Source organism: Camellia sinensis, chromosome 9, assembly GCF_055761805.1.
Source record: "Camellia sinensis isolate YWXY chromosome 9, ASM5576180v1, whole genome shotgun sequence".
In the NCBI taxonomy this organism is placed as follows: domain Eukaryota; kingdom Viridiplantae; phylum Streptophyta; class Magnoliopsida; order Ericales; family Theaceae; genus Camellia; species Camellia sinensis.
The window spans coordinates 68,079,896-68,151,984 of NC_138969.1; the positions used below are offsets into that span (position 1 = coordinate 68,079,896).

General features: G+C 31.0%; 2 protein-coding genes and 1 pseudogene across 5 annotated transcripts; all 3 read right to left on the reverse strand.

The window, feature by feature from the left end:
• Window positions 1-10,202: 10,202 nt before the first annotated feature.
• LOC145799113 (putative F-box protein At4g22030 pseudogene) lies at window positions 10,203-11,787 on the reverse strand (annotated as a pseudogene). The gene has a single exon (XR_014341129.1). The product of XR_014341129.1 is annotated as a putative F-box protein At4g22030 pseudogene (transcript).
• A 20,764-nt stretch (window positions 11,788-32,551) lies between these two features.
• Window positions 32,552-33,584, reverse strand: LOC145799517 (uncharacterized). The gene is made up of 2 exons (XM_082889108.1): window positions 32,867-33,584; window positions 32,552-32,759 (listed from the first exon to the last, which is right to left on the reverse strand). Exons 1-2 carry the CDS (start codon window positions 33,582-33,584, stop codon window positions 32,725-32,727), a joined length of 753 nt encoding a protein of 250 aa, XP_082745234.1. The 3' UTR covers window positions 32,552-32,724.
• A 2,001-nt stretch (window positions 33,585-35,585) lies between these two features.
• On the reverse strand, window positions 35,586-43,752 carry LOC145798645 (SUPPRESSOR OF ABI3-5-like). Of its 3 annotated transcripts, XM_082887024.1 has the most exons (5): window positions 40,212-40,392; window positions 39,831-40,023; window positions 38,427-38,536; window positions 36,063-36,155; window positions 35,586-35,813 (listed from the first exon to the last, which is right to left on the reverse strand). In XM_082887024.1, the coding sequence occupies exons 1-5, from the start codon at window positions 40,212-40,214 to the stop codon at window positions 35,790-35,792; spliced, it is 423 nt and encodes a 140-aa protein (XP_082743150.1). In that variant the 5' UTR covers window positions 40,215-40,392; the 3' UTR covers window positions 35,586-35,789. The 3 variants fall into 3 exon arrangements, with proteins under 3 accessions (XP_082743150.1, XP_082743151.1, XP_082743152.1); XM_082887025.1 differs by lacking the exons at window positions 39,831-40,023; window positions 40,212-40,392 and adding an exon at window positions 43,258-43,752; XM_082887026.1 differs by lacking the exons at window positions 35,586-35,813; window positions 36,063-36,155 and adding an exon at window positions 37,656-38,317 and having other exon boundaries at window positions 40,212-40,389.
• Window positions 43,753-72,089: the final 28,337 nt, after the last annotated feature.

The following is a 72,089-nucleotide window of genomic DNA, read 5'->3' on the forward strand; positions in this document are numbered from 1 at the left end:
TGTATAGTTACTGCAATATCTTTTTCAACTTCTCCCATACATTATGGTTAGTGATAAGAAAAAAATCTTAAAAAACATAATTTATATATTAAAAAAAATCTAAAACAAATATAAATATCTATAATTATCCCGTGCATAGCACGGGTGATAGGCTAATTATCTATACTATACATTAAGCAAAAGGGGGTTTTTAACACACAAGCCTTGTAGGAGCTCCAATATCTCAATCCTAATTTTCTAATTTTTTGATTTAAAAAAAAAAAAAAGCCTCAGCATTTATTAATTTCTTCCAATCCCTATGCCTTTTGGGAGATTTGGTCAAAACTTTCTCATAATTAAACTTTAATGCATTAAAGACCAGCATTAACAAAATTCCTTGAAAATTTCAACACATCTATCTATCTATATTATATTATCTATATCTATATCTATATCTATCTATCTATCTATACTATATATTAAGCAAAAGGGGGTTTTTAACCCCAATCCTTGTGGGAGCTCCAATCTCCTAATCTAAATTTTCTAATTTTTTGATTTAAAAAAAAAAAAACCTTAGCATTTATTAAGTTCTTCCAACCCCCAAATCTTACCCTCATAATAACACCTTAATGCATTAAGAACAAGTATAAAAAAAATTCTTTGAAATCCAACACATATGAATTCCTTGAAAAGTCCCAACATATATGATTATTATCCCTCATAATAACATTTTAATGCATTAAGAACAAGCATAAAAAAAAATTATGAAAAAATCCAACACATATGATTATTATCAAATTATTAAATTTTAATATAATATAATAAAAAAAGAAGACATTTAATTCCTTGAAAAATCCAACACATATGATTATTATCAAAATATTAAACTTTAATATAATATAAAAAAGGGAAAAAAAAAAGACATTTAAAAAAAAAACGTTTAAAAATCACAATTCACATATATAGATAATTATAAACACAATCCGTGCATAGCACGGGTGATATGCTAGTTATTATATAAGGAAAAGGGGGTTCGAACCCACAAGCTTTGTGGAACCTTCAATATCCCAATTCTAATTTTCTAATTTTTTTATTTAAAAAAAATAAATAACCTCAGCATTTATTGACTTCTCCCAACCCCCAAACCTTTTGACTTCTCTCATAGTTAGTGCAACACCCTTTTCAACTTCTCTCATACATTATGGTTAGTGATAGGGTTGTTAAATTATTTTTTATAAAAAATCTAAAAAAAATAATTTGTATATTAAAAAAAATATAAAACAAATATAAATATCTATATCTATATATTATATAAGAAAAGGGGGTTTTTAATCTATTTTTCAATTTATCTAATAGATTAAAAAAAAAACCTATTGGCTGGTTTATTTATTTAATTATTTTAGAAATAATAATGGGAAGATAACAAAAATATTTCATAATCTCTCTCACCAATTTTCTTTTTAAAAAAAATTAAAAATTACATTCCTTTTCTCTCATCAAAAAAATCAGATAATATTTTTCATGAAAGTTGTGGGCATTTTTATTTATTCAGTTAAAATATTTGTTTTGCTTCACTCACTATCCAATTTTAAATTTTAAATATCTATAAAGTCTATCTAAACAAATCTGATTTGAAAATATCTTCCACTATCATACTTTAAATCAATAAAACTCAAATATCTATCACATATTTAACTCGCATCATAGCTTACCTAAATAATAATAATTAAAAACAAATATAAACCATAGATAAATTAAATTTTAAAAAAATTAAAAACCCACAACTCTATCTAAAATAAAAATAAAAACCACACAAAAATAAAGAAGATAAGAATTTAGATATGGATCTCAAAAATATATAACAATATCTAAATTTGAATTTTGATTTAATAATATAATTATCTATTTTTTGATGTATATCTATCAAAATTTTAAATCACTTAATAGGACAAATAATATAATTATCTTTTTTTTTATGTATATCTATCACTTAATTATATCCTTCTAAACTATAAAGACTTAAACAATAATATTTTTTAATATAATTTTTTTTTAACAAAAGAAAAAAATATAACTTTTTTAGTACTTACCAAACATGGTAGATTTTGTTAAAAAAAAAATTAATTTCAATTGTCAATTAAAGAAATTAAAATAAAGAATAAGAATATCTTTGGCTCAAATTGTTAAAAAGTTAGTTTTGCTAAAATAAATTAGAACGAAACGTTGATTTTTTTAGTTTGTTAAACTTTTTAGATGTACAACTAAAAAAAATCACTAAGGCTTGCAATTAATTTAAAAATCGTTTTCAAAAAATGAAATCAAATAAAATTGAAAGGCTGAGAAGTTGGGCCCATTGTAGACAAAAAAAACTTGCTCACAATCAATACATATCTAAAGGCTGAGAAGTTGAGAGGCTGTGATCTTCAAGACCATCAAACTTCCTCTGCTCTTTCTCCGGTGTGCTTACCACGGTTGAGCGATCGGCTCTTTGCTGAAGCATTCTTCCACAATCTGACTGGAAGGACTTTCACGGTACACATGTTATTTGTTTTACTAAGTTTGCCCATCTACATAACATGAGTGTTTGTTCAATGGAAGAGATTAGGTTGGTTCTGTATTTTTACAATGCTTTCAGGTTAACTATGTCATGTTCTGGCATTTCAAACTAATGATTTAGTTCTCATAACATTTGGATATAATGACAATGTAATTTCCATTACGTTGTTGTGTTACAATGGAAATCATTTCCAATAATTTACGTTTTCAGAACCTTTACTCGAGCAAATCTAATGCTAATTTGTTCCGATTATGAGCTCGCACGCTATCAATTGTTCAAGTCTTGACATGGGTAACACTCCTCTTCTGGGCCATAGACGAACAAGAAAAACTGAGCTTTCAATGTGATGTTTTTCTGTTCACTGTCGACTCGTTAAGCATAACATGAAGTGGCTGACAAATCAGCGATTATTTCATTCATTGTATGTAACACCAAACAAGGATGAAGGCAACATAACAAAAAAACAAGCATGACGATAGGCCCATAGTTCATTTTTGACTTTTTCTTAGTTTTTTTTTTAATTTATTGAAAAACAATTTTTGTTGATTATCCAAATCACTGCTGTATTGTCATGGAATCTTGCGGGGATGAAAGGATACAGCTTTCAGCGTTTACCCTTCTTTTGCTCTGCCAATGCCCATATGGCTTGGATGTTTGTCTATTTGAAATATTTGCAATGCCTCATGAGCTGCTGCATCAACTTTAAGAAACTTGTTTCTAGATTTTTTTGTGAAGTCTTACATGTATTGAAGGGTTTGAATTTATAGACTTATTTAACTCGGAGATTTTAGAATGAAAGACATGTAGGAAAATACAGAGAAATCTCCGTAACAGAGTCAATTGTCCCACATTCGTTTTGTTCAATTGTATCTACGATCCTTTCATTCTCCAATATGGCCAGAAGCCCTCCACTCACACGAACTTGGACATCACTTCTGATGTCCATCATAGAACTCAAAAGCAGACAAAACAAAACGTATTAGGGAAAACAAATCTATACTGCATTAAAGGTTATCTTATCACATTCAGAATTTTTGGGTCAATATCACATCCAAAAAAAAAAAAAAAAAAAAAGGAAGTGAAGAGAGAAACACGGATAAAGAACAAGAATCTAATGTTATTGAATTAGTTATTATTTTCTCGGGTGAAAACTAAAGAAGAGAACTTGAAGGCCACAGTAAATAATTTTTTTTTAAAAAAAAAGCGTGTCCAGTGAGAGATAGAACCACAAATGGTTTGGTTATTTTAAGAGGTTAATGTAATTTATCATATATATATATATATATTTTAAATTATACAACACATTGTCAGATATGTGTTGTGTGTGTATATATATATATAATATACTATGATTATATGTGTTGTTTAATTGTTTTGGTTAAATTACCCCAGTGTGTTCATGAAAAAATTATTACATGTACATGGAGAATTTGATAATTTTATTCCTTAATAATGGTAAAATTTATCATTAATTTGTAATTATTTTTATAATTTTAACCTGCTGTGAAATTTTCCCTATTTTGTTTCCTTAAAGGTTAAAAAGTATAAAACACAGTCAATAAAATAAAATGTTATGTTTTTTGCATATTTTTTTTAAAAAGTCAAAAATTAACTTTTAATTTACTTTTTTAAAACAAGTTAAGTTAAAATATTTTTTAAAAAATTAACTAGAAAAGTTAATTGTGAAATGACAAGGTAAGGTATTGGTGCTCTAGTTGGTTAAGGTTTAGGTTAAGGTTATCAGTAATCAACCCGGGAAATTTAATTGTGTTTATTTCTTTGATCATTGAATCATATCGATCATTTTTGTTAGGAAATTAATTGAGAACTTAATTGGTTGTGCATTTTCTTATTTAGGAGATTAAGGGTGAATGTGTTCAAGACAGATTGATCATTTTCTTTTAATTATAGGGTTTGTATTAAGTTGTTTATTTTGTAAACCATTATATCATGGTGGTTGTTTGTTGGGGTTCTAGTTTTGTGGTGTTGGATTATTATTGTTTGGTTTAATAGAATATATTTTGCACATTTGTAATTAATTTCATACTAATTGGCTTTAAAAAAAAAAAAAAAAAAAACACTATCTGATTTGGGTGTTCGAGTCTCTAATATTTTATTTGGTTCATTATAATTTTGTTTGTAATCTTAATTCTATTTTTTGATTTCACATCTTCTAATTGGGAAAAATATGACGAACATCCTAGGTACATTCTGGTATTTCATCAGAGTGACTTTTGACAGAATCTCTAGTACTTGGTCCAAACACAAGTGGTCAAAACCCTGGGTTGACATTGCATATTTGCCATGGGGGGAGTCATTTGTTAACTTTATTTGCTAGGATTGGATTACAAGGAATTACCAATGGTCCGAGGCCATCACATATCCTATTTTGATGATCTAAGTCATTCACAAACGTTATAAAATAAAAAGATTATGATTATTAAATTAGCTTAATTTTTTTAATGTATAATATACACAAAATGTTTTACAAAATGAACTGTTCGAATTATCAAAATAAGCCTGTGGTAGGCCCCATTGGCCTCTCAAGTTCTTGAGATCAACCTTTTATTCTTATTTTTGAATTTTAGACTTAAGTAAGACAATTATATCTTATTATATCAGTGAAGAAAGAATTTGATTAGAATAGGGAGAGATTCTAAAAAAACTAGAAAGAACACAATCAATTTGCTATGAAATTCCATATGTATTCTTTTCCCTTTATCTTCTAGGCATGTAAGTGGAGCATAATAAAAACCAAATAAGTAGGAAAATGAGAAAGGGAAACAATTACACATGGATTGGAAGGCTCGCATAATAGGAGATTAATTTATGGTTCCTTAAAATGCATCTTTCACATCATAGAATAAAGAATTAAGATTTCAGTTTCTATGATTGTATTAATTTTCTGTTTGTTCTTGGGTTTGGTCTGAAGTTTCATGATAATTGTAAGCAACTAGCTAAGTAACTAATATAGGGTATTGAGACAAAACTTTAGATTTGATAGAGTTGTGGAAGAAAGAAAGGGTTATGAGTTTGGTATCAGTAATTGTTCCATATCTTGTGAAATGTAAATGGATTTTTTCACAATCTATCTTGTCCATGCTTATATGCCCCCTATTTGTGAATGGTGTAAATTACTCGTTTTTCTTTTTTCACCCAGAAAAACCATCTTATGATGAAATCTCAACAAGTCCTCGAATCTATTTTTCAAAGAATTGAATGAAACTAGTGAATAATTTGAAATATTTTTTAAGTTGAAATTATATATAGGAAAATGATAGAGAGGAACAATGCAATTTCTTTATTATCAAGCTTTAAATTTGTTTTACTAGTGATACATTTCATTGTTACATTGGTTCATTATTCCTTACAGGAACAATCAAAAGCCAACATATTTGTCTTACTAATGATACATTTCATTGTTATATTGGTCATTCTTCCTTATAGGAACAATCAAAGGCCAACATCGCGAACAGAGAAAGGATGTATACAAAACATAGGTGTGGTTCTAGGTCAATCCCTGTTAGAGTAGAAAAACTGGTACGTATCCTTGCACTTTCAGATTTATATTAGATTCTTAGCTTTATTTATTGAATATATGGACTATCGAATTAGGCACGAGAAAAGAAGATGCTACCTGATCTAGCAGAGTTGTACAAGGAAACTCACTATAATGAGAAAACACATGAGTAGATCTCATTTCAAGTTCAGTGTAATTATGTGAGTATATATTGCAATTTTTATTAATAAAATTTTAGAATACTATTTGTTATAATCTTATTTAATTTTCTAATAATTATTTAATTTTTTTTATATTTGATAGGGAAATATGATACAGACACAGGCTGATCACCTCTCACAGCCGGGATCAACCCCTTTGACTGCAGAAGAGCTATCAATCAAAGTCCTAAAGCCAAGGTCTGGCTATGTGAAGGGACTTGGCATAAGACCTTCATCCTCTATTAGGAGGACCACTACCATATATGCTGAAACAAATGATTATGTGAAGCACCTTGAGATGCAAATAGAGACACAGAAGGAACAAATACAAATGCAGAACAATAAAATAGAAGATCTTGAAGAGGGTAAGAAGAAGCAAGGAGAGATAATGGCTGATGTTGTCAACTTTTTGAGGACCAAAGGATTCACTGGACACTTTGGAAGTGTAGGGGACTCATCCACAAGTGGACATACTTCTTAGTAAAGTATATTAACTTTAATATAACAAATTTTATAAAAGAATACATGTTTGAAGAATTAGGAAGTAATGGAAACATGCACATGACATCCAATTTGTACAGGTGCACGGAATGTATAAATTGTGAATTAGTCTTAAAAATATATTTTTTTCTCTATACTTAAAGCTTCAAAAAAAGCCATCGAAATGCTAAATTATCACACAACTATAGATTTGTATAGGAACCAATAGAAACACCTTAGGAGGGACCGATATAAGTTGTATGAACTTACGACACATTAATGGGATGCACCATTTGTGAATTAGCCTTAAAATTAATTTTTTGTTCTCATAATCTCAAAAAAAGTTTGTTACAGGGATAAATTGTATAATTGATCTAATTGTAAATTGATGAGTTACTAATGTTTTTAATCTTTTGTATAATTGATTAATTACTAAAACTTTTAATTTATTTTTTTGCAGATTGGATTAGGGTGGCATTTTTGACGTGCAACAATGATGTAATTTGCTTGAATGTTCATTTTTGTTTGATAAGGATACACATACTTTTTGGAGTTGCACTAGTTATTGTTGGATTTTTGGTGGAATTGAACAAGTTATAACTTTTGGATATTTTGTGGATATTTCACTATTTTATTGTATTAGGATGAAATTATTTGTAATGATGAATGGCTATCTTCATTTTGTTAATTCGTAAATGTGTTGATAACAGGTTAGGTTAAATTGTGATGAAATTGTTATATTCAACAGGTTTCAACATGAACAGGGTCATATTTGTTAAACTAAAATTTAGATTTTGATAAAATAGGTATATAATGTGGAAAAAAATATTATGGAATTATTGACAAAATTTTTCATCCCTAAAGAAGGTTTTTTTGTCTCTTATTTAGCTTAGGTGGATGATTAATTTTGTCATGAATTCTTTATTTCGTCGCTAAATGAATTTGTTATGACAAAAAATATTGTCACATTTTGTCACTATTACCCTCAATGTGTGACGAATTTTTTTTGACATTATTTCATTATTTTTAATGATGAATTTGTTTTTGTCTATATTGGTAGCTTCTTTGACAAAAAATTTTCGTCTTCGTTTATATTAAACGTGACAAAATTATTTTGTCTCCATTTCTTATATTTATGATAAAATACTTTTGTCTCTAATTTCTCCTTTAATGACAAAATATTTTGTCGCTAATTACTTCCAAGTATGTTCCCAACAGAGTGTATTGGAGATAAAAAAATTCGTCACAAATTTATCATTTTTAATGATGAATTTGTTTTTGTCTTCGTTTATATTAAACGTGACAAAATTATTTCGTCTCTATTTCTTATATTTATGACAAAATACTTTTGTCTCTAATTTATTCCTTTAATGACAAAATATTTTGTCGCTAATTACTTACAACTATGTTCCCAATAGAGTGTATTGGAGACAAAAAAATTCGTTACAAATTTATCATTTTTAATGATGAATTTGTTTTTGTCTTTATTGGTAGCTTCTTTGACAAAAAATTTTCGTCTTCATTTATATTAAACGTGACAAAATTATTTCGTCTCTATTTCTTATATTTATGACGAAATACTTTTGTCTCTAATTTCTCCTTTAATGACAAAATATTTTGTCGCTAATTACTTACAAGTATGTTCCCAACAAAGTGTATTGGAGACAAAAAAATTCGTCATAAATTTATCATTTTCAATGACGAATTTTTTTTTTCGTCTCTAAGACCCTTTAGCGACGACCCTTTGGCGACAAAACGGGTGACGAAAAATGTTCGTCGTAATTAGTTTGGGTGACGAAATATATACATTTTGGGACAAATTTGTTTCGTCTTTAAATCCCAAATTTGTTGTAGTGAGAATATTTCCCATATGCCTTGCATATGGGCTCCATCCCACATCATGAGATGCCTATAAATAGCACACACCCATATCTTTACAAGGGATGGATTTTGGAGATTTTTTTTAACTCTTGGGAAAGAACTAATTTCCCTTCTCCATTATCAACCTTGAGAGTGAAAGTGGGAGATCCATGGGAGAGTCTTGCCATTATTCTCTCTCTAGCCATTTTGCCTTCTTCTTCACCCAATCTCTTATCTCCATCATCTCCTTTACTCTTGTGCTCTTGAGTTGAGACTATTGAAGAATCTAAGCCTCTCATCATCTTCTAGAGAATTCGAAGTTGTTCTTCAAGGATCTTCGAAGATCTTTGAATTTTCCAACGACGTTCTTGAACCCTCTCATATATATATATATATGTGTGTGTGTGTGTGTGTGTGTGTGTGTTCATTAACCTTCTATTTACATTGAATAAATGAACGGAATTAATTAGCAATCTATGGACAAAAACTACAAGCAACTAGAGTTAGTGGTTACGTATGTTACAAGAAGATTTTCCAAAATTAGAAAAGTTTGCTTGCAAACTCTTCCATGGCCTCCCCTTTCACTGAAGAAGAAGCTGCAAGATCCTTCAGCTCTGATAAGCTTCTACCCAGCTGCAAAGCCACCTTCATTTCAAACAATTTGATGGGATTATTTCCCTTTTCCTTTTCCTCTTCCTTTCTAAACCAAGATGAAATGTATTTCCATAAAATATTTCGATAATATATAATACCCGTCTAAGTAAATAATGAAGGTCAATAATATCTTCTCATCTAATCATTAATACAAAATAAGAAAAAAATGGTTGTGTTTGGTGCAGCACTCTAATCATAATTCTATCCCTTTTCTTGAAGCCTTTGTTTGGATGGAGTGTTCAAAAATTAATTCCACCGCACGTTTCAAAATACATTTCTCTTTCACGTTTGGCAGATTTCCTTCCAAGGAAAGCTCTCACCTTTTCGTACGTACCCTCTCTTTTGTACATGTTTGGTAAAGCAGAAACTTCAAATTTTTGGTCAACCTAGTTGTCCGCCCGGACATCCTCTCGGATGTTCGGCCAGTTGACCGGAATAGTAACTTTTTTTTTTGCCATTGTCAATCGCCACCTGTTATTTAGGAAAAAAATTATATTTGCTTTTGATATCTTTTAAATATAGATATTATTTTCTTAGACCAAAATGACAAATTATTTTTTTTAATTGAATTTTAAAAAGAGTTTGGTTATGAGTTGTGAATAAAATTTTCAATAGAGTTTTGAGTTATGTGTTTGGTTATAAGATATAAGTTTTTCAATTAAGTATTGAAAACTCTTTTCAAAACTCATAACCAAATAATTTTTTTCTTTTCATATGTCACATCAAAAATTCAAAATTCTTCTTAAAACTCATAACCAAACAAATTTTCTCTATTCAAATCATAATTTCAAAACTCACAAATTCAAAATATAACTCTATTATCAAATTATAATTCTAAAACTTTACAAAACACTACCAAAAATTATATATAGCCAGTCATTTCTGCTTTTCTACATGTTCTAATAGACTCAATCAACACATGGCAAATGCTATATGAAACATAGTGGACTAATTTAATTTTCTGAATAATACATATATGTCCATTAACCTTCTATTTACATTGAATATATGAATGGAGTTAATTAACAATCTACGGTCAAAAACTACAAACAACTAGAGTTAGTGGTTACATATGTTACGAAAAGATTTGCCAAAATTAGAAAAGTTTGCTTGCAAACTCTTCCATCGCCTCCCCTTTCACTGAAGAAGAAGCTGCAAAATCCTTCAGCTCTGATAAGCTTCTACCCAACTGCAGAGCCACCTTCATTTCAAACAATTCCCCATTCTCTCTTCTCTCCACTTCTCTATCCTTCAAATTTGATTCAATGGACTCTTCCATGAGCTTAAAGAAACCAGCATTGCTTCTATACATCTCAAACACCATCCCAATTTGCCCACCATGCTCTAATGTGTTGACGATGCTCGACAAAGCACCGCCAACAACTCCAAGCACCACAGCCCATGATCCATGGCTAGGAGACCCCACAAATGCAGAACCAATAGCTGCAAGACCTGTTAGTAAAGGTCCTGAAATGGCCAAGATTTTGTTGAGTTTCAATGCCTTTTCACCCAACCTCAACTAGTCTTCCTTGTCTTTCCTGTTCAAAACCCCAACTATCTCTCTCATTTCATCTTCCAACTTAGCATCCCAACCATTCTTATCATTTCTCTCTCCAAGTCCCTTCGCTTGTCTTCGTTGTTGTTGAGGCCACCACGTGGCAGGGTCCACTTTTTTTGGGAATTTGTCGAGCATCACGCCTAGTAAAGGAAGCGGGTAGGCCTTGTCAAGTGCCAAAACTTTCTTCATCGCATCCTTAACTTGTTTATTGGATGGATTTCCAATACATATTGTTGTGTGAATTTCTTCGCGAATTTGCTTAAATAACCTTGCAGCGTTTCGTTGCTCTTCAGCGAGTTGCGATGGTTGAAGTTTATTCATGATCAACAACATCCCAGTAGCTGCCAAATAGAGCAAACTGGAAGAGAGCTTTAGCGCCGCAAGAGGGCCACTGCCACTTGCACTTGTAGTAGCTGCAATACCAGCCATTGTTGAAGCTGTGAGAGTGATTGCATTAATGGATGTTAACAGCAGGCTATTCCAGTTGCTTCTCTGCTCTCCAACATTCTTATGCATCTCCACTCTATCATCAACAGCCTCCATGATCGCGTACAGCTTCGCTATCGCCACGGGATCTGAAACCTTAGAATCATATTTGGGAGAAGTCTTGGGACTATTGCTAGGAGATTTGGGAAGTTTTTGAATATGGGTAGTGGTTGTGTTTGTGTAACCACTACTTGTCAATTTCAATTGCTCCACCAAATCTCTAGTTGTGAGGTTGGGAAGAGAGAAAGTATTATTCTGAATCTTCGGCATGTTGATAGTAGCTCTGACGATTTCTCTTCGGCAACGCGAGGATGAGGAAATTGATGATGAACTCATCGAACTTGAAGCTCGAAAAGTGGCCATGTTTAGTCTTTAGAAGATTGGATCTGTAGGCAAATCTATCAACTATTGAATGGTAAAAAGTTGGTAGTATGAATATCTCTTGTTGCTTATTTGGGTATTGATGAGTTTGTAGGATTTGAAGAGTGTAGAGTGAATTGAAATGGAGAAGTGTTACGTGGTGTATATATAGAGGTTGGAGTTCAACACTTTTGAAGTGGTACACAGTTTAGACCATTTCCTAGCCTTTGGATTTTCTGAGCTTACCATTTGAGAAACCGTTTGTTTGACTTTTACCAAGACTGACCTTGAAATGGCCAAACAAACCAAAACCTGAGATCCCCCTTTGGCTTTTTCCAAACACAATTTAACATTAACGACAACCGGATCGTATGCAAAATTATCAACTTTAATATAGTTTCACACCATATTAATCACCACGCGACCACATGACCATGCAAATTATTTATTTTGGTACATTTTATAGTTTTGTTATTTAAGATTTACTATAGCATATAAGTGTTTTAGAGACCAAATATTCTCGTCTCTGAAAGTGAAAATTTTGTAATAAAAGATATTTAGGGATCAATTTTTATCGTCTTGAGAAAAGTCGCTAAAAAGTTGTTCTGAAAAGTCAAAAATATAGTTTTTAGCGACAAAATTTTGAAAATGTCACTAATAAATAAATTTTTAAGTACAAAATAATTTGATTTCAAAATGGTTTATTTTTTGACACAAAATTTGGTCTCAAAATGATAATAATTCATCACTAATGTCCAATTTTTGTTACTAAAAATAAAATGACACTTTTCGCAACAAAATTATTTGGTCCCTAAAAATAATTTTGTCCCTAAATTTTGGTCTTTAAAACTAAAATTTTTTGTAGTGATTTAACGTATAAGAGTTTTAGAGACTAAATTTTTTGGTCTCTAAAAGTGAAAATTTTGTTGCAAAATACATTTAGAGACAAATTTATATCGTCGTGGGAGTAGTTGCTAAAAGGTCGTCCCGAAAAGTCAAATTTTGAAAATGTCACTAATAAATAAACTTTTAGGAATAAATTAATTTGGTCTCTAAATGGTTTATTTTTTTAGACAAAAAATTTGATCCCAAAATTATAATAATTCATCACTAATGTTCAATTTTCATAATAATGACACTTTTTGTAACAAAAATATTTGGTCTCTAAAAAATAGTTTTGTACAACGACAACATTTTCTTAATTTAGTGACATTTGAAAGTGCCACAAAACTATTCTTTTAATGACATTTTTTAGTCTTGTGGCATTTTGAACAAGTGCCATTTATGCCCGTGCCACGGTAGATACTTGCAAGTGCCACTACACCATCATGGCTAAAAACTTTCAATAACATTTTGATGTCATGATAGATACTATTTGTGACACTATCAAGCGCCATTTAAAAAATAGATAGTGACACTTCTAAGTGTCATTACACCATCAAGGCTACACACTTTCAGTGACACTTTAATGTCATGATAGACATTATTCGTGATGTTATCAAGTGCCATTAAAGAAGATTTGCAATTTAAAAAATGCCACTACATGGATTTTTAATGACACTTGTTATCTTAGAATTGATATAAATGCCACTAAATCCAATTCATTTGTGCCATTAAATAGATATAAAGTGACATGGGAACTTATTTTAGTGACACTTTGCAAAGCTATTATCACTCTTACAAAATGCCACTTATATTTTCTTTTCATTGACACTTTTAAAAGCTACAACTAAGCATGCATAAATGCCTGTAAAAATTGAATCAATTTTATAAACAATTGAATATTAATTGACACATCCTATATTAATTTGACATTCATTCATCATGTAATATTTTCTTAACAATAAACAAATATTACCACCATAGGATCATCATATCAAAAATAATAAAAAAAATATTCAAACCACAATCAATTATTTATTATTGAAATATATATTTATTTATATTGCAATAAAAATCCATTGCCGAAATTAAAAATTATTTTACTATACTAACAAAGTTAAAGCATACACTACAACAAAAAACAGATTTCGCAACTAAAACTGCATTTTTCGTCGTTGAAAATAGTAGAATTGGCTACTAAAATGGAATTAGTTGCCAAAATTGATCACTTTTTCCGACTAAAAGAGTTTAGTCGCCAAATATAAGGGTTTTAGCGACTGAAAGGCAGTTTAGTCACCGAATATAGGGGTTTTAGCGACTAAAGGTTGTTTAGTAGCCAAAAGCCACAATTTTTGGCGACTAAAATAATTTAGTAGCCAAAAGTGATGGTTTTGGCGACTAAAAAACAGTTTGGTCGTCGATTATAGGTGTTTTGCCGACTAAAAACAATTTGGTCGCTAAAAGTGAAGCTTTTTGGCTACAAAAAAAAATTAGTAGCTAAAAACAGTCAATTGCCGACTAAAACTCAATTTAGTAGCCAACAGGGGACGTTTTTGGCGACTAAAAACAGATTTAGTCGCCAAAACTGCTTTATTTTTAGGCAAAACTTAATTTTTTAGCGACTAAAAACTAATTAGTAGCCGAAAATTATAGAATTGGCGACTAAAAATTTAATTTAGTCGCCAAAAGTGGCCTAAATTTTTTTTTAGTAAATAATTTTTTTTTTACATAAATTATATTGAATAAAAATAATTATATTTATATATATTGTTTTGTATTAATACCGGTCAATATACTATATAAATAATATATATTGCATATATATTCATGTGATGTTGTAGTGGCATAGTGGAGGGAGTGTGTTGCTAAAGGTTTGGAATGTGGGACAGTTGGCGGTTCGAAACTCAGAAAAGCAAAAAAGTGGGGTTTTTTTTTTCGACGGAAACACCTTTGGCGACTAAAACTATTAGTCGCCAAAAGTCTTTATTTTGGCAACTAAACGGTTTAGTCGGCGATTCAGTGAGTTTTGGCGACTAAATTATTAGTCGGTAAACGTATGATTTTCAAAAGTGTAAAACACTATTGGCGACTAAAACTTTGGTCACTAAAGACCTGTATTTTGGCGACAAATGTGGCGACTAAAAAATTTTGTCGGGGAAAGTAAAATTTCGACTTTCGGCGACTAAAGATGGACTTTTGGCACCTAAAAATTTAGTCACCAAAAGTGCTTTTTTTTGTAGTGATATAAAATTTAAAAGAAAATTATTTCAACCATAAGTTTTGAAAAGCCATAATGACATCTATCTTTCGGAGAGACAAATTATCAAAACAAAATCAGTTCCCAAACTCTCAACTTACTTGTATAAATATTCTTGGCTAGCATCCATAAGTTGCGAAATCTGCCACTATAGCCTTATATGTTTGTGGTTCTGTGGCATTTTTCTAAAATATGTCACCAAATATTATTTTTGTGGCATTTTCTAAAAACATGCCACAAGTATAGTGTCACTAAAGTGTGTTTTTGTTATAGTGTGTCCCTAAATTTTGGTTTCTAAAATCTTAATTTTTTATAAGATTTGTACATAATAATTCATGTGTTTCTTTTATTTTTATCTTAATATAAATGTAAATTTTTTCCTCAATTTCTTGGGAATATAAAAAAAAATTAGAATTCTAAAATAATCTCATAAAATCTCACTACAAAAAATTAAAATTTTAGAGACAAAAAATTAAAATTTTAGAGACAAAAATTTACGAACAAAATTGTTTTTTAGGGACAAAATATTTTTGTTGCAAAAAGTGTCGCCATTATATTTTTAGCAACAAAAATTAGACATTAGTGATGAATTATTATCCTTTTATGACCAAATTCTATGTTTGAAAAAATAAATCATTTTGAGACCAAATTATTTTGTCCCTAAAAGTCTATTTATTAGTGACATTTTCAAAATTTTGTCGCTAAAAGCCTTATTTTTTACTTTTTGGGACGACCTTTTAGCGACTATGCTCATGACGATAAAAATTGGTCCCTAAATGTCTTTTGTAACAAAATTTTTACTTTTAGAGACCAAAATATTTAGTCTTTAAAACTCTTATATGTTGTAGTGTCTACATGCTTATCTAACTTAATGTGAAAGATTGAAGAGAGAATGGCAAGTTGTTCTTGTCATAGGGTGTTGTGAGTTTGATTCCCTTCTAATAATTTTAATATTTCTTGTTCTAGCATTTATCAAATAAAAGAAAAAAGAAAATGAAATAACTTATACTTGTTTATTTATTTATTTTGGTTTATAGAAAAATATTCTTTTGTTTGATAACATGATTCAACACTTAAAACTGAATGTATTAACTGATAATCAATTAAACTCATTTGATAACCATAATTGATATCACTTAAAAATTTAAATGCCTCTTAAAAAATAGGCTAAAATTTAAGAAAATTTTAAGTCATATCAAACTTATCTAATTTTGACTGAAGTTATAAAACACTATTATAAACTAACCACCACTACCACGACCACCACAACTATTGCTACCACTATCATCACTGAAATCATCACTATCACTGTAGTTGCCACCACCACCACTGCTACTACTACCACTACCACCACCACCACTACCACCACCATGATACCACCCCCATCACTGTCATCGCTATCACTACCACCACCATCACCATCATGCCGCCGCCACCACCACTAGGGGTGTAAATTCGGCAATGATTGGGAAAGAGGAGGGGTGGTGATAGATGACGAAAAGATTGAGAAATGGTTGTTAATAGTGATAAAGAAAAAAAAAAGTAATTAAATTGTCTATATTTTTACTTCTTCAATAGTTAACTAATAGATACAACAACAATGATAGAGAGCTCTAATTTTGGAGCTTTAAAGAAAGCTCTAATGATGTAGCAAGATTAAAAAAAACAAAACAAAAACAAAAAATATAGACACACATCACATGACATGTGAGTCTCATTCCCTGTCACATCACTAGAACTCTCTTTAGAGCTCCAAAATTAGAGCTCTCAATATTTATTCTAGATACAAATGAATACTTAGACTTATTGTTTTAAAGATTCAAGATTATGTATAAAACTTATTGTATTTTGGTTATGTTTGGTGACAAAATGGTGGGAAAAAAATACTCCCGGTACCATTTTGTTTCTCTATTATTTCATTTTTGAATGTTTCAAAATATATGTCCACTTTAAAAAGTTAAAACTTTAAATTTGAAAAATTTTAAATTTGTCCCCAATAACTAATTATAAATATATTTTAAAATGAGAGTAGAAGAGATGTCATGTTGATGTCATAAGTCTCTCTCTAAAATCTCTCTCTATCTCTCTCTCTGTCTCTTAAAACTTCCATCATGGGCCTCACTGTTGGCAACCGGCTATAGCGATTGGCTGGTTTCGCCTCTTTTGTGCGTGATTGTTGTTTTTCTTCTAATAAACTTGAATCCCCATAGTTTTTCCAAATCCTTTTCAGTTCTCTGGGTGTTTAAGCGGTGGGTTTCAGCCTTGGGGGGTTGGATTTGTTTAGGAACTTTATTCGGGATTCGAGCACTCTTTTGAGAGTGGGAGTTTGAGGGGTGAACTCTATTCAGATCTACGGAGGTCGACATTTAATTCGGCTAAGAGGAGGGTGTTGTGGGTTTGATTCCCTTCATGGGGGTGTCTCGAAATTACATTCTATGGAGTGAGTTTTGTTATTCAAGTATCTACAAAGGAGTTCTTTCTTGGGTCTTTTCAACCATGGATTTTTCTTTGGCCATGAGAGGTGTTGGTGTTAGTGGTTCTCAGAAGCTTCGCCTTTGTGGGAGGTAGTGTGAAGGAGGTATTTTCGACTTTGTAGTGTTTGTTTGATCTACCATGGAAGTGGGTGTGAGTGTTCGGCCATAAGTGTTTCGCCGTGGGTGTCTTGGTATTGGTAGGAAGCTTCGGCCATGAAGTTGGTGAAGTCCGACAGAAGTGACAAGCTATAGACACCCCATTGTTGACGGCCCTTACAACTTGGATGTCCTTGTAAGTACATCCGATGATGAGCCTGTTTGCTCGCCAAATGCTCGAAGTCCTCAGCGGAATGCCATAACTTTGAGCCTTTCAAACCCTGTATCCTTTTTGTCCCATTTTTGGACCATGCCTTGATCTTTCCAGCTTGCAACCTCTGGTGGCCTGTCAGCCATCCCTGGAGGCTGCTAGCTATCACTTTTGGTTTGCCGGCCACCAGTGTTTTTTGCAAATATTTTATGCCAGCTGTTTGCACAGATGCACCCATTTTCACCCACGTGTAGGGCTAGATCTCCTTGTAGGAATTTCATGCTTTCTATATATAGAGAGCCCCTCTCTCTTGCAGCAAGGTTAGAAAATTTTAGACTCAAAAATTTTTCTCCCTTCCTACAAATTCTCTACACTTCAGCCTACATTCACTAAACCTTTGCCTATACACCCTTAACCAAATCCTCTCATCTTTGAGCTGAGGTGTTCTTGAGCTTGGTTTGAGCTCTAGAGGGTGTACTTGCTTGGTTTTGTTGCTTGGAGTTACTCTTCTTTTCAAGAGGTATAACACTTTCTCTATTAGCTTGCTTTGTATATTTGTTTTCCTATCTTTTTCCCACTAGTTTAGGCTGTTTTTGGGCTATGAAAAACTCTATTTTTGTAGGCTAAAATTGGTGTTTTAGGCCATCAAAGGTTAGTCGGTGGTTCATCCTTCTTTATTCCTTGATCATAAGGCCTTTTCACCTTTGTTTCCCACTTTCAAACCATCTTTTCTGGGCCTTTAAACACTAAATTCAGAGCTTTTTCAGTGATGAAAATCATGTTTTGACGTCCAAATTTGGAGGGGTTAGTCCCCCCTCCTTGCGTCTTGTTTGCAAGCCTAGTTAGTGTTATGCTTTAGCTTATTTTTTTAGCTTGTTCTAGCGTAATTTCAGAATTTTTTAGTCTCTGATTTGAACTATTTTAACTATGTTTTGGGTTGGTTAAGTTATTTGAGTCTTGTATTGCATGCTTGTAGTGTAATAGTCTTCACAAGCTTGGTGTTTTAGGTCTCTAGACATCACTTGTTTGAGTTAATTGCATTGCTTTAGTGCTTTTCACACTTAATTTTAGCAAGCATAATCTCTACAACCTCCCTCCTTTCTTGGCTTTTAATTTTTCTTCGAAAGTGGTTTCAAGTCACTTGTTTGCCTAAGTGTGAAATTGAGGTTTCATACTTAATGGTTTAATCTCTTAAGGGATTCATTACCAACGGTATGATACTTCTTTCATACCTAAAGCAACTTGTGTTTTGAGCCCTCTTTCCGTTAGAGGACTTTAATTCACCCAATGGACCTAATTGGATTAAAGAATTGTTGGTAAAAGTAAAATGAGTAACTAAAACTTGGGATTTAAAAAATGAGTAAGATGATAACTTGGTGTGTTCAATCGGATGTTAATTGAACACATGGAACTTGAACCATTTCATACTTGCTAGTGATGAAATGATCCAAGTCTCCAAGGTCTACTCTTTTCCTTGATCATTCATGAAAGGGAGGAGTTTTGTGTCTTGTTTTGCATTTATTGAACTTGCACATCTTAAGTCACAAGCCATCATACAATGAAATTTCTTTAATTGGTGGTTTGTAACTTAAGATTCATCTTTCCTTGGATTTGCTCATGAAAATGATGGGTGAGCTGTGTGGACAACTCTTGAAAATACCCTGTATATACTCTGTTTGTCCTCTGTTGCAACAAGATGAACCAATGCATCAGTGGCCGGCATGCCACTTTCCATGGCCGGTAGGTGGCCGGCAGACCACCATCCATGGCCGGCAGGCCACTTTCATGGCTAGCAAGTGGTCGGCAATCTTCACCAGTGGCTGGCTAGCCACTGATGCAAGTCTCAGTAGAATGTTGGTAAGGTAGAACAAAATTGTTCTGGAAGTGTTCAACTGTGCAAACAGAGACTTTCAGGAGCTAAACGGTGGTCTTTTTAGGAAGAAATCGAGCATGCACATGCACATCTCTCATTTCCTAAGGAGGAGTAGTTAATTGCTTAGTTCAATTACTTAGTTTACTTTCTCTTATGTTGTAATAATTAGTTAATTAGTTTAGCAATTTATTCGGTTTGTAGTAATTAGCTTAATTAGCTTAGTTAGTTAGTTAGTTAGCTTTATTCATTTGGACTCTCCTTCGTGAAAGCGTAATGTAATAATGTGCATGTCTTCCAAGCTCATGTCTTCTCCTTTTATTTATCCGCTTTTGATGGTTAGATTAGGAGCATCACGTTTCAATTAGCATATCGTATGCTTGTATCCATTCATTTTGTACTGCATGCACCGAGGCTTGGCGTATCATTCTAACTGCATTTTCATTTCAATAATTTCTTTGAATACGTGTTTAACCCCATGTTATCCAATTGCCTCATATGCCATATTAGTAGCCGAGCCTATTAATTGCATATCGCATGTGTTGCATTAGTCATCTTGTATAGTTAGGAATCATGCATTTTTTTAACTCTTTTGTTTTGTCTTGGCTAGGAGTACTAGGTGAGTTTTAATGCTTTAGCATACTTGCATGAGTGTAAGTGATTGCCATGTCTAGCATGTTTGCCATAAGGCTAAGTGCTTAAGCGCTATAACTGCTTGAATGCCTATGGATAAAGGCTTGTTATTCGAATTGGAATATTTCAATGAATGTACGTTTAAACCCACTTTATTGAGTGGCAAATTTGCAAACTTTAAAGCCCACTTGACGTGGCAAAATCAAACCCTTTTCGAAAAACAAACATGAAGTTGAATTGTTCCAATTCAGGCAAACTAGTCAATACTTGCTTGTGCGCATCACATAGCTAGCCTAATAACCAGACAAGAGCATATAATATTGATAAAAATTATATTATAATTAGTAAAGGCTGATCTTTGATCAGGCGAGCGGGAGTGCTCAATTCATGACCTTCCCCTCTCGTACCTAAGTTCCCGAGCCGAGGCAACTTGGGTGATGACGGACGCATAGCCTTTGGCACGAGTCATGGGTTTCCTAAATTTCCCAAAAATAAAAATATTTAGGTGACGACTCTGTATCTGGCAAAGCAGCCTAATTTTGGCATTTTTTATTCTAAAATCAATTTTTCAAAAAATTTGTTGGATTTGGACTCTTTGATGGTTATCAATTTCACATTGTACTTGTGAAATTAGATTCAGAATCGCGAGAGTCCGAACTGTAGGACTTCTTTCAAACCTCCAAAAGGGGGCGTGAAAAAGGCGAGATACACAAGCGTAGGTGAAGTTCAGCGGAGGAGTCAAGCGTGTGTGAAGGCAGATGGAGGGGATAGTTGTGGGAGACACTGGGTTGTACTTTGGGAGTAGTGCGATTGTGCCTTGGGAGTAGAGAAGTCTAATTTTGGGCGATTCATTGTCTGGTGTGTGGTTTGACTTTGGGGTTTCATACTTTTTGTTTTTGTTTTGTTTTGTATTTATTTATTTTTATTTTTATTTTTTTTGGTAGTTAAGTCCTTAGTTGTTAAATTTTTATTTGGTCTTGTTTTGGATTTCTTTTTGTTAAAAAAAAATTAAAAATAAATAAATAAAATAAAATAAAATCATCATGTCGATGGGTTGGTTGTACGAGTGCAAGTAGCAATAGTTGGAGTATTTTGTACTTTCCAAATCTCTCTTAGTCCATTGCATCTCTCTATACCTTTAATTTTATATTTTTAATGAAATTTTCACTTTACTGATAAAAAATATATTTAAAAAAAAAATGAGAGTAGAAGAGTTAAATTCAAGTGTAATAATTGTATGCCACCTTAAAAAGTTAAAAGTCACGTAAAGGACTATCAAAATGAGACGAGCAATTTATATTTCATTTATATTTTTTTTTCTTTTTCTTTTTTCTCACCCTTTCTAAACCAAGATGAAATGTATTTTCCATAAAATATTTCGATAATATATAATACTCCTCTTAGTAAATAATGAAGGTCAATAATGTCTTCTCATCTAATCATTAATATAAACTAGGGAAAAAAATTGAAATATGTTTTTGAACATGTTGTGGTAATAGACTGAGTCAAGACACTGTCCTGCACATTGACAAATGCTATATGAAACATAATAAACAAATTTAATTTTCAGAAAAAATATATATTTTCAATAACCTTCTATTTACATTGAATAAATGAATGGAGTTAATTAGCAATCTATGGACCAAAACTACAAACAACTAGAGTTAGTGGTTACATATGTTACAAAAAGATTTGCCAAAATTAGAAAAGTTTGCTTGCAAACTCTTCCATGGCCTCCCCTTTGGCATGTTGATAGTAGCTCTGATGATTTCTCTTCGGCAACATGAAGATGAGAAAATTGATGATGAACTCGTCGAACTTGAAGCTCGAAAAGTGGCCATGTTTAATTAGTCTTTAGAAGATTGGATCTCTGGGTAAATCTATCAACTATTGAATGGTAAAAAGGAGTCGGGAGTATGAATCCCTCTTGTTGCTTATTTGGATATTGATGAGGAGCTGTGCTACATGGTGTATATAGAGAGGTTGGAGTTCGACACTTCTGAATGGGTACAAAGTTTAGACCATTTCTCAGTCTTCGGATTTTGTGAGCTTACCATTTGAGAAACCGTTTGTTTGACTTTTAACAAGACAGACCTTGAACTGGCCAAACAAACCAAAAGCTGAGATCCCCCTTTGGCTTTCCCAAACACAACTTAACATTAATGACAACTAGATCGTATGTAAAATTATCAACTTTAATAAAATTCCGTACTATAGTAATCAAAATGCAACCACATGGCCATGCAAACTATGTATTTTTGTACATTCACTACAAGAAAACACATTTTTGGCTACCATTTTTGGCTACCAAAACAAATTTAGTTGCCAAAAGTGTGGGAATTGGCTACCAAAATTAATTTTAATCGGCAAAAGTCAACTTTTTAGCTACTAACTTTTTTTAGTAGGGGAATGTCGATTATTGACGACTAAAATAAATTTAGTAGCTAAAAATATTACAATTGGCCACTAAAAAATTTTTTAGTAGCTAAACATATCACAATTAGCGACTAAAATAAATTTTAGTAGCCGTAAGGGCACCTTTAGCTACTAAATTGTTTGGTAGCCGAATGAAAATTAAAATATTTATTTTTGATCTTTGGCGACCAAAATTTTGGTCGCCAAACATATATTTTCAGTGACAAAATAACGTTTAGTCGCTGTAGACCTACTTTTGGCTACTAAATTGTTTGGTAGCCAAATGAAAATTAAAAAAATTATTTTTGATCTTCGACGACCAAAATTTTGGTCGCCAAACATATATTTTCAGCGACAAAATAACGTTTAGTCGCTGTAGACCTACTTTTGGCTACTAAATTGTTTGGTAGCCGAATGAAAATTAAAAAATTTATTTTGGGTGTATTTTGTGATTAAAAATTTAATATAATAAACGAGTAATAAATTAATTAAATCCACTTGACACATGATTTTTCATCTGTCTTTATCTATGACAAAATATACATATTGCATGTTCTAAAATTCTAAATCAAATTGATTAGTGCCTAGTTAGTCATGCAGGAGTCCAAAAAAAAAAATTAACTATATTTTACAATATAAGAATATAAGAAAATATAAGCAAAATTTGTAAAATATAAGAATATAATATTTTAAAATATATTCTTATAAAATTTTAAAATATATAAGAATATATTATTATCTGTCATAAAATTTTAAAATATAAGAATATAAGAAAATATAAGAATATAATATTTTAAAATATATTATTATATTTTTCAGTAAAAAAACATATTAGGACAAATATTTAAGATAATTTAATATTTTTAATTTATATTTAGTCGGAAAATTATTTAGTCGGTATTTAATATACTTTTAGCGACCAAATTTTAGTCGGCAATTATAATTAAAAAATTTAAAAATTGGACTTCAGATTTTGGGGGGCAAAATTAATTAGCTACTAAACATTTTCGTCGGAGAAAAGGCTTTATTTCTTATGGGCGACTAAAAACGTTAGTCGGGAAGGAATAAACTAGGTTTAAGAAGTACACTCCCACACCACACACTCTAACTCTCTCATATATCTTTGTCTGCCTCTGCTCTCCTCCCGCTCTCTCTGTCTTTCTCTCTCTCTCTCTCTCGCTTTTGTCTCCATCGTTACCGGAGCATCAGCGCCATCGCACACGAGCACCACCGTCAATCCCCAGGTATGTCCTCTCTCTATCTTTCGACCTCTCTTCTCCTAATTTCAGCCTCTAGGGTTTTCTTCTTCCATTTGCATACCTTCACACATACCTAACCCCAAATCGATGGGGTTTCTTCTTCTTCCATTTGTTGAATTTATGCTTTTCTTCGTAACTACGATGGCTCAAAAGCAATTTGAAACAATGCCTCTCTCAGTCCAGAACACCATCTGGGTATCTCTCAAAACACACAAATCCAGATGGGTTCTTCTATTTTCTCAATATCTTTGTATGTGCAGGTCAAATTAACGGTTTGGATTTGATTCGTAGCTGTGACTTTGCTTTTTATTAGTTATTCATTCTATTTTAATATGATTTTTATTGGATTGGTTTGGAATGGTGTTTTCTCTGTTTGTGTTGGTGTGTATACATAGTGTGTATATATAAATCTGTAGTATGTATGATTTAAAATCTGTTTGCATATATAAAATCTGTTTGTGTGTATATATAAATTTGGTTATATAATTATGTTTGTATACATAAATATCTTAATATATATGAATTTTGTGTATAATGAAAGAGTGAGAAATAAATTAAGAGAAGTATACAAATAGAGAAGAAAAGCCATAGAAGTATACAGATAGTTCTCTTGTTAGGATTAGCAATTTTGATAAGAAAATGGCTGCTTCTCCGCATTTTTTGTGAAAAGATGAATTTACACTGATTTGAGCCATGAATTTCGTCCCACAGCAGTAAACAATGAAGGTGAAAGAATAATTTAAAGGTCCCTCAATTTTGATGTTCCAAGAAGGCATCTGATAACTGGGTTATCCTTCATCACATTATAGAGTTGGGTGGTATATTTGAAAGGAGCATTTGATAGGAGTAGTAGAACGAATAAGAATTCGACATGGGCTCTAGAGTTCCATTATGAACCACATCTTTATTCTTCCAGGTGGTTCAGTTTTTAACTCCCAGGTTTCAAGGAGCTCTTCGAGCTCTAATCGGTCTCTCTCTCTCTCTCTCACACACACACATAACCCTATAATATTTGTCTGTAACTCTTGTTGGTGATGCTATGTGATGATTATGCCTAATTTTGTGAGTTTGTTCTTCTTGGTTGATACATATTCTTTTTATCAATTGGTTTTTGCTTCTATTCACTCTGCTTCAGCATGCGATCTATGTTCGTCAGTCTTCTAATGAGGCTTACGTGACTCTTCTATACGGCGATGAGTTCTTACTAGGTGTTCGAGTTCTCGAGAAGTCGATTCGGGACACAGGATCTACTAAGGACATGGTTGTTCTTGTCTTTGATGGTGTTTCGGACTATGCCACGAAGCTCCTCCAGGTTTCAATTTTTCTGCTCCCTCTGTTTGTTTGGTTGCTAAGAAAATTTTAGGGAAAAAAAATTAGTGAATCAATTTTGAACTTGTTCGTGGGCAGGTTTTGCTTTACATTTTTGGTTGGTAATAAATTTAGGAAAAGAGTAGATAATCGAATTTGATCTTGATTTCTTTTACATTGTTCCCAATTAGTTGCTGGGCAGGTTTTGGATTTGTGGGAATAAATAATTTTGAAATTGTTATATTTTCTTACTTGCCAAACAAAGAAGGGATTAAGAATGTGAGGTTGTTGCTCAACTGGTAGAAGTTGTGGACTTTATACTAGTAATTATCAGTTCTTTTCTTTGTTTGGCTGCTAAGAAAATTGAGGCAATTTTTTTAAAAAAAAATTCTTATGGTAAGTTATTCTGGTTTGAAGATTAGAACAAATTCTTTGTTTTGGAGAAACTCACTTCAATCAATAAAGAAGAGGTTTGTTACTTTTTCTAATAATATCTGGTTTCAAGTTGTAACTTATGTTATTTCCTTATGCTTTCTTGGTTGATAGATATTGTTTCTTGGTTGATACATATTCTTTTTATCAATTGGCTAATTTAGTTTTTGGGAATAGACTATTATTGTTTCTTGGTTGATAGAAAGGTTCCTATTATTTGAAGTAATATTATTTGAAGTCTGAACATGGTCATTTTATCTGCTGTGTTCCAGGGGTCAAATCCTTGGAAACTGATGATGCGATACTTTCTAAGAAAAATGGGATAAACTGATGATCCAATTCTGTGCCTTCCATCCCTCTCACCTCTCTTTCCATTTGCTCCAATTCAACAATAGAAGGCTCTGCCAATGAAAGACTTGATTTTGAGAAGATGGGTTATGGGTATTTATTTATTTCTTGTATTATCTTATAGTTTTTGGTTGGTGGGTTGAGCTCTATTTGATGATTTCTTTGATTTTTGATGCTCTGGTTTATTTAATTTCTCTACAGATGCAAGCATTATAGGAGAAGATGCAAGATTAGAGCTCCCTGCTGCAACGAAGTCTTCGATTGTCGTCATTGTCACAATGAATCCACGGTATTATGATCAAATTACTCTCTCCCCTGCTACCCTTTGTCCGGTAACTCTCTCTTCCTTCAAATTTTTCCTTCTGATCTTTGCTTTATACATAAACCACACATACAAATAATGGTAAAAACTCACAGTATGTATCAGTTGGCAAAACCACTAGGCATTGAATTATCTTATAGTAAATGTAGAATTTTATCTTCTTTTTGAAAAAAAAAAATAAAATAAGAATTAATGTCCCATTGAATGAATTAAAAAAAGACTAGTATTCATGTCCTCCTGTCATACTTTTATATGTAATTTGATTTGAATCACTCTATTGTTATGGTTGGGAATAAATAAAATCAAAGTTAATTTTAATTGATTGTGTAGAATTAAAATTATGTCATAAAATTCTCAACTCAACTTTTTGAATGATCCCATTGAATGAAATTTCCAACTACGCTAGTTCTACTATGCGAGTAATATATACCTTAATATACTCGGGGTGAGATGTAAAGTATTTATCAAGCTCCATAAACTCAACATATTACATACTAGATAGGAAGAAAATTATTGAAAAAAATTAAACTTGGAATAAAAAATTTGAAGTCCTGTATAAGAGTAATTTGGGTATGTAAAACTGTGTCATATATATGTGTGAAAATAGATATATATATATATATATATTTATATATACGTGTTGTAGAATCTTATATACACTTAACTATGTATATAAGTGTTGTAGAATCTTATATTCACTTTCCTTCTACAAACGCAAGATCCAAACACAGGGTTGATATGTGCCATTAGTTAACATCTGTCACCCTGTTACATTTTCGCTAGCAAGAGCAATGTTTAGTTTTTTACATGAACATTAGTTATTTTGCTGTTAGAAATTAACACTTTTTTTTTTCATCCCCCCCTCCCCCTCCCCTCCCCTCCCCTCCCCTCCCCTCCCCTCCCCTCCTTCTTGGGAGCTCACTAATTCAGGGATTTCTGTTTGCATGTCTTGATAAAACTCACATACTTGAAGTTCTTCAATCCATAATCTCTTTTCCTCAAATTATGATCTCTTTGCATGATCCTATTAGTTAAAACATTGTTTTGAGTTTGTTGTAAATTTCATAAAGATTCTAGTATACACACGTGACTGCTGGAGCTTTAGTTAAATTCTAACAAACTAACTATAGCAAACCTAACCATAACCGTCTAACTAAACTATAGTTAAATTCTAACAAACTAACTACCTAGCCTTGATAATACACACATGACTGCTGGAGCTTTTGCTTTGAAGCTGCTGGCTGCTGTTCTGCTCTGCTATGGCTGACATGCTGCTGCTCTGCTGCTGTAGCTGTGGCTGAGCTGCTGCTGCTGTTGTGAGCTTGAGCAGCTGTTGCTGGAGCTGCTTGAGTTGCTATCTTATCATATTGATGGTTTAAGGTCCTTAGGCTATCCCAGATAATTTTGCAATTCTCAGAGGTAAATTAAATTGGTTGAATGAATCAATTATATAGATGTTTCCATTCCTTATCACTACTTTCATAATGTGCAGAATTTCTTCCTCGTGGAGAGCATTTTCATATTTCATAGCAAGTGTACGTACTTTTTATATTTTCACATTTTCATATTTCATAGCATGTGTAAGAAAATGAATTATTTCAGATGTACGTACTTGATAAGAGGGCGAGCCAATAACCAGCAGCGAACATAGAAATTGTCTAAAGTAGGGCCTTAAGGTAAAATTATTTAAATTTGTAATGGCTAAAGGCCAAAGTAAAATTATATATCTTTTCAAGGGAAATAATACTTATTTTTATTATAAATTACTCAAGAATTATAACTGATAAGTTCATTTGAATGAATGTACTTATGAATGCCTTGGTCGATAATTACATGATTCTGAATGCCTTGTTCGAACAAGATGTGTGCAACTTTTTGTGGGTATTGATATGTTGGAAATTGTTCCATAGTGGCAATGGAGGAAGGGGTGGTGGGGAAGGGTATTGCTGGTGGTTGGTTTACATAGATATACATGTGTTTGTGTGTGTGTGTATAGGGGTTTAGTTCAGAAGAGAGGAAGAAGATTGGGGTATTTTCATCAATTCAAAGTTTCGTTAATACATATTAGCGGTGTGTTTTAATCCACAAACAATTAGAGGTTACGTGCTTATTTCCAAATGACAGGGGCTTGTGTGTACATGGCCCAAACCACAGGGGCTACATTTAGTTCATCATGAGGAAAAACCAAATCTGAAATTTGGAAAATTAATGAGTACCTGGTTGCATTATTGGAGGTGTGCAATTACAAAAAAAGAGAAATATACAATTGGAGGTGTGCAATTACAACATGAAGCATTTACTTTATTTTTAATCTATTAACCTTAGGATGCTAAATTGTTATTTTTATGAATTATTATGCAAGTTGTAAGAGGTGGTAGGAGAGAAAATATTTGAATCAACTATTGCAACTGTAGATATTACTACTTATGAACACGAGAAAAAATAGGTTGTTACCTTTCCATTTTTCCCAGGTCCCAGCAAATGGAATCATAATTTCTGGTCATTCTCTTGCCATCGATGAATCTAGCATGACTGGGGAAAGCAAGATTGTAAGTTATTTAGAATCAACACAGAATGGGGATTGTTAATGGCAAGTATCTCGGAAGTATTTGAGCATTTAGTTTTTTATGTGATTTATTTAAATTAATTCACCATTAAAAAAATATATAAATGTGTATGTATCATATTTATAATCACCTAATTGAAGTAACTGATACAATTCTTTAGTGCGGAATAAATGCTTGATATGAATCGCAATAATAGAAGAAACTAAATTGCTCAAGAATAATACCTCCAGCCATTGGTGCTGCTCACTTAGGAGACACTGGTTTAACAGTCTTCCAAACTCTGCTCACTCTAAATGATGGTGTAAGACTGAAGAGAATTAAGTCAGTGAGCTTGGGGACCAAAACCAAGTATTTATAGCCAAGCTTCCATCAAGCTTTTCGGTGGCTCCATGTTGCCACTGTTTCAGATTATCATGGGCACGTTCCAACTGCTCATGAACGTGATGAAGATGCATAGAAGTTGAGGACCATTATCTAAAACAAATTTCCTGAAAGAAGGGGAAGTTTGACACCCGTTCTTATGAACGGTTTCCGTGAGAAGCGATCAACATTCTCCCACTTGGTCCACACTTCTAAACTATTGTCTCAACTTAAACTTCATTGATAATCAGTATTTAAGTAATAAACACATGAATCATGGCAATAGGTCCTCTTATGACGAGTACTACCTTCCATGTATTACAATGCATTTATTTCTTAAATGTTATAATTTATGTGACAACAATTTCTTAATGAATGACCCCTACGTTCATTCTTGATCCAACATAGATGAATTTTTCTCAAACTTAAGGTGCACATAAAATAGAGAAAAAACATCACATTAAGTAAGAGTTTAATGAGAAAACATAGTTCGTACAATGAATGAACTACATAATGGAATCAAGTCCCATTGACATTACATGATCCTTGAATTTAGATGGTGGCATGCCCTTAGTCAAAGGATCAGCAATCATCAATTCAGTGTTGATGTGTTCAATGACCACTTTTCCTTCCTTAACATGTTCCCTTATGGCTAAGTACTTAATGTCGATATGCTTACTTCGACTACCACTTTTGTTATTCTTAGTCATAAAAACAGCAGCTGAATTGTCACAAAATATCCTCAATGGCCTGTGAATAGAATCTAAGATTCTAAGCCCCGAGATGAAACTCCTAATCCATACACCATTCGATGTAGCCTCAAAACAAGCCACGAACTCAGCTTCCATAGTGGAAGTAGCAATCAAGGACTGTTTGGCACTCCTCCATGAAATAGCTCCACCAGCCATCATAAAGATGTAACCTGATGTTGATTTACGTGAATCCATACAACCGGCAAAGTCTGAATCAGAATAACCAACTACTTCCAAACTGTCAGTCCGTCTGTAGGTAAGCATGTAGTCCTTGGTGCCTTGAAGGTACCGCATCACTTTCTTTGCAGCTCTCCAGTGGTCTAAACCTGGATTACTCTGATATCGTCCCATCATACCCACAGCAAAAGCTATGTCAGGTCTGGTGCAAACCTGAGCATACATTAGACTTCCAATAGCTGAGGCATATGGGATGTTTTTCATTTGTTCCCTTTCCAAGTCATTCTTTGGGCATTGGTTCAAATTGAACCTATCACCCTTCACAATGGGAGCTACACTAGGTGCACAATCCTTCATTCGATATCTCTCTAAGACTTTGTTAATATAGGTTTCCTGAGACAGACCTAAGATGCCTTTACATCTGTCTCTATGGATCTTAATGCCAATGACATAAGATGCCTCACCCATATCTTTCATATCAAAATTCTTAGAAAGGAATTGTTTCACCTCATGTAATAACCCCATATTATTAGTTGCAAGTAGAATATCATCCACATATAAAACAAGAAAACATATCTTACTCCCACTGACCTTCTGGTATATACACTGATCCAAGACGTTTTCAACAAATCCAAATGAAGAAATAACACCATGAAACTTGTAATACCACTGGCGGGATGCTTGTTTTAAACCATAAATGGATTTATTGAGTTTGCAAACCAAGTGCTCACCATTACTAGAGGGGAATCCTTCTGGTTGTTTCATGTAAACCTCCTCCTCTAAATCACCATTAAGAAAAGCCGTTTTCACATCCATTTGGTGCAACTCCATGTCAAAATGTGCTACCAATGCCAAAATAATCCTTAAGGAATCTTTCTTAGATACAGGAGAGAATGTCTCCTTGTAGTCGATTCCTTCCTTTTGAGTGAATCCCTTAGCAACAAGTCTAGCTTTGTATCTCTCAATGTTGCCCAACGAGTCCCTTTTGGTCTTAAAGACCCATTTAGTTCCAATAGCTTTAGCTTCATTAGGCAACTCTACAAGGCTCCAGACATTGTTGTCCCTCATAGAATTCATTTCCTCTATCATAGCATTGTACCAATATTCGGACTCTTTGCAATTAATGGCTTGTGAAAAAGATTCAGGACAATCTTCAGTTTCTATATCATAGTCAGTTTCTTGTAGATACACTACATAGTCACTAGGAATAGCCGACTTCCTTGCTCTAGTAGATCTTCTTAATGTTGCACCAACATCTTCTTGGGGAGGATGTGGTTCAATTATTTGTTCAGAAATTGGTAATTCTTGAACTTGCTGATCTACTTGAATGATGTCAGCCGCTTGTGGAACTTCAATGATTGGTTGTTCAACACCAATTTGTACTGAAGGGGTGTTATGAACAACAATCATCCTATTATTTGAAGTGGAAGGTTGATTACCTGAATGATCATTTTCAGAAATTGTGTTCCTTGAATGATCCCTCCCACTAATCAAGTCATTCTCAAGAAATTTGGCATTCCTTGATTCCACAATCCTGGTGGTAAGAGTTGGACAATAAAATCTGTAACCCTTGGACCTTTCAGCATATCCAATGAAATGACCACTAATGGTCCTCGGATCCAATTTCTTTTCTTGTGGATTATAAATCCTCACTTCAGACGGGCATCCCCAAACACGTACATGCCTTAAACTCGGTTTCCAACCTTTGAATAACTCAAACGGTGTTTTAGGAACAGCTTTGGTTGGAACCCGGTTTAAGATGTATACAGCCGTCTTAAGTGCCTCAGTCCACAAGTTTTTAGGAAGATTGGAGCTACTCTGCATGCTCCGCACCATGTCCAATAATGTTCGGTTTCTTCTTTCAGCTACACCATTTTGATCCGGTGAACCAGGCATAGTGTATTGGGGAACAATCCCATTTTCTTGAAGAAACCTTGCAAAAGGACCAAGTGCTTGTCCATCTTCTGTATATCTACCATAGTATTCTCCACCTCGGTCTGACCTCACAATCTTAATTTGCTTACCACATTGTTTCTCCACTTCAGCCTTGAAAACTTTAAAGGCATCTAATGCTTCATTCTTATTATGAAGCAAGTAGAGATACATGTATCGTGAATAGTTGTCAATGAATGAAATGAAGTATTTCTGACCATGTGAGTCCATGTCTGGACTACAAATGTCTGTATGTATGATTTCCAATATGTGAGAACTCCTTGTGGCACCTTTCGTAGACTTGTTGGTCAGCTTTCCCTTTATGCAGTCCACACAAGTTTCAAAACTAGAAAAGTCAAGAGTACTAAGTCTTCCATCACTTACTAATCTTTTAATACGCTCAATGGAGATATGACCTAATCTCTGGTGCCATAATGTAATGGAATTCTCATTTATAACACATCTTTTTATACCGGTGTGAACATGCATAGCATTATGAGTGGCATCATTTTGTAAATCAATACAGAAAAGACCATCGCACAATGTACCAACTCCAACAATTTTAGATTTATAATCTAAACTGAAAGATGTATCTGAAAACTTAAAAGAGTATCCCAATGGTACAAGTTTAGAAACTGAAATTAAATTCCTAGAAAAACTAGGAATATAGAAAGTCTTTTCCAAAATTAATTCAAAACCACTACTTAAAACCAAATTGCATGTTCCTATAGCATCCACATGTGAACGCATCTTGTTTCCCGAATAGATGCTTTGTTCACTTCCCACCGGCTTCCTTAGGTTTCGCATACCCTGCAAGGAATTCGAAACATGGATTGTAGAACCAGAATCAATCCACCAAGTATTATAAACATTATCAACCATATTGGATTCATAACAAACTAAAGAGAGTTGATTACCTTTCTTCTCAAGCCATTTCTGGAATTTGGGACAATCCTTCTTAACATGTCCCTTCTTTTTACAAAAGAAACACACTGGATCTTTCTTTATGTCAGCTTGTGGAGCCAACCTCTCTTTCCCTTTCTTATTGGCCTTAGCTTTATTCTTTCCCTGCGTAGTCAGCATTGCACTCTCTCCCGTCTCCATAATCAATCTCCCTTCCTCTTGAACACACATGGTCATTAGTTCATTAATAGACCATTTATCCTTATGTGTGTTGTAAGAGATTTTGAAAGGACTGTATTGAGGTGGGAGAGTATTCAAAATATAGTGCACGAGAAAAGAATCCGAAATATCAACCTCCAGTTTCTTAAGTTGGGCTGCAGTGTCCCTCATCTGCATGATGTGCTCACGCACACCCCTCACATTGTCAAGCTTTGTGGAACAAAACTTCATAATTAGGGTGCTTGCAAGCGCCTTATCTGAAGTGACGAATTGCTCATCAATGGCCTTGAGTAAATCACGGACTTTGGTATGCTGATCGACTGAACCACGAATACCAGTAGAGATTTTGGTTTTTATGAACATAACACTGAGTCGATTGGATCGCTCCCAATGTTCATAAAGAGCAATATCAGCTTCAGTGCTGGTATTAGTAACTACAGGTGGTTCATCTTTCCTTATAGCATAATCAATGTCCATCCACCCTAAATGAAGTAAAACCCTCTCTTTCCACATTTTAAAGTTGTCACCCTTAAGTTCGGGAATGTCACAACCGACATCAGAAATTTTAACAGGTTGGCTAGCTGCATAAATTTAAATATACATGCTTACATTAAAATAAGGTATAAATGAAGGTCATGATCTACCAATGTGAATCATGCTATAGAAATAAAAATTGAATCTAATGACATATAAAATTGCCTGTGGACTAAAATTTTAATTCAAGTAGATTCAATTATTCTTTATGATATATAGTATCACAAATTGAACTTTATGATAAAACTATCAAATTATTTACTGAATTCATAATTCCTGTGGGTAATTTATGAATAACTTGATATTTTATCCTAATAAATAATAATAAAAATTCCTGTGGGATAAAATTTATTATATCAATTACAATTAATGTCTAATATTCTTTATGTGATCCTTATCAATATATATATATAATTTTATTTAATTAAAGATGCTGTGGCTATTCTCTAATTAATTAAAGATTATATAGATCACTAGACATTATCAAATTAAACAAGCAAGGACTTAATAACAGAAAAAGAACAAAAATAAAAGGAACAAAACTGGGTGGCAGACCCAATTTTTTTTTTTTTTTTATTATTATAGGTATTTATATTATATATATATATATATAATGGAGAGAGATAAAACAGAGCATCACTTTTAAGAACACCATATATATAATTGAGAGAGATAAAGCAGAGCATCACTTTTATGAACACCAAGGCAGAGAATAGAAATGGCTCTGATACCAAATGAAGTAACTGATACGATTCTTTAGTGCGGAATAAATGCTTGATATAACACTACAACAAATTTGGGATTTAAAGACGAAACAAATTTGTCCCAAAATATATATATTTCGTCACTCAAACTAATTACGACGAAAATTTTTCGTCACCCGTTTTGTCGCCAAAGCCTCGTCGCTAAAGGGTCGTAGAGACGAAAAAACAATTTCGTCATTGAAAATGATAAATTTGTGACGAATTTTTTTGTCTCCAATACGCTCTGTTGGGAACATACTTGTAAGTAATTAGCGACAAAATATTTTGTCATTAAAGGAAGAAATTAGAGACAAAAGTATTTCGTCATAAATATAAGAAATAGAGACGAAATAATTTTGTCACGCTTAATATAAACGAAGACGAAATTTTTTTGTCAAAGAAGCTACCAATAGAGATAAAAACAAATTCATCATTAAAAATGATAAATTTGTGACCAATTTTTTTGTCTCTAATACACTCTGTTGGAAACATACTTGTAAGTAATTAGCAACAAAATATTTTGTCATTAAAGGAAGAAATTAGAGACAAAAATATTTTGTCATAAATATAAAAAATAGAGACGAAATAATTTTGTCACGTTTAATATAAACGAAGACAAAAAAATTTTGTCAAAGAAGCTACCAATAGAGACAAAAACAAATTCATCATTAAAAATGATAAATTTGTGACGAATTTTTTTGTCTCAAATACACTCTGTTAAGAACATACTTGTAAGTAATTAGCGATAAAATATTTTGTCATTAAAGGAGAAATTAGAGACAATTATTTTGTCATAAATATAAGAAATTGAGACAAAATAATTTTGTCACGTTTAATATAAACGAAGACGAAATTTTTTTGTCAAAGAAGCTACCAATAGAGACAAAAACAAATTCATCATTAAAAATAATAAAATAATGTCAAAAAAAATTCGTCACACATTGAGGATAATAGTGACAAAATGTGACTATTTTTTATCACACAAATGCATTTAGTGACGAAATAAAAAATTCATGACAAAATTAATCATCCACCTAAGCGAAATAAGAGACAAAAGAACCTTCTTTAGGGATGAAAAATTGTCAATAATTTCATAATATTTTTTTCCATATTATATACCTATTTTATCAAAATCTAAATTTTAGTTCAACAAATATAACCCTGTCCATGTTGAAACCTGTTGAATATAACAATTCCATCACAACTTAACCTAACATGTTATCAACACATTTACGAATTAACAAAATGAAAATATCCATTCATCATCACAAATAATTTCATCCTAATACAATAAAATAGTGAAATATCCACAAAATATCCAAAAGTTATAACTTGTTCAATTTTACCAAAAATCCAACAATAACTAATGCAACTCCACAAAGTATGTGTATCCTTATCAAACAAAAATGAACATTCAAGCAAATTAGATCATTGTTGCACGTCAAAAATGCCACCCCAATCCAATCTGCAAAAAAATAAATTAAAAGCTTTAGTAATTAATTAATTATACAAAAGATTAAAAACATTAGTAGCTCATCAATTTACAATTAGATCAATTATACAATTTACCCCTCTAACAGACTTTTTTTTCGAGATTATGAGAACAAAAAATTAATTTTAAGGCTAATTCACAAATGGTGCATCCCATTAATGTGCCGTAAGTTCATATAACTTATATTGGTCCATTTAATTGTTAAAGTGCAAGGATACGTACCAGTTTTTCTACTTTAACAGGGATTGACCTAGAACCACACTTGTGTTTTGTATACATCCTTTCTCTGTTTGCGATGTTACCCTTTGATTGCTCCTATAAGAAAGAATGACCAATATAATAATGAAATGTATCATTAGTAAGACAAATATGTTAGCTTTTGATTGTTCCTGTAAGGAAGAATGAACCAATATAACAATGAAATGTATCACTAGTAAAACAAATTTAATGCTTGATAATAAAGAATTGCATTGTTCATATCTATCCTTTTCCTATATATCATTTCAACTTAAAAGATGTTTTAAATTATTCACTAGTTTCATTAAATTCTTTGAAATATAGATTAGAGGACTTGTTGAGATTTCATTATAAAATAATTTTTCTGGGTGAAAAAAGAAAAATGAGTAATTTACACCGTTCACAATTAGGGGGCATATAAGCATGGGCAAGATAGATTGTAAAAAAATCCATTTATATTTCACAAGATATGGAACAATTACTGATACCAAACTCATATCCCTTTCTTTCTTCCACAACTATATCAAATCTAAAGTTCTGTCTTAATACCCTGTATTAGTTACTCAACTAGTTGCTTACCATTATCATGAAACTTCAGACCAAACTCAAGAACAAACAGAAAATACAATCATAGAAACTGAAATCTTAGTTCTTTATTCTATGATGTGAAAGATGCATTTTAAGGAATCATAAATTAATCTCCTATTATGTGAGCCTTCCAATCCATGTTTAATAGTTTCCCTTTCTCATTTTGCCACTTATTTGGTTTTTATTATGTTTCACTTACATGCTTAGAGGATAAGGAAAAAAGAACACAGAGAATTTCACAGCAAATTGATTGTGTTCTTTCTAGTTTTTTTGAAATCTCTCCCTATTCTAATCAAATTTTATCTAAGTTACAAGCAAAGGAATATGAAGTTGCTACAATTCATCCAAATTAATAGCTCTCTGTTGATCTTCTACCTCAATGCTTTCTGAGAGGCCTCATCACAAAATATACACAAAAGTAAAATGACACTACTACAAAAACATATAAAAATCACACTTTTTTTGTGTGATGTATGTTATTTAATCACACCTTTTAGTTTTGTTAAAGTATGATCTTTGGGAATGTGATTAAAATGGGTCATTTTTAATCACGTATTTTAAGTGTGATTAATAACATTTAGATCACACCTTTTAAGTATGATTAAAAATATTTAGATCATATATTTTAAGTGTGATTAAAAATATTTAGATCATAACTTTTAAGTGTGATTAAAAATATTTAGATCACACATTTTAAGTGTGATTAATAACATTTAGATCACACCTTTTAAGTGTGATTAAAAATATTTAGATCGCATCTTTTAAGTGTGATTAATAATATTTAGATCACACATTTTAAGTGAGATTAATAACATTTAGATCACACATTTTAAGTGTGATTAAAAATATTTAGATTACATTTTTTACAGATTTTAAGTGTGATTAATATCTAATAAAACATGTGATTAATAATCAAATAAGATCACACGTTATATGTATTTGAAGAATGTAATGCGCACTATATACTATGTTTTGAATCACAACCATATATTGAATGGAATAACGTCATATATTTCATAAATGAAAGTTAAATGTTTAAAAATATATACAAAGGAATTAATAAAAAAATTTTAACTGTGCTTACATATATTAAAAAATAAAAAAAACTTGAAAAAATGAAATTGTTGAATTCTTTGACCATATTTTGCATTTCTCCGAGAAATTTCTGACTTGAAACAATAAAAAACACAAATTAATTCAGAAACCACTAGAAGCATATGAATAAACTTAATATTTTTTGTAGAGATTGTTCTTGTCTTACAAAAGACAAAATCGAACATTTTCTCATCACACTGACTCGTCATCTACTGCATCAATAGAAAATGAATAACAACTTTGATTATTATTAGTATAAAATGTTTGGATTACCATATATAAATATGACATATACATAGAATCAATAAATCCAAAATGAAAATCTTCAATGTATGAGCAGATATTTTAAAGTCATAAAACCAAATATACATAGAATCAACAAATCTAAAATGAAATCTTGAAGTGATTATATATTCCTTACCAACTAAAGAAATTGTTGATTAGCAATTTAAATAACGGAAGTTATATCATACTTACATTGGATTTCAACTCATATTTTTTAGTACGAAATTAATCCATTCAACTCGCACTTCATCAAGTTCGGTTTCCGTGTAAGTCTTTTTTCCATTGAATTGCAAGAGGTTATTTACAAACAATTAGATAATATAAAGAAGATGTACAAGTATCATGAATATAATAGTAATAAAAGTATAGAATTTATCTCACATTTTGTTTTCCAGCTGTTTTATTGTCACTCTGATCAGAGTAGGGGACATACTGCTGAGTTTGGTGATCATAAGAATACCAAACCCCATTGTTACCATCATAATATAATCCTGCACATTTATAAAAAAAATAAAAATAATAATAATAATAATATAATCCTGCAAAACACAAGAATAAATAAATAAATAAAACATTGATCTTCATCAGAAACTAGACCAAATTCTATTTGGTCTACTCCACTAGCACTAGTACCCGTCCAGTTCATTAGCAGCAAAATAAAGCATGCTTGCATAAAAATAGAATACATATTATCATAGATATGCTTTATGTTACATATTTGTTTACCACTAACCCAATTTTAACTAACAAACCGTGCCTTCATTGATTAGTATTGTTTTGAATTTTCAGAGTATAAAACAGAATATGAAGATATACGAATATTTCACAAGTTTTCTCACAATTATAAAACAACAAGAAGATGTTGAAATCAAAACAATAATGACATTTTCTATCTGAGAAGTTGCGAATGTCATTATAAAATATCATCATTTCACTCTGTTTATGACAATATCATGGAGTTGGGGGGTTTAAGGCTTCTTGTGGCCATGACTCCATATGTTCATGAGAAATGACATCTGTGAATGAACCGACAATAAATACACAAGAAGAAATTGGTAGGAGTAAATATTTTTTATAAAACAAAAATATTAATTATTTTCAAGAAATATTCCTCATGAAAACTTTTGTATATCTCCACAAATTAACCCTCTGTAAACCTCAAAATTTGGAAGAAAGATCCCCCATCAGTATATTGGATAGGTTTGTTAGCAGCACCCAACAAATACTGCTCTCAAAGTTGTACAATTCTATTGAGTGATGTCTCTCCTCTCATCTCTCTGAATAGTGTAGAAATATCGGGGCTCTGCTCAAAATTTCAAATATAAAAAACCTTGTAACAATTACTAAAATTATATTTTCTTAAAATAATCCATATTGAAAACCATCAATAAATGCAGAGCAATCCAAGCCAACCATAAACTCCAAAATAGAAATGCTGTCACAATGTAATGGTCAGTTGACGGCAAAAATCCAAACCAGAGGCCCTTTAAAAATTGAACGCCACCACAAGACCAATGATTAATGAAATTAATTATTTGATGCACACTGAATAAGATTGTTAAAGATTTAGGATGCCACACTAGTGCACCAGTCCAATTGCATGAGAAACACATATCAAAACTTTCACTTATAGAACACAACATTGATATCACGGGGGCTATGGCTCACATGATACAACACTTGCAACATTTGCCTATATTATGCATAAACATAAAATCAAGACAGCTTTTATAGTAACAATGAGGAAAACAACAACTAAAATGTAGCTTCCAAATAAATAAATACCTGTATTTCCATCATAATAGAATCCAGAAGAAGCATCATAATAATAGCCAGATGCTTCATCCCAAACAAAGCCAGATTGTAATGAATAAGCATCCTTTGGACCTGCAACCTCTCCACCACTTGGCTCCTGCCCACCAGAGGGCTGCTTATTGTCTGGATTATACTCCTTTGGTGCCCATCCAACAGCATCATACTACAAGGATTGAAAGGAGAGAATGTATTTATTCAATCAGGTTCGTCAACAATATAGACTAATTGCATCTAACCAATACAAGAAAATAAGAAGAGATCAGCCAGGTAGAATGTGTGCATGTGTGCATACATGTGTGAGTGTCTTTGGAAGCAATCATGAGCATTCAAAGTGTTTGCTTCCTGAGTTACCATTGCAATGAATCCTCTCCTTAAATTACATAACACTAAAAACAGCTTCAGGTCAGCAAAAGGACCACAGTGGTTTTCTAGATAGCAGGGATAAAGAATGGGATGAATAAACTATGAAAAATCCAAGAACAAGCACAAAGTGTATCCTGCAACGTATATGATGCTACGTAGGGGCAGAGCCAGGATTTCTCCATAGGATGTCATACGGCAGATCTCGCCGAGCTGTTAATGGATCGGCATGAATTTTATTTGATTAAATAATTATTGAATATTACTTAATAGAGGCCAATTGAACCAATAAAATTATAAGAGATTAATCTCAATTAAACATTATTTGTATAGTTTTTATAGTTGAAGGGATCAAAATATATGAATTTATAGATAAGCGGTAAGGTGATATTTGCTAATAGTTGAGGGGATCTTAATGTTAGGATGATCATATTTTTTTTTTACCACAATTTGTTTATCACCTTAGCCATTCATGCTTAGGAAAGGTATAGGAACAAAAAACTCACCAACCACTGGCCCAGCACATACACCCATACAAATTATCCTCGCAATGCAAAATTATGTTCAACTGGCAGGGGCATTTCAATATTTCAAAACATGAAAAGTCCACATAATTGAAATTAGAAACAACAATGGCGACTTAAAGAAGACACAAATCAAAAAGACAAAAGATGCATCATACATGAGTCACAACCTCTAACACTTTCTAACGCAGTCAATAGGAGGACAACAGCCATATAGTGACCAAGAACAAAGAAATTTCATTGGCATCCTTTCCAATTAATATTTTAATCAGCAAAACAACAGCAGGTATATCATATGAGTCACAAAAATCAAGGCTGGCTGTGTCAACTTCCAACCATGCATATAATAAAATCACCTCCAAAACATCAACTTAAGGCTGACAAACAGTTAAATTCCTCGCAATCATTTAAAACCACAATACTTAGTTAATCCAATGAAGATTTCAAAAGTAACAAAAAAATCATTCACATCACCTAATTACCGCATATACAAAAGGCTACGAGCCAAAACAAATTTATATATCTCTATAAAGGTCACATCAACATATGCTAGTTCTGAAATTTGAAACATACATCAGCCACAAAAAATCAACATTTATCTCTAATTAATCTCACTCATTATATGTTAGTTCTGATATTTGAAATATATCCGCATGTTTTCCAAATGGATGACACACTTGAAAAATCATCTCTTCACCCATATTGATAGTAGCAGACTACAGTGATTTTGGATGCATTACTTAAGCTATGGTCACTTCCACACACCAGAGACTGATGAACTATAAAAAATATCGGATGTATATTTTGAAATAAAGGCATCTACTTCCTAGTTGACAAGGCAGCCCATCTAGCTGAAGTTAGTAGAAAAGAAATGTGGGAGAAAAGAAAAAAAAAACACGAAGAAGGAAAAGTACAAAAAGACAAAAGGAAAAAGCAAAAAGGAGGGGGAAATCAAAAGATTTATTCTTAATAATGTCATGAACAGATACCAGCATCCCCTGCCACAATTAAAAGAAGGATTTTATTTTTTTATGTATCAGCTGCACAGCTAAAAGAGGGATATTCAGTGTTCAAGCCCCAGTTTGGTACATGGCCACACAGGTAAGTGTATTTTCCTTGTCATTGTTGTAAACAACATCCTACACATAACCTACATAAAGCTCCACAACAGTGGAGTACTGGGTGCATAAAAAACCTGGGAAAAAAAACTACTCTATGATCAAACAAAACAACCAGTTAGGAAGTATCAAAAGACAAGTCTGGACCATTCCATTGCATTTATAGTTTCATGCACACCTACACATCTTGCAATAACACTTTCCCTATGAATACCCTAAATAGAAAAAGGAGAGAGAACAAGGGAGAAGGGAAGGGAGAGAGCATAATCAGCACTTCTAATAATCAATCTATAAAGATTCTGCGTGCACAGCAGAATGAGTATAAAATAACTGTAGCACTCCCACCTCACACATTATCTAAAATATTTACAATCTCTTCCATATATACATAAACATTCACAATAGTAAAATTATGTAAACTGAACAGGTCCCATCAGTACAGATACCCTCATCTTCATCCAAAAAGCCATATGCTTTGGAAGAAGCTTATACAGTATGGGAAGTGTTTTGATTGATCAAAAAGAAGAAGCTACTTGAACCGATATGTCCTTAGGCACAGCCCTAAATAACATAGAAATCACACTTAGAAAGGGTTGACAAATTAGTTAGAGCAGCTGGTGCATTTCTATTCTAAAGTCAAAATGTCCAAAATAAGAACCCAACACAACTCATTACTGTGAACAATGTCTAGAACATACCAGAAGACCGACACTAACACTAGGTATAGATTTTTGTTACTTCAATACAGACATATTGCAAAAGGGTAAACGTAAACTCTCTCAACTAATTCCAAAACTGAAAAAGAATTCAATAAAGATATGCACTTCAATGCATGCCCTACACAAAACTTTCCAACTAACTCAAGAAAACGAACTCATTGTATTCGAAATTGGAAAACTAACTCACATACATAATGGGTATAGATTTTTGCTATTCAATACATAGATATTGGTTGATTGCAAAAGGGTAAACTCTCTCAACTAATTCCAAAACTGAAAAACAATTCAATAAAGATATGCAATTCAATCCATGCCCTACACACATACATAATGGGTATAGATTTTTGTTATTCAATACATAGATATTGGTTGATTGCAAAAGGGTAAACTCTCTCAACTAATTCCAAAACTGAAAAACAATTCAATAAAGATATGCAATTCAATCCATGCCCTACACAAAGCTTTCCAACTAACTCACACATACATAACAAACCCAATAAAAAAAAACAGATAGGGCACAAACCATTAACAAAAAGCCATCAATTTAGTCCCTAAAAAGAGCACAAATTCAACAAAAAAACAAAACCAAGTACAAATAATTAAAGCAATTAAACCAAAACACAAAACTCAAAACTCAAAAACACAGCAAGAACCAAGTGGGTTTGATGCAAAATACCACAAATTTTGATGGGTGCTTCCAGTTCCAATAGATTAGGTTGTTGCAAGAAAATATCCCTAGAAACTACACACAACTGCTTGATCTCCGACTCCGATAGCTGCACCTGCTTTCCGGGTTTCCCTCTAACTTCAAGAAGCCGATTGATTATGTCATCGAGAAGAGATGGGTCCATTTCTTGGAAAATCTTGAAGAAAAAGGATTAGGGTTAAGGAGTGAGAAAGAGAAAGAAAGGGGATTTTAATTATTGCATGATTGGGAAGAGAGTAGAGAGAAGCGTGGTGGTGGATATGGGTGGTGAGGTTTGAGGATTGAAGAGAATTCGAAACATTACTTGGAGATCGGGTGATTCAAAACCCAAAAAAGTGGAAATTGATTTCGAGCAGAGAGGCCGATTTTGGAGAAAGATGGAGGGGAGAGAGAGAAGCTGACCTAGTAGAGAGAGAGAGAGAGGGGGGGTGCGCAGTGCGCATATTAGGGCTGGTGGTGGCTCCGGTGGCGCATTTTGAATGAGGGGTTCGTGGATTTTGAATTTTGGAAGTTCAAAATATGAAATTGGAGAACGGATTGAAACTTTTACAAACTTTTTTTTTTATATACTAATTAATTAATATCATGTGTAATTATAAAGTTTAGAAATTCAAAATATAATATAAAATTAATTAGATAAATGCTAACAAGTATTTCTTATGTATTATTTAATGTTGAAAACTATCTAAAAAGTTCCTTGAAAATATATAAAAATATTAAAAATTTTATTGATTTCAATAAAAGTGTATTTATATTAGTAAAAAATATATTATGTCTTACATATATTTTGTCTTTTATTTGTACTAGACTATCACCCGTGCAATGCATGGAATAATTTTATATATTTATATTTATTTTAAATTTTGTTTAATATATAAATTATATTTATTAAGACTTTTTATAAAAATAATTTAACAATCTTATTACTAACCATAATGTATGGGAGAAGTTAAAAAGGGTACTGCAGTAATTATATATGGATTGTGTAATTCGATGGGTTTATTTTGTGATCTAATTCGATGATCACTTTAATTTTACAATTAAATAACTAGAATATTTAAAACTCCTTGAAAAGTTATAATAAAAACACAAATTAATCACCTCATTTCATTAGCAAAACTTTTACCGACGAATAGTGTTATCGTTGCTAAATGTTTAACTCTTTACCCACCCCAACTTGTCGTTGCCAAAAGTAAGCACACTAATAGCGACGCTTATTGTGATGCTAAAAAATAAGCCTCGTAGTTAAAATTTTTGAAATTTTGGCGCCAACCAATAATTTTAGCGCCTAATGAATGCTATACTTTTTTAGCGACGACTGTAAATTGCGTCGGTAAATGTCTACTTTTACCAACGAAATTGATCATTGCGTCGCCAAAAATATAGTTTTGGCTACAAAAATATAGTTTTTTAGCGATGACAATTTTTTAAATTTTTGTAAATATAAATTGAAAACTGAAAATAAAATGGTTACCAAACAGGTCTCAAATGGTAAAAATATCATAAAATTAACAAATAATTAAATAAGTTACCAACGTAAAAAATGCCTTATCAAAAGATTCTTAGGCTATGTATGGTTTGATTTTTAGATTTTTTTTAAATTAAAAATTAATTTGGTTAAGAAATAAGAAATAAAAAAATTATTTTTTAAACAAAATGAAAATAATTTTTTTATTTTTTTATTTCTTAACCAAATTAATTTTTAATTTTTTAAAAAAATTTCGAAAAATCAAACCATACATAGCCTAAGAATATTTTGATAAGTCATTTCTTATGTTGATAACTAATTTAATTATTTGTTAATTTTACGAAATTTTTACCATCTAAAACCTGTTTGGTAACCATTTCGTTTTCAATTTTCAATTTATATTTATAAAAATTTTAAAAACTGTCATAAAAACTTGTTTGATAATTTTTTAGGTTTATAAATGGTTGTCTCAGTTTGTAAATTTGAGGAAAAAACGTAAATTCAAAAAATGAGTTTACGTTGGTTTTTAAACAAAAATTTAAAAATTTTACTAACAAATTTTTTTTTTCAATTAATTTTTTTCCAATTAATTTTTTTTTTCAATGAATTTTTTTTCCAACTAATACTAACCAAGGGGTAATTGGTAATATTACTTTAAACCTTAAGGACAACATTATAATTTCTAAAATGTGAGGGGTGTCAATGTAATTTACCCAATGAGGGTAAAATTGGTATTTAAAAAAATTGAAAGGGCTGAGGGGGAATCTGCAATAAAACTTTAAACCTCAGGGGGGAGATGTAATTTCCAAAAGGTGAGGGGGAGAAGTGTAATAAACATAAACCTCAGGGGGTGTCAATGTAATTTACCCCCTTTTTTTAATCTTTTGAAAGGTATAGACATTCTTTTGACCAATCTACATTTAAAACAAATAACTATTGAACTAACTACAATCACATTTTTCTCTTTGTGAGTGTTTATATTTATCTAACTTCAATCATAGTAAAAAATCAAACTACAATTAATTTTTTTTTGGCTAGACCAAATACAAATAAAAAAAGGAGATAACTTCAATCATACAAATCACAAATATTTTTATGCTATCTAACTACAATCATATTTTTTTCATAATAAAAAAATTAATTATAAAGAAGAACCGTTAAAATGATTAAATCACATTAAAAAAAAAAATCATTGAACAAACTACAATCACATAACATTTTTCTCACAATAAAAAAAATAAATGAAAAAAAAAACCATTGAACTAACTACTATACAATCACATTAAAAAAAAGAATCATTGAACAAACTATAATCATATCACATTTTCCCATAATAAAAAAAATAAATGAAAAAAAAGAACCATTAAACTAATTATAATACAATCATATTAAAAAAAAAAAAAGAACCATTGAACTAACTATAATCACATTAAAAAAAAGAACTGTTGAACTAACTACAAACACATTTTTCTCTTTGTGAGTGTTTATATTTATCTAACTTCAATCATATTAAAAAATCAAATTATAATTTTTTTTGGCTAGACCAAATACAAATAAAAAAATGAGATAACTTCAATCAAAAGAACCATTAAAATAGTACACAAAAGAAGAAATTGCTAAACCAAATACAAATTATAATTTTTTTTTTTTTGCTAGACCAAATACATCAAAAAATGAGATAACTTCAATCATACAAATCACAAATATTTTTATGCTATCTAATTACAATAATATTTTTTTCATAATAAAAAAAATAATTGTAAAGAAGAACCATTAAAATAGTAAATAAAACGATTAAATAATTATGAGGGGGGTTTTGATCAAATCTCCCAAAAGACATGGGGATTTGGAGAAATTAATAAATGCTAAGGTTTTTTTTTTAAATAAAAAAATAGAAAATTATGATTGAGATATTAGACCTCCCACAAGGCTTGTAGCTTAAAAACCTCCTTTTGCTTAATATATAGTATAGACTAGCATATCACCCGTGCTATGAACGGATTGTGTTTACAATTATCTATATATGTGAATTGTGATTTTTAAATGTTTTATTTTTTTATTTTAAATGTCTTGTTTTTTTCCTTTTTTTATATTATATTAAAGTTTAATATTTTGATAATAATCATGTGTGCTGGACTTTTCAAGGAATTAAATGTCTTTTCTTTTTTATTATATTATATTAAAGTTTAATATTTTGATAATAATCATATGTGTTGGACTTTTCAAAAAAAAATTTTATACTTGTTTTTAATGCATTAAAGTATTATTATAAGGAATAATAATCATATGTGTTGAGACTTTTCAAGAAATTCATATGTGTTGGATTTCAAAAAAAAAAAATTTATACTTGTTCTTAATGAATTAAAGTGTTATTATGAGGGTAAGGCTTGGGGTTGGGAGAAGTTAATAAATGTTAAGATTTTTTTTTTTTAAATCAAAAAATCAGGAAATTTAGATTGGGAGATTAGAACTCCCACAAGGCTTGGGGGTTAGAAACCCCCTTTTCCTTAATATATAGACTAGCCTATCACCCGTGCTATGCACGGGATAATTATAGATATTTATATATTTTTTAATTTTTTAATATATAAATTATAGTTTTGAAGATTTTTATAAAAATAATTTAACAATCTTATCACTAACCATAGTGTACAGGAGAAATTAAAAAGGCTATTGCAGTAACTATGCACGGGCTGTATCTATAATTATTTGTATGAGGAGATTTTAAATGCTAATCAGGGATTTTAACCAAATCAATAAATGCGGGCATGTTGATTGGAAAAAGTTAATAATTGTTGAACAAGAGATTTTGACCAAATCAATAAATGCTGATTTTTTTTTTAAATCAAAAATTTAGAAAATTAAGATTGAGAGATTGGAGCTCCCACAAAGCTTGGAGTTTAGAAACACCACTTTCCTTAATATATTTACAATTATCCATATATGTAAATTGTGATTTTTAAATATTTATTTTTTTATTTTTTTTAAATGTCTTCTTTTTTTCCTTTTTTATATTATATTAAAGTTTAATATTTTAATAATAATCATATGTGTTGGATTTTTTAAGGAATTAAATGTCATCTTTTTTTTTATTATATTATATTAAAGTTTAATATTTTGATAATAATCATACTAGCCTATCACCCGTGCTACGCACGGGATAATTATAGATATTTATATTTGTTTTAGATTTTTTTTAATATATAAATTATGTTTTTTAAGATTTTTTTCTTATCACTAACCATAATGTATGGGAGAAGTTGAAAAGGGTATTGCAGTAACTATACACGAATTGTATCTATAATTATTTGTATGAGGGGATTTTAAATGCTGATCAGGAGATTTTGACCAAATCAATAATTGCAGCCATGTGGAAAGATATGTGGATTGAAAAAAGTTAATAAATACTGATCAGAGGATTTTGACCAAATCAATAAATGCTGAGTTTTTTTTTTTAAAAAATAAAAAATTTAAAAAATTCAGATTGGGATATTGAAGCTCCCATAGGTCTTGGGGGTTAAAAACTCCATTTTGCTTAATATATAGTATAGATATAGATAGATAGATAGATAGATAGATAGATATATCTTTTATTATTTTTTTATTTTTGTGTGGTTTCTATTCGGGTATTTTTTTTTCAATTTATTTAAGATAGAGTTGTGGGTATCTTTTTTTTTTAAATTTAATTTATCTGTGATTTCCATTTGTTTTTTATTATTATTATTTAGGTAAGTTATGATGTGAGTTAGATATGTGATAGACATGTGAATTTTATTGATTTAAAGTTTATTTAGATAAACTTTAAAGATTTTTTTTTTAGTTTTTTAGTTTTATTTGTTATGTTATAATATAATATATAAAATATAGGTAGATATCTACAACTTTAATAGAAAATATTATCTGATTTTTTGGAGAAGAGAAAATGAATGCAAGTTTTAATATTTTTTTTTGAAAATTTGTGAGAGAGATTAGGAGGGAGAGATTATGAAATATTTTTGTTATTAAATAAATAAATCAGTCAATAGTTTTTTTAATCTATTTTGTAAATTAAAAATCAATAATTTTGGAAAATTGATTAATTTGTCCCATTAAGTGATTTAAAATTTTGATAGATATACATAAAAAAAAATACATAATTATATTATTAAATCATAATTCAAATTTAGATGTTATATCTTTTTGAGATCTATAGCTAAATTCTTATCTTTTTATTTTTTATTTTTGTGTGTAATCATAGTATATGGGAGAAATTGAAAAGGGTGTTGCAGTAATTATGAGAGAAGTCAAAAGGGATTTTGGGTTGGGAGAAGTCAATAAATGCTGAGGTTTTTTTTTTTAAATCAAAAAATTAGAAAATTAGGATTAGGAGATTGGAGCTCCCACGGACCTTGGGGTTAAAAACCCCCTTTTGCTTAATATATAGTATAGATGATCAGAGGATTTTGACCAAATCAATAAATGCTGAGTTTTTTTTAAAAAAAAAATAAAAAATTTAAAAAATTCAGATTGGGATATTGAAGCTCCCATAGGTCTTGGGGGGTTAAAAATTCCATTTTGCTTAATATATAGTATAGATATAGATAGATAGATAGATATATCTTTTTTTATTTTTTTATTTTTGTGTGGTTTCTATTCGGGTATTTTTTTTTTCAATTTATTTAAGATGGAGTTGTGGGTATCTTTTTTTAAAAATTTTAATTTATCTGTGATTTCCATTTGTTTTTTATTATTATTATTTAGATAAGTTATGATGTGAGTTAGATATGTGATAGACATGTGGGTATTATTATTATTATTATTATTATTATTTGTTTATTATTATTATTATTATTATTTAGGTAAGTTATGATGGAGTTGTGGGTATCTTTTTTTTTTAAATTTAATTTATCTGTGATTTCCATTTGTTTTTTTTTATTATTATTTAGGTAAGTTATGATGTGAGTTAGATATGTGATAGACATGTGAGCTTTATTGATTTAAAGTTTATTTAGATAAACTTTAAAGATTTTTTTTTTAGTGTTTTAGTTTTATTTGTTATGTTATAATATAATATATAAAATATAGGTAGATATCTACAACTTTAATAGAAAATATTATCTGATTTTTTGGAGAAGAGAAAATGAATGCAAGTTTTAATATTTTTTTTTTTGAAAATTTGTGAGAGAGATTAGGAGGGAGAGATTATGAAAATTTTTGTTATTAAATAAATAAATCAGTCAATAGTTTTTTTAATCTATTTTGTAAATTAAAAATCAATAATTTTGGAAAATTGATTAATTTGTCCCATTAAGTGATTTAAAATTTTGATAGATATACATAAAAAAAAATACATAATTATATTATTAAATCATAATTCAAATTTAGATGTTATATCTTTTTGAGATCTATAGCTAAATTCTTATCTTTTTATTTTTTATTTTTGTGTGTAACCATAGTATATGGGAGAAATTGAAAAGGGTGTTGCAGTAATTATGAGAGAAGTCAAAAGGGATTGTGGGTTGGGAGAAGTCAATAAATGCTGAGGTTTTTTTTTTTTTAAATCAAAAAATTAGAAAATTAGGATTAGGAGATTGGAGCTCCCACAGGCCTTGGGGTTAAAAACCCCATTTTGCTTAATATATAGTATAGATATAGATAGATAGATAGATAGATTTAATAAGAATTTATGTTTGTTTTAGATATTTTTTTAATATACAAATTATTTTTTTTAAGATTTTTTTATAAAAATAATTTAACAATCTCGTCACTAGCCATAGTGTATGAAAGAAGTTGAAAAGGGCGTAGGAGTAGATATAGGAGAAGTCAAAAAGTGGGTTGGGAGAAGTCAATAAATGCTGAGCTTTTTTTTTTTAAATAATTAAATTAGGAAATTTAGATTGGGATATTGGAGCTCCCACAGGGCTTGGGGTTAGAAACCCCATTTTCCTTAATATATAGAAGATATAGATAGATAGATAGATAGATAGATAGATAGATAGATAGATAGATAGATTTAATACAAATTTATGTCTGTTTTAGATATTTTGGATGAGATCTTATAAAAAAAAGTGTAGACATGAATGCCCTACTATTTTATTGTGTTTATAATTATCTATATATGTGAATTGTGATTTTTAAATGTTTTTTTTTAAATGTATTCTTTTTTTCCTTTTTTATATTATATTAAAGTTTAATATTTTGATAACAATCATATGTGTTGGATTTTTCAAGGAATTAAATGTCTTTTTTTGATTTTATTATATTATATTAAATTTTAATATTTTGATAATAATTATATGTGTTGAACTTTTCAAGAAACTTTTTTATGTTTGTTCTTAATGCTTTAAAGTGTTATTATGAGGGATAATAATCATATGTGTTGGAACTTTTCAAGGAATTCATATGTGTTGGATTTTAAAGAAGTTTTTTTTATGCTTGTTCTTAATGCATTAAAGTGTTATTATGAGGGTAAAACTTGGGAGTTGGGAGATGTTAATAAATACTAAGATTTTTATTTTTTTAAATCAAAAAATCAAGAAATTTAGATTGGGAGATTGGAGCTCCCACAAGGCTTGGGATTAAAAACCACATTTTGCTTAATATATAGTATAGATAGATAGATAGATATATCTTCTTTTTTTTTTTTTTGTGTGTGGTTTCTATTCGGGTATTTTTTTTTCAATTTATTTAAGATGGAGTTGTGGGTATCTTTTTTTTAAAATTTAATTTATCTGTGATTTTCATTTGTTTTTAATTATTATTATTTAGGTAAGTTATGATGTAAGTTAGATATGAGATAGACATGTAAGTTTTATTGATTTAAAGTTTATTTAGATAAACTTTAAAGATTTTTTTTTTAGTTTTTTAGTTTTTTTGGTTATGTTATAATGTAATATATAAAATATAGGTAGATATCTACAACTTTAAAAGAAAATATTATCTGATTTTTTGGGAAAGATAAAATGAATGCAAGTTTTAATATTTTTTTTTTTAAATTTGTGAGAGAGATTAGGAGGGAGAGATTATGAAATATTTTTGTTATTAAATAAATAAATTAGTCAATAGTTTTTTTTAATCTATTTTGTAAATTAAAAATCAATAATTTTGGAAAATTGATTAATTTGTCCTATTAAGTGATTTAAAATTTTGATAGATATACATAAAAAAAATACATAATTATATTATTAAATCATAATTCAAATTTAGATGTTATATTTTTTTGAGATCTATAGCTAAATTCTTATCTTTTTATTTTTTATTTTTGTGTGTAACCATAGTATATGGGAGAAATTGAAAAGGGTGTTGCAATAATTATGAGAAAAGTCAAAAGGGATTGTGGGTTGGGAGAAGTCAATAAATGCTGAGGTTGGGTTGGGAGAAGTCAATAAATGTTGAGGTTTTTTTTTTTTTAATCAAAAAATTAGAAAATTAGGATTAGGAGATTGAAGCTCCCACAGGCCTTGGGGTTAAAAACCCCCTTTTGCTTAATATATAGTATAGATAGATATATATATATATATATATATAGATAAATAGATAGATAGATAGATAGATATAGATATGGCACATACCATTTATATGACACAAGGACCAAAGTACCGGGACAACTGCTGCAATTTGCTCTCATCTAAATTAAAGGGATTTAAAAAGTTAAAAAAAAAAAGAACAAAAAATTATAATATTAAAAAATGTTCACTAAAAACATATAGATTAAAAATTAAAAATTAATTATTGTAAACTCCATACTAAACAAGGTAATGTTTTCTATTAATTTGAAAATTAAAAAATTATTATTAATTTTTCCTCTATTTTTTTTCTCACAAAAAAAAATAGCTACATTAATTATTTTCTTTTTTTTTTTTTTTTGTGGAGAGGGGTTTTGACTTGCGATTTTTCTAAAATGGGTGTTCTAGACGGAAAGGGTAGAGTTGGTTCAGACAATAAGAAAAAGTGCTTATGCAAGAGGCGCCTTCACTATGAGCAAGAATAGTCAGTTTTGCATAGGGTGCCTTCTTGTATAATAGCTTCAATACTGGTATGCATGAAGGGCTTAAGTGTGAGACGTATAAGAGGGGCTTTAATGCGAAAATAGAAGAAATGGTTTACAGAGTGTCTTCTTACTTCACAACTTCAATACTTGTGAGAGAGGAGTAAGCTCAAGTGCGAGAGAGAAATGAGGGTTTGTAGGAAGTGTCTTCTTGGGTCACGACTTGAGTGTCCGTGCACATGAAAATGAGTGATAAGGGTCAGAGTGTGTCTCTTGGGGTCAAGGTTTTAGTGCTCCGAAACACAAAATCATAGCATATTAATAAAGAGAAATAATTAATGAAAAAATGTTTTTGTCTTCTTAAATACAATAACAGAGAATTTATTATTGGTGATGAAATATTTTTGTCTTCCACAACATAACCTTATGAGACGAAAAATATATTCATTGTGCAATCAATCAGAATTTATTAGTGACTAAATATTTTCATCTCCCACAACTTATTCTTCCAAGACAAAAATATATTTGTCGCTCATTTAATAGAAAGATGAAACGGCATCGTTTGCATGATGGAGTGTTTATTGGTGACGAAACATATTCGTCTTCCATAACTTCTCATTCCTAGACAAAAATATATTTGTCGCCTAATAAATGGAAATATGCAACGACATCGTTTAATAGATAGGGAATTTATTGGTGACAAATTACGTTCGTCACAAAAAATATATATATTTTGTGACAAAAATATTCGTCTCCAATGAGCTAAAATCATTCGCGCCAAAGCAAATAAAATTGGCGCCTAAATTTTGTAGATGAAATTTTTTTTCGTCTCCTATACGTTTGAGAAAAAATAAAACAAACGACAAAATTAATATTTTATCATCTTTGGGTTAAATTTTAAGACAAAAAAAATTTTATCACCAAATTTTGTCACAATAGCCTAGATTTCTTGTATTTTGTTTCCTTGTTTAATTATTATTATTTTTTTTCATATTGTGGTGAGGGGTTTGCTATGAGAAAGAATAATAGCTTTGCACAAAATGTCTTCTTGGATAATAATGTATGCATGCACAAACGGCGAGAATAGAGAAGCTTTAGTGCGAAATAGAAGAGATGGTTTATAGAGATTATTTTCTTGAGTCACAGCTTCAATACTTGTGAGAGAGGAGACTCAAGTGCGAGATAGAAACGAGGGTTTGTAGAGGGTGTCTTTTCGGGTCACGACTTTAGTATTTGTGTGTGTGTGAAAGTAAGTGATTAAGGTGAGAGTGATCTCTTAGTTTCTGACGACATTTTAATAAAGAGAAATAATTAGGGATAAAATATTTTCGTCTCAAACTCATATGTTCGTTGCCTAATCAACAAAAATACAAAAACAACGTTGTGTGGGGATGGAGAATTTATTGGTGATGAAATATTTTCGTCTCCTTCAACTTAACCTTATGAGACGAAAATATATTCGTCGCACAATCACTCAAAATGCAACACGACACATGGAGAATTTATTAACGACGAAATATTTTCGTCTCCCAAAACATATCCTTCCGAGACAAAAATATATTTGTCGCCTAATTAACAGAAAGATAAAATGAGCACGAAGAGTTTATTGGTGACGAAATATTTTTGTCTCCCATAACTTATCCTTCCCAGCCAAAAAATATATTTGTCACCAAATAAATAAGAAAATGAAACGACATCGTCTAATAAGTTTCGAATTTATTGGTGACGAATTCCTTTTGTCGCAAAAAACTTTAAAATTTGTGACAAAAATGTTCGTCTCCAATGAGCTAAAATAATTGGCGCCAACAAGAAAAAAAATTGGAGCCTCTTCTTTTTTCTGATGAATTTATTTTTTCGTCTCCTACAGTTTTGAGAAGAATTAAAAGAAACGACAAAGTAATATTTGGTCATGTTTGGGTTACTTTCTAAAACGAAAATAAATTTTATCACCAAATTTTAAAAATTAATTATTGAAAACTCCATACTAAACAAGATAATGTTTTCTATTAATTTTGAAAATTACAAATTTTTTATTATTTGTTTCTCTGTATTTTTTCTCACAAAAAAATAGCTACATTAATTATCTTTTTTTTTTTTTTTTTTTTTGTAGAGAGAGGTTTTGACCTTTGATTTTTCTGAAATAGGTGTTCTAGACGGAAAGGGTAGAGTTGGTTCAGACAATGAGAAAAAGTGCTTGCGTACATAGGGTGCCTTATTGGATAATAGCTTCAATGTTGGCATGCACGAAGGGCTTAAGTGTGAGACAGAAGAGAGGGGCTTTTGCGCGAAATAGAAGAAATGGTTTATAGAGTGTCTTCTTGAGTCACGACTTCAATACTTGTGAGAGAGGAGTAGACTCAAGTGCGAGAGAGAAATGAGGGTTTGTAGAAAGTGTCTTCTTGGGTCACGACTTCAAGGTCCGTGCACATGAAAATGAGTGATAAGCGTTAGAGTGTATCTCTTGGGGTCACAGTTTCAATGCTTCGAAACACAAAACCATGGCATTTTAATAAAGAGAAATGATTAGTGATAAAATATTTTTGTATCCTTCAATACCAGAACAAAGAATTTATTATTGGTGATGAAATATTTTTGTCTTCCACAACTTAACTTTATGAGATGAAAAATATATTCGTCACGCAATCAATTAGAATTTATTAGTGACGAAATATTTTCGTCTCCCACAACTTATTCTTCTGAAACAAAAATATATTTGTCGCCTATTTAATAGAAAGATGAAATGACATTGTCTGCATGATGGAGTGTTTATTGATGACGAAATATTTTCGTCTTCCATAACTTATCCTTCCCAGACAAAAATATATTTGTCGCCTAATAAATGAAAATATGCAACGACATCATTTAATAGGTATGGAATTTATTGGCGACGAATTACGTTCGTCACAAAAAAAATTATATTTTGTGACAAAAAATGTTCGTCTCCAATGAGCTAAAATAATTCGCGCCAATGCAAATGAAATTGGCGCCTCATTTTTGCACACAAAATTTTGTTTTTGTCATCTATACTTTTGAGAAAAATTAAAACAAACGACAAAATTAATATTTCGTCATCTTTGGCTTAAATTTTAAGACAAAAAAAAATTCGTCACCAAATTTTGTCACAATAGCCTAGATTTCTTGTATTTTTTATTAATTTTAAGCATTTGGTGATGAAATTTGGTTTTCCTCTCTAAAAATAATACATTTGGAGACGAAATTATTTCCTCTCCAAATTTTTTTACAATGGTGACGACAAATTTCATCTCCAAAATGGCGCCAAATTTTCCAAGGGCGGGAAATTGTTTTGTGACGAAAAATAAAATTTAGAGACGAATAAAATTTTCGTCACCTATTGTTTTATTTGATTTTAAGCATTTGGTGACGAAATTTGGTTTTCGTCTCTAAAAATAGTACAATTGGAGGCAAAATCTTATTTTCATCACTAAAACATGTATATTTGGAGACGAACTATTTTTTCGTCACGCGTTTTTGTCACCATAGACCTTTTTTGTTGTAGTGTAAATCGCAATAATAGAAGAAACTAAATTGCTCAAGAATAATACCTCCAGCCATTGGTGCTGCTCACTTAGGAGACACTGGTTTAACAGTCTTCCAAACTCTGCTCACTCTAAATGATGGTGTAAGACTGAAGAGAATTAAGTCAGTGAGCTTGGGGACCAAAACCAAGTATTTATAGCCAAGCTTCCATCAAGCTTTTCGGTGGCTCCATGTTGCCACTGTTTCAGATTATCATGGGCACGTTCCAACTGCTCTATGAACGTGATGAAGATGCATAGAAGTTGAGGACCATTATCTAAAACAAATTTCCTGAAAGAAGGGGAAGTTTGACACCCGTTCTTATGAACGGTTTCCGTGAGAAGCGGTCAACACTAATTTCAAATTCAACCCAGTGGGATTCATTTTATGTCTTTACTCATTTCAGCTGTGCTCTAGCAACAATGAATTGTACTCTTCTTCACAAGCTCTGGTCAGGACCCATATGGTGTGGAAGAAGGACAAGAAGAGAATCAGGAGAGTGAGGTGCACCTGCTATTTCCCTTCCCACTGCAGGCATCCGAAGTGTGTGTGCGTGTGTGTTGGGTGGAGGGAGCCATCCTAACAATAACTCTTTGGTCCTTGTGGAAACTCAGAAATGAATGTATATTTAAGAATGCAGCACCAGAACTGTATATTTTACACTCAATTTTATTTACTAATTTTAGGATTGATTATCAGGTTGATATTTTGTATTACATATGTCGAATGGAGGGAATATATTTTGTATTACATATTTTGTATTACTAAATTATTGAGGTTGGAATATACTTGGGTCGTATGGAATTTGTATTGCATATGTGGAATGAAATGGAATTGGATGTCGAATGGAATTTTTGGCATGCACATTGTCGAATGGTTGATAATATATAAGTATTGATGGATTTTATTGTTTATACATTGTATAGGTTGTACTAATAATGGATACAGGTGGTTCAGAAATTTTAAAAAAAAAAAAAAATTCTAATATAGTATTTGGCTTCTAACTATTTTGGTAGCCAAAAACTATTTTCAAATGTTTTGGCCACTAATAATGTAGTAGGAAAATGAATAAAAGTTAGCATCCTTTGGCGACAAATGCCATGGTCGGCAAATAGTGCAATTAGCGACTAAAACTTTAGTCTCTAAATAGTTCAAATTAGTTTTGTTATAACTTTCGGCGACTAATAGTTTGGTCGCCAAAAATATAACTTTTGCCGACTAACCCAACTTTAGTAGCCAAACGTTGACGTTTGGCAACCAATAATTTAGTAGCTAAAAATTACCTTTTCGGCGACTGTTTTTTTAGTCGCCAAAGGGTCACATTTGCCGACTACACAAATTAGTAGCCAAAAATGTTGCATTTTCAGCGACCAAACTCGCGTTTAGTCGCTAAAACATTCACCGATAGGGTTTAGGCGACTAAGTTGGCGACAAAAAAATTTAGTCGCTAATTGGTTTTGGCGACTAAAAAGTGACCTTTGGCGACTAAGATTTTGGTCGACGAAAGTCTAATTTCTTGTAGTGATTTTAGTTTTGTTATTTAAGATTATACACCATGATTCACGTGTTTCTTTCATTTTTATCTTAAAATAAATGTAAATTATGTCCGCGATTTCATGAGAATATATATATATAATAATTTAGAATTCCGAAAAAAATTTCATAAAATCTGCATGCTTGTCGAACGTAATGTGAAAGAGTGAAGGGAGGATAGCAAGATGTTCTTGCCTTGGGGTGTTATGGGTTTGATTCCCTTCTAATAATTTTAATATTCCTCTTTCTAGCATTTATCAAATGCAAGAAAAAGAAAAATGAAATGAAATAACCTATACTTGTTTATTTATTTATTTTGTTTAATAGAAAAATGCTCTTCTTAGTAATGCATGTTTATTTCCGTAACGTCAACCAAACTACAACAAATTTGGTTTGATTTTTTCAAAATTGTTTTTAGGTGAGTTTTCATTTATTTTTAATGTTTTTTTTTTATATATTTCAGTCAATTTTTTAATAATTTTTAGATGCACCTAATTAATATACATCTAAAAATTAAAATAAATTAACTAAATATTAAAAAAATACTAAATACAGAAGAAAATTGGAACAAAAATCTGCATATATTTTTGTTTAGATTTTCGTTTGTTTTTAGTGAATTTTTTTTTCATATTTTAGTTAAAAATTTTCATTTTTAAATGCATCTAATTTTAATTTATCTAAAAAGTTTTTAAAAATGACTAAAATATTAAAAAAGTTCAATAAAAATAAATAAAAATCCATCTAAAAATACAAACCAAACAAAGTCACTTTTTCTCTTATTCAATTTCTTTTTCTTTGACAAATCTTAACCAAATCACTAGAGAAATTAGGTGATAAATACTGATGAAATTTAATCGCATGTTACTAGAGCTACACATCATACAAAAATGATAATAATAATGATAATAATAATAATAAAGTTCATTTAGATTTTGTTTGAGAATAATATATTTTAGTTAAAAAATTAAAAAGTTAACTTATGTTATTTATTTTTTTAAAAAATCATTATAAAAAATAAAAAAAAAAACCACTCAAAAATCAATTTCCAAACGAATAATTCAAACTTACGTCGTTTATTATTATTATTATTATTTTTATTATTATTATTATTATTATTATGAGAACACTTCAATTGATTATATTTGTGGTCAGAGTTTTTGGTAGTTTCCATTGGTCAACAGTAACCACTTGAATAACGTCGGCATAGATTTGTGTGAATGTGAAACTTCTGTTAAACGAACTAAACACCAGGGCCGGTCCTGACGTATTAGAGTTTAAGGTGAATTTTTTAAATTGGGTTCTTTATATATTATTATTCAAAAAAAAAAAAATTTGTTCGGATAAAATAAAAAGAATAAAATTTTTATTTCTATTACATTACAATTTAATAAAATTTAGATAACAAATATATATATATATATATATATGTATATATATAAAATAGTTGAACTTCAATTAGTTGAATTGAATCTTTATTTTTTAATTTACCAATGCTGTAATAACTAAAATTAATTGGGAGTAAAGATGAGAATTTTCGACACAACTCAAGTAATGTTTAAAATTAGCAAGTTAAGGTTGACTATTTTTCAACATGAATCCAAGTATGACACGACTCAATAACATGAATTATTAGTTATATATTTTAATGTTCACTAAAGGATGCCATGACATTTTTTTAATATTTTATTTAACTTCATCTAACTGAATAAAAAAGTATGCAAAATAATTATTAAGGCTAATATCTTTTTTTCATTTAAGATATGCATTTTTTGTTACCTATTTTAGAGTCAATCAAGTAAAAAATATATAGTAATAAGGTACAATTTTTTTAATTAGAAAAATGCAAATGAATTAAAATTAAACATTCTATGAATAATTTCATTTAGTACAAATAAATTTTATAAAATTCAACTTATGGAAAAAATTTTAATCTCTCCATACACTTGCTAAATTATTTTCAACTAAAAGTAAAAAATTTCACATTAAATATCAATTGGACAAGAATCAAAATAACACCATACGACAACATGAAAATAAATGAATTAAGCTAATATTGAAGTAATTATGAAATAACATGACATGATACACTTTTCTGATTTAAGGCCTTAAATTTTATTCAAAATTAGGGGCCCGAGGCGACCGCCTTAGCCGCCTCAACTTAGGGCTGGCCTTGCTAAGCACTTGTCAATATTGTTATTTTTAATTGATTTTTTTTTTTTTTTTCAAAAAATGTTGTCTTTTGCCGATAATAGTTAGAAAATTAAGGATAAATTACCAATGGTTCCTACTTTTGAGACTTCTTACTCATTAAGTATTATTGATAAATTTATCAGTCTCTTTGTTTTTATACATAAATTTATAATGATAAATTTATCAGTCTCTTTGTTTTTACGCATAAATTTATAGTGATAAATTTATCAATTTTTTATTTTTATAATAATAAATTTATTAGTTAAGAGCTATAAATAAATAAATTTAGTTAATAAAACTAATTAGTAAATGTCCCAAAAATTAATAGAGCCTAACATGACTAATATACTGAACCTAAGCCCAACAACCACTATAATAGTAAAGAAATAAACTACCACCACAGATACTATCAATATATCAAGTCCAAATCCAACAACTACCATAATGTTAGAGAACCAAACTGTCACTACAAACACAACTAATATACCAAACCCAAACCCAAACCCAACAACCATCATAACGGTGGAGAAGTAAACTACCATCACAAATGATATTATACAATCATTACGTCAAATGCCCTAATTAAAACTACTGACTGAAATCCTATAATCACTATCAAACAATACAACCTGAATATTTATTGGAATGAAATATAAAGGGAAATTACCACCTGATAATTTTTTTTAATTATTATAAATTTATGAAAAAATTATCATTTTAATTATTAATATTTATTATATTTATCATTTATTTGTAATTATTTTTTCTAGATTCCACTATCATGTTATTTGCCCTATATTTTATCCCTTATTTATTTATTTAGTTTTAGTTTTCTTTTGTTTATCTTTGAAATGTTGGGTCTTCAAACAATTTTTCTATTCATTCTTCTTATGATTATTTTGAACATAAATGTTGAAATTCTTAAATGAATTACCAAATATTCTATACAATACTCACGTAGATCACACACCCATATAAATAATTTTTTTTTTAAAATCCCTATCATTGCCCTATTTTGAATCAATCACCTTACATTACTTCTAATTAAGTACCTAATCAATTTGGAAGTGTGCAAATGAATCTCTCAATTTCCTTCTTTCTTGCAAGGAAAAACATAGTTGTCTAGTCAGATATCTTAAGTTTGTCTTTGTTGATATCTTTCCAACTTTATACTTCTATTTTTTTTTTCTCAAATTTATACCTATAATTTGTGAGTAATTGCATGTATCCAAAGTTTCTTTTGACAAGAGTGAGCCTCAAAACTCGTACCTTTCTCATCATTATATATATATATATATAACAAATGCAAATAACTGTCACTTAAGCACTTGATAAGGTATAATTAATTATCTTAATTTTTTATACCATTTTTTTTCACCAGATATTTCTCTCTTTATGATTGATGATCAATTTAATTGTAACTATTGTTTACCGCATCCATCTCCACTGCTATTACCGCCTTCAACTACATCCATTTGTTGTGGGAATTGAATAATAATTATTCTAGATCAATTTTACAAAATAAAAATATTAAACAAAACAAATTCTAAAAATAGGTTTTTTACAATTTGATAAAAACTATATATATTTAACAAAATTAGAAGAAGATGAAGAAAAAGATTCTGAAAATAGCTTGTTTAATTGTGGGAGGCACGTTAAAGATGCTGTCCTAAAGTCATTATGCGCTCCCTCCATGCAGATTTTAACGATCACAAACAACTCTAAGATACAACCCAAAACTCACAAGGATCTGATACAATGCACAGTTGCACCAGATGAATTATCGATTGTCTAAAAATGTAGAATATAGAAAATACAGAGAAGATGAGAGAGAAATAAATCAAAATACATTGTTGTTTTTTTTTCCAGAGTTAAGAGTCTTGCATAAATAGACTCTTTGGTGTCTGTTAGGAACAGACACTCCCGTTCCTTTTGAAATAAAATATCAGTTTAAAATTCAAACAAATGTGACTTTTAAAAGAAATACATAAATAAATACAAATAATATAATAAAATAATAAATAAATACAGATAAAGTTTTCAAGCTTTTAGGAAATCTTCAACAATTCCCCACAAGATTCAAAACTTTGTAAAACCATGAAATAAATAAAAAAATAATAATAATATGGGCAACACTAAAATCATACAATGGGTGTAGGTGTTTTTCAAACTTAAATCTCACTTAGTGTTAACAGTTTCATTCTGAAAGAATCTTAGTGAACCAGGTCTTGAACTAAATCTCTTTTACCATAATTCAACATGTCACACATATGTTATGATACATAACTGTGCCGCAGGTTAGCACTATTAGCAGCCACGTGCTCAATTTTGATTCTCATGAGAGTTTTAGGAAACAGCCCTATTCCCACGGTCGCGACTTCACGATGCTTTTACTTAGGTGAATCCTCCAAGGATAGAAGTGACGGATGTTTATCTTGCGAAAGTATGCCCACATTGGATTCATTTAGAGTAAGTACTCTTCTTTAACCATCATATTTATATCGGCACTGATATCTTAGGGATGAGCAGGAGAACATAAATAATAAATTTAACAAAAGCCTCCTTATTAAAGTGCTGGAATACGAGTCATGCTATAAGGATTGTTCCTACCCCTTGAACTTTTTTCATAGGATCTCCAATCACAAAAGTTGGGTTTCCTCCTTAATTGACTCCCTATGGGCTTAGACCCATCACCCTCGATAAATTTAAGACTACACTCTTAGATAAACTTTTTGTTAACTAATCAGTGATATTCTTTTCAGATTTCACAAAATTCAAAGATACAACATTTTAATTCACCAAACTTCTTATAGATTTATACCTCACTTGCATATGCCTATTCATCTTTTTATTAGTATGTGCTAGGTTTCACAAATCCTATTACAGCTCTATTGTCACAATGTATGGAAATTGCAAGTATAGGATTTTTCACAAGTAGGATATCAAGAAGTAAATTTTTAATCCACTCAGCTTCAGTACACGTAGTATCTAAGGTTATAAGTTCTAATTTTGTTATACTTCTAGAGATAATAGTTTGTTTTTTAGAACCCCAAGATATTGCTGCTCCACCTAACATAAATATATATCGAGTAGTAGACTTAACATCTACGCTATCTGTTATCCAATTAGCATCGCTATAACCTTCTACTACATTAGAAAAATCACTAAAGCAAAGTGAATAATCTAGAGTTTCTCTTAGATATTTAAAAATCTTATTTGTCTTCGAAATTTGATATGAAAGATTTAAGAGAAGCTTATATAATTTTGGATATGAAATTAGAGAAAACAACCAATGGTATTACATTGAATCAATCTGAAATCTTAGAGAAGATGTTTGAAAAGTTGATTATTATAATCTCAAACCTATTTCAACTTCTTTTGATCCTAGCATGAATTAAAAGAAAAATAATGGTACACCCGTATCTCAACTTTGATATTCTCAAATTATTGGATCACTTCTCTATATTGCTAATAAAACTAGACCTGATATTGCTTATGCCGTTGGGAGATTAAGCGGACACACTCATAATCCTAGTAAGGATCATTGGGTTGCTATGGAAAGATTTCATTATCTCTAAATTTGTTCCGAATAATCAAATGTCATCAGCATATAAACACAAGAGAATACATTCTTCACTGTCTTCTTTAAAGTATATACATCTATCATGTTTATTGATCTTAAAACCATATTCTAGAATTATCTTATCAAACTTTCCATGCCACTATTTAGGAACTTGCTTAAGTCCATACAAAGATTTAACTAACTTTCAAACTTTATGTTCTTGTCCTTTAATCACAAAACCTTCAGGTTGCTCCATATAAATTTCTTTATCTAAATCTCCATTGAAAAAAGTAGTTTTAATGTCCATTTGATGAATTTCTAAATTACAAATGGATGCTAGAGCAATTAAGATTCTAATGGTAATAATCCTAGAAACAGGTGAATATGTGTCAAAATAATATATTCCTTTCTTTTGTGTAAATCCTTTGGCTATTAATCTTTCCTTATATTTATCTATACTTCCATCAGATTTTAATTTCTTTCTAACTGCTCATTGGCAACCGATAGCTTTTCTACCAGGAAAGTAGATTAGTCAACTCCCAAGTATTATTTTGAAATATTGATTCAATCTCACTATTAATGGCTTCTTTTCAAAATAGTGCATCTAAGGATGACATAGCTTCCATAAAAGTATTCGGTTCTCTTTCAGTTAAAAATGTATAAAAACTATCTTTAAAGTTTTTCTCTATTCAAATTCTCTTACTCTTTCTAGGTTCCACTACTAAAAAACCACTTTTTGCGACCGCTATAAACCGTCGCAAATAATAAAAAACGGTCGCAAAAGACTTTTTGCGACGGCCCATGCGACGGCAAATGGGGGTCGCAAATGTGGGGGTGGCAAATACTTTTTGCGACCGCAAAATAGCAGTCGCAAACTATTTGCGACCGCCTAATCTACTTATCGCGACTAATATTTTGCCGTCGCAAAAAAATTAAAAAAATACCTACAATGTATTAGCAACCATCTTGTTACCGTCGCAAAAAAAATATAAATAAATAAAATACCTACAATGTTTTAGCAACCTATATTCTCATATATATATATATATATATTCAAGTATTATATACAATAAACATAAAGTGATATTTGCAAAAATTCTAATACACATGTGTTATTTTCCATCACTTCCCTCAACAAAATTATCTTTCTTCAAAAAAAAAAAAAAAATGTGCATACAAAATATAAACTTCTATACACAAAACAAATATCCATCAACCATCCTTAAAAGTATTTATACAAAATACTAATAGATTCAAGTACTAAAAAAAAAAATTGAATATAACTCTCAATATCACCCACTCAATCATATCAACTACTCCCTCAACACTACCTGCAAAAATATACATCAATATATTAGTTGACTAACTTGGATGCCAAAACAAAAATGGATACAAAGAGCACATTAATTGACTTACTTGGATGCCAAAACCTTTTCCAATAGCGGTACAAAGAGGTTCAAAATTGTTCTTAGAATCAATACTAGTTTGAAAAGAGTTAATCATTTAATCATCTCACAAAAATATCACAGAAAAAATCAAGTTGTCACTGGATATAAGCTTTCGAATGTCCCATTGGTACAAGTAACAATACAGCTGAAATTTGGACTATTCAAGCTAACACCCAATGGTTAATTATTGAATTCTAATTATTAAGCAATGATAGGTTGTAGGCTCCATTCCAACGACTGAAAATTGTCATAGAGGCCGGAAAAATGTACAAAAAGGGGGATGACCACAATCTCAAGATCAGCAGCTCAAACCTCAAACCCATGCTTATCAGACGAACCAAACCGAACCTCCAATTCACGTCGTTCTCAGAAATTCCATTTACAGACCAAAGCCGCAATTACTTAAATTAAGTAACAAAGAATCAGCTCCATAGAAAAAGTTTAGTTCATGCATGCACAAAATTGTTTTTCTCAAAACATTGAGGGAAACAAAATTCACAAACTATAATCCATTATCTAATTATGAAACATTCATGCATGCACGAAATTGTTTCCCTCAAGTTTTGCCTAGCTGCTGGAGCTGATTAATAAGTCATAATGAACCAAGAAAGAAAACCTAAAGACAAGCCAGTACATGTTAAACGTAAAGGTATAAATTAATATAGAGTTATATGATACATTGAAAAGAAAGACTTGTACATTTTCTAGACTAGTGACAACATGTCTCATTTATGATTTCTTATTAAAGGCCAGCTGACAATAGGATACTGCAACCAAGGTAAAAGAATATACCAGCATATAATGGATTAAAAAAAAAATTAAGCACAAGACTTGCTGTTTTACGAACTCCAGCAGGTGACTCTCCAAAAATGTCATCACAAAACATATCATTTGACCTCTCACTCTGCAAAATCAAACAGAAACAGAAATCATGTACCTATATAGAACAAGCACTTAAAAGTAAAAAATATTCAATATCAAGACTACAAAATATGGGAATCAAGTATTTTGTCAAAAACAACTTCAAAGGACACTGGGACACATAAGAGAAGAGGCAACGCAAGCAATATAGGGATATAATACTAGAACAAAAATAAAAAATCAAGTGGCTCCTAATTTTGCCACAAGAAAAATTAATTTTACATTTTCTACGATATACAATTCTTTACTATTTTTGGTGAGAGCAGAAGTCCTTCCAGATTCATGGGGTTAATTTTTGGAGCGCATGTGCATGTGTAAGCAAGCACACACATAATTATTCTATGTCAGATGAACATAAGAAAGACTAGAAAATATAACCAAAATTCTGGTTATCAGAACAAAAACAAGTGAAACAAGAGGGACTGCAGGAACTATAATATGTATAATAGAACTGCTAGTGTAATCTAGTGCCAAATTAAAAAAACCAACCTTTATTGGGTTGATCCTCATTTCCCTCAGAAATTCCAAGTTATCAACCTGAAAGCTAAGGAACTTCCTGTCAATATAGCACGTAAGAGTAGAATCTCAAATGCATACTATAACTAAAATTACATAAGCTAATGTGCAGCTGTCAAGGTATGTATATAGCTTCGCTAGAATGTATAAATATCTGGCTAATCTAAAATTTGTCTATAGAATTTTACTAGCATGTGACAGGTACTAGTGGAGTTGTTAAAAAATAAAAATAAATAAACAAAAGGAAAAAAAATTAAATAACTACTGGTATGACCATCATCAAGACAATCATTCTTGAATTTGACCCGCTTCTAGTAATTGATCAATAAGGGAATTTGAATTTTGCTACTTAGATGGATCGAAAAAATTTAATGTTAAATTTGATAATAGCTAAGCTGTAAAATCTATGAAGTCCAAATGTGGAACAAGTGTTAGTATAGTAAATGATGGTCATGAATCACCACAGCTGAACTCAATCTGCAAGTGGCAATTAAACAAAGACTTATAGATGCAACCAAGTTTAAAAAGCAACAAATTCAAAAGGCTTTGATTTCATGTTAGGCAAGAAGTCTGTGTTACCATTGATGGGTGTGTGTGTGTGTGTAGGAGGAATGGGGTAGAGAGGATTAGGACCTGTACTTCCTACCTGCCATCTCAGAGTTTTTAAACTTTGGATAGTTGATGGGTCGTGTGCAACATAATTTGTCTTGGGCCATATGAATTTATTGTGCACATTTTATACACACAGCAGACATCTGGAGTTCTATTAAATACTTTATGATTCTTAACTCATTCCCACATTACTTTCCATCTTTTTAAAATTTGAACACCCATTTTCTCTGATTTTAGTTCTTTTTCTTTATCCAGAAGATCAAGGCACTGGACATTATTCAGATGCAGTTGCAACAACAAAGTTTTGTAATATATTGTGGAGAGAGTCAAAATTCCATATAAGAAACTCTAATTCCTCAAATAAAATGTCAAGAAATACAAGAAAGCAATGAATGCACGTGGTGTGGATCCAGGGAAGCCAATTTTTAACCCACAAGACAAATGCAAACATTTGGAATATTCCTAGAGCTATGCTTTCACTTAATAGACTTCATTCACACAAGATATATGAAAACAAGTGTTACTGATTCAGGCCCAGTTTGGTCGTAGCATCTTTACATGATCTTCCTTTCAATCTAATAATTCCTGATTTTGGGTTTTTTGGTCTTCTTGACCATCATCTTTTGCTAGCTGTTGTATATCACTAAGCCACAATTTATTGACTATATCAGTTTTTTTCCCTTCTCACTACTAAAAATTCTTGGATATGGGTGCATTCCCTTCTCACTACTAAAAATTCTTGGATATGGGTGCATTTTCACAATAATAATTCATTGCTCTGGTCTCTAGTACATATACTAGCACTTAGAAACAACAATCATGACATGTCGTAAATAGACAAAAATCATTTCGATTGTGCAATTTACAAGGTGATTGAATAAAACACACATTTTAATTAGTTAAAAGTGTGTGATGCAGATCCGTCCAACTTGTATTTTTTTAAGACATAATTCTGCTATCAAATTGCAAGAATAATTATTAAATTTTACTTAGTCACACATTATATGATTAACAAAAGAAGGCCAGTTCCAATCATTTAAAGAAGCTGCAGTAGGTTTATTCCAATTATAGCTATTTCTTCTGTTACTGAAATTGCTTGTCACATTTGGCAAGCATCTGACAGTTTGGGCAACTTCATTTTCTTTTCATGTCATCTGAAAAGTTTCCATTATAGATGCAATTGCAGGACCTCAATATGCTGCTTTCACAGCCATTGCAACCTAAAACATTTTCACATCGCTATTTAGCAGGGGTAATATTTCCATATATTTTCTTGTTTGTTTTGTTTTTTTGGGTCACTTGAGACCATAGAACCAAGTATAAAAAATTGCGATCCATCGCATGATAAATTGCAATTTCAAGATGTGTGATACGGTATTCTATTGAGGTTGTCAAATCACAAAATATGGCTGATATATCATAAAACACAGTGCATGATATCACTTTAATGTTACTGTAAAATCACAGAATATTGTGCCCGCTCTGGATATATCATGGAGATATATTACAACATTAACATGTTATATCTTACGAAAATATTTAAACTACCCTTTATTAAGTTCGTGGTAAGTTTTTCAATTGGAGAAAATTAGGCTCATTTTGAGAAAATTGTAAGGAGTCAGTAGAAGTTTAGAACAAAAAGAAATGATCAACATAAAATGGAACATGATGAATGTAACATGAATAAATGTTACAAGACATAATTTTGTCATGATCCCTGAATTAATCAGTTACTTATTCACAGCAAGAGGAATTACTGGTTTTTACTTTTTGCATAATGTGCCGTATTTTAAAACTTGTTGATTGATAGTGTGTAGTATTGATAATAGTACATAATGTGCACGGGGAATTACTGGTTTTTACTTTTTGCATAATGTGCCATATTTTAAAACTTTTTGCATAATGTGCCTTCTTTTAAATGATTGGAACTGGTCTTCTTTTGCTTATGACTATTAAATTTTACTTAGTCACTAAAAATAAAAATATAAAGATCGATCTATAGAAATAGAATCATACGTACCACAACAATCATAGAGGTTCAATGTCTCCTCCTCACCAAGTGATTTTCAAATAAAAAAAAAATAGGAAAATGGCACATATCCAGATGCGATGAAGAAACAAGGAATGCACAATGCACAATATCATGATTGTAAAGCTAAAATTAAAATTAGAAACAAAATCATAAAATATGTGAATCACAACAGCGATCATCGTGTAAGTAAGAGTTACCATACCTGCTGCTTCCTTTCTCCTCTGGATCAAATCCTAACCTAAGATCATGGACACAGAGAAGAGAGATGGAGGTTAGAGAGAGAAAGAAAGAGAAGGAGAGAAACAAGGAACACGAAGGAGTGAGACATATGGTTGTGTGTATATATAGATAGAGAGAAAGAGAGACAGAGAGTTGGATTCATACATAGAAAGTAGCTTACCGATTATGAATCTCGATTATGAATCGATCGAAATCTTCATCAACAGCCGATCGAAATCTTCAAATCTTCATCAACAAATCGATCAAAATCTTCAAATCTTGAGAGTGAGATTCAAGCGAGATTCAAATTTAGTCGAGCGAGACAGATTTAGACAGTGAGTTTCAAGCGAGAGAGACTCGAGTGAGAGTGAGATTTTGAGAGAGAGAGGTCTGTTTGGGAAATAAGAGTGAAAGGGAGATATAGGTCTATTTTAGATGTTTTTTTTTTTTTTTTAAGAACACGATTGTTTTAAGTGATTTTGTCATTTTTTTAATATAAAAAGTGACTTTTTGCGACGGTTAAATAATCAATCGCAAAAACATAGACGCAAAAAGTCATATTCCTAGTAGTGTTCTAAGTGTAGATGTTCAGAATCATCTCTCAAAGGAATAACACTAGCACTAGTATTAGAAGTTCTATTAACAACCTGGTTTGAGATCCTAGTTTTATATAAAAAAAATATCTTTAAAAAATGTAGCTTCACGAGATTCAATTATTGTATTATTAGTAATTTCACTAATTTCAGAATTTATTACTAGAAATCTATTAGCACTACTATTTTGAGTATATCCTAAGAAAACGGTATCAATAGTTTTGGGTCTTATTTTCTTACGTTTAGGTTCTAGAATCACTACTTTTACTAAACACTCCCACACTTTCAAGATTTTAATATTAGGTATTCGTTTTTTCTAGATTTCACAAGATGTTTTATCATTATCATTTACAATTACTGTAATAACCCTCACCACTGATTACCGTTAAACATTGATTACTGATAACTGAACTGATCATGACTGATAATTGGACTGATTAAAAATACTGAACTGACTGACTGAAGTTGGAAACCGAATTGACTGAGTATATGTTAGTTAATTGCATTCTATCTGTTTGACTGTATGGTTATTTGTTCATGCTTATGTGTTTAAACTGCTAATTGAAGGCCTTATCGGCGGCCGAATCAGAAACCGATTAGTGTTCTATGATCGTCTGAATTAATGTGATTTTATAGTATAATTATCTGAAAACTGATTAGGTATGATTAAATTAGATTAAAGTAAGCTAATTGAGAGTTGGACTTAATTACCGAATCGCCACCCTTAGTGGCCCACTCAATACACACACTTGAGCCTTGTATACATTTCAATTAGAGCATTTCATCAGCTCATTTCTTGAGCCTCAACCGACCCTAGAGAGAGAGAGAGAGACTTGAGGAGTTGGTTTTCATCTTGAATTGTTTGGAATTGCTTGAGGATTGAAGTGTTGATTGCTACTTTGAGCTCCTAGACCTTGAACACAAGACTAAGGTAGGACATCCATCTCCTTGTTGTTGTCTTAGAATTCATTCTTGCACAATTCATGCTTCAATTGTAGAGTTAAGCCATGTTTTGGTGCATACATGTTGTTATAGAGTGTAATTCATGCATGCATGTTGTTAATGTAGAAGTTTGAGTTGAATTCATGATGAAATGTTGCATGCATGTTCATAATTTTGTAATGGTTCATGTTTTCAACTTGTTTTTGGATCAATTGGCTCCTTAAAGCATCAAATTGAAGCTTTGAAATGATTTGAATTCATGCATGTTTGTATGTTCTTCATATTCTTGAAAATGGGTTTGAATGTGGTTTTAATTGACTCACCTTTGGGGCTTGAATTCATAAATTGAGCTTTGAAACTTGTTATACATTGAATTTAGTTATGTTTTCCAGAATTTGGGCCCAAGAGGTCGAGTTTGGAGTGGTAGAATGCTTGGTTTGAGCTTGGGAGGCAGATCTGGAAATTCCAGATTTGGCTTCCTCGCTCAAGCGAAGGATTCCCCGCTCGAGCGAGCACCTTTGTCCAGGAATCCGCTCGAGCGACCATCGAGCGACCATCGCGCGTAAAATCACAGCATCCAGTATTTTTACTGTTTCGACAGACCGCTCGAGCGAAGGATTACTCGCTCGAGCGAAGCCTTTGATTTTGGAAGCCCGCTCGAGCAAAGAAAGTCCCGCTCGAGCGAGGCTCCTATTTTCAGCAAGTTTGCTAAATGTTTTCTAAGTGTATTCTTGCATCCTCATCCCATCCTAGGCATTCTTAGGCCTAGTTTAAGGCATCTTAATGAGGATATAGATGTAGAACACACCAAGGCAAATTAGGGATTTAGTTATGAGATTTCCCAACTGTGTAGCTTAGTGTGTTCAACCTGTGAACTGTGTAGGGTTGGCGACTGGGGAGACACGCTCTAGCATACTGTAGCCCAAACTCTGTGAGTAACAATTGTGTAAAGATATGTTCAACTGATTATCTTTGAATACTGAACTGTTTACCGAACTGATATTGTTTACTGAATGAATGTATGTCCTTTATTTCTGAACTGTACTGTGGCATCCTTAGTACCTACTGTTTACTGTTACTGTTACTGTTACAGAGATCTCTGTCGGTTCCCTCGTGGAGCCACTACTGTTTACTGACTGATGGCCATCATTACTGTTCGGTCTTTTAAGACCTACTGTTACTGAAATGCTAATGGATGTACCACATATGACTGTTTACTGTACTGAGCAACTGAAATACTGATTGAAATGAACTGTTTTCATT

Bases quoted from the DNA above. Each gene is read 5' to 3' on its own strand.
- LOC145799517 (XM_082889108.1), bottom strand. From the start codon at position 33,584: ATGTGGAAAGAGAGGGTTTTACTTCATTTAGGGTGGATGGACATTGAT. The intron at 32,760-32,866 runs GTAATCAACTCT...AATTCCTTGCAG, and splicing joins GAAATGGCTTGAGAAGAAAG to GGTATGCGAAACCTAAGGAA.
- LOC145798645 (XM_082887024.1), bottom strand. The intron at 36,156-38,426 runs GTGAGATAAATT...TCTTTCTTATAG, and splicing joins AAACAGCTGGAAAACAAAAT to GAGCAATCAAAGGGTAACAT. The intron at 35,814-36,062 runs GTACGTATCCTT...ATTTTTTTGCAG, and splicing joins CTGTTAAAGTAGAAAAACTG to ATTGGATTGGGGTGGCATTT.